The sequence below is a fragment of the Lactuca serriola genome, chromosome 4 (assembly GCF_051521515.1).
Source record: "Lactuca serriola cultivar US96UC23 chromosome 4, Lser_US96UC23_V15, whole genome shotgun sequence".
In the NCBI taxonomy this organism is placed as follows: Eukaryota; Viridiplantae; Streptophyta; class Magnoliopsida; order Asterales; family Asteraceae; genus Lactuca; species Lactuca serriola.
The window spans coordinates 79367569-79439657 of NC_136411.1; the positions used below are offsets into that span (position 1 = coordinate 79367569).

Genomic DNA, 72089 nt, shown 5'->3' on the forward strand with positions numbered 1-72089 from the left:
GGAGATAATTGAAAAGAAGAACGAATGGGTAAAACATTAGTGTTTGAACAAACAACCAAAGGTTAAAGGTATTCCAAAACAGAATTTGGGTGCAAAGATATAAGGTATAATGGATCTTTTCATGGAAGAATCATACAAAACCATGTACTTTATTCACCCTGGTAGCACCAAGATGTATATGGATTTGAAACCATATTACTGGTGGCCAACGATGAAGCTCGATTTGCAAAGTATATGGTTGAATGTGTAACATGTGCAAGAGTCAAAGCTTAACATCAAAAACCGTATGGGATTTGGAACCTTTACTAGTATCCATAGGTAAATGGGAGGACATTACCATGGACTTCGTAACGAAATTGCCCATAACGAATGGAGGTCACGAGATAATTTGGGTGATCATAGACCGATTAGCGAAGAGCACATATTTCATACTAGCGAATGAAAAATGGTCTATGGAAAAGTTTGCAAAAGTTTACGTGAAATAGATATTGAAAGGTCACGGTGTTCCCTTGACAATTGTGTCAGACCATAACAATCGTTTTGCTTCTCGATTTTAGAAGAGTCTACACGAAAAGATGGGTACGAAGTAATGTTTGAGTACAACTTATCATCCACAGACAGATGGTCAAAGTGAGAGAATGGTTCAAACACTAGAAGATATGTTAAGATCTTGTAATTTGGAGTTTACGGGTAATTGGGATGAGCATCTACCATTGGTCGAATTTTTCTACAATAATAATTATGACTCGAGCATTAAGATGAAACCTTATTAATCATTGTACGGATAAAAGTTTTGTACGTCATCTTGTTGGCTTAAGGTTGGAGAGAAGTAGTTTATGGGTCCTGAGATTGTCCATCAGACCGTAGAGAAACTAAAAGTTATCAAAGAAAGGATACTAGCAGCTCAAAACCGTCAAAAGAGCCATGGTGACAAAAAGAGACAACTGGTTACTTTTTAAGTTGGAGACCAAGTGTTACTTAAAGTCTCTCCATGGAATGGACTTATCAGATTTGGGAAGCGAGGAAAGTTGATTCCAAGGTTCATGGGACCGTTTAAAGTGTTTCAGAGGATTGGGAATCAAGCTTACAAGTTAGAGTTGTCAGCTGAACTGAAAAGTATTCATAACACCTTTCATGTTATCTATTTGAGGAAGTTTACTATAGATGTTCCTGAAATGAATCCACTTTTGGAGATAAGAACTCATGACAGCAAAAGGTTGATTGAAAAGTATGACGCGATTGTTGACTAAAAGACGAAGAAGTTACGATGTAAGGTGGTTGAATTGGTGATTATGCGATGAAAACATATAGTGGGGAAGAAATTCTCCTGGGAGACAGAAAGCGAAATGAGGAGTCACTATCCACATTTGTTTTCTGATGGACAGAATAATCCTAAGGGGAGATAATTGCAACGCCCGCGTTTCACGCTAGGAATTAAAAAAATATGTAATTGACATCGGTCAAAAGGTGTAATTATTTTATGAATAAATGGAAGAAACTTGTCTGAATATATGTGATTTTAGTGTATATATTATGCGCATATAATATTAGGTAAAAATCTAATAAATAGGACTAAAATAACTGTAAAAAATAGAAGATTATTTAGAACAAATAATCTAAATGAAAGTTATAGTAGTCATTATGGTGATTTTGTACATATAAAGAATGCATACAAATGAGTTCGTATGAAGAAGTTATGATCCTTTGAAGTTTTGTATTCAACCTGATACGGTTGAGGAAGTTACGATTTTTCAAAGTTTTAGTGCAGCTGTGTCAACATAGAAATAGAAATTTAGATCGGTTGATTTTTTTCCAAAACAATATAAACAAGAGTTGAAGATCTCGTGAATAGTATTCCGCCAATATAAACACAGTCAAGAACGAATGTCATATGAAAGAATTATGATTTTTATACGACTTTAACGGTCGAAGTCTGTTAAAAATATAACTATAAAAATAAAGTGAGAATTAGTCGACGGTGTCTAAATGAAAGTTGTAATACTCATTGATAGTTACGTGTGGATATAAATAACTTCGAAAACGTAGATCGTATGAGAAATATATTATTTTTGAAAATTTGGAAATTTGCAAGCACGTGTGAGAGGTGCGATGCGCGATTGAAACAACCCAAAAATACAAGCCAAAAATTTCGTTTGAAAACATTACTAAAACCATAATATCCAAATATCATATAAGAAAACATAAGTCATGTATCTCAAAATGTCATAAAATATGTCTCTTATCAACTGCTGTTAAAGTCATGTCAAAATATCAGAATCTAACTCCCAGGCTAAAACTGTGGTGTGTGTCATGCCATCAACTCGAGCCCTTCCCCTTGCTAGCTGAAGTACCTGAAACCAAAACTAAAACTGTAAGCACGAAGCTTAGTGAGATCCCCCAAACTACCACATACCATGCAATAACAAATAAATCACATAATGAGCCTTGCCTACTGCATCGGACCGAAGTCCAGAACTAACTAGGGCCTCTCCCTCTGCATTGGACCGGAGTCCGGAACTGACTTAGGCCTTGCCCACTGCATCGGACCGAAGTCCGGAACTGACTTAGGCCTTGCCCACTGCATCGGACCGAAGTCCGGAACTGACCGAACATAGCATAACATAATCATAACATATAACAATAACACATATACTACATACTTCATCAGACCGCAACCCGGAATACATAACACATAGAAATGCCTGAATCACAAAAACATCAACCATACTGAACTACTGCTATCTAAACGGGATGGCATTGTGGCCGTAGACCCGTTCCTACAGGAAGGAAACTCACCTCGTAAAGCTGACTGCTGAAATGCTGATCGGGAACTGTTTGAATGTTGTTCCGGCAACTCCCCGGCTACAATTTCCATAAAGACACTTAGTCACACACTGATACTAATCTTAGGGTAAAGTGACTATTTTACCCCTGGCCAAAGTCATCATCATGGTCAAAGTCAACTGCCAGTTGACCTGACTCGCCGAGTTGGGTCGCCAACTCGCCGAGTCCCTATCCATCTTCTATTCCCCAACCCGACTCTACTCATTGAGTTTAGCAAAGACTCGATGAGTTCTCCTTCTATAATAACATCGAGTCAACCTTCATCTGACTTGCCGAGTTGTATGAACAACTCGCTGAGCCCTCCTTCATCATATGAACACGTCCAGTCTACGACTCGCCGAGTTGTATGAACAACTCGTCGAGTCTGTTCTTGTGGGTAAGAAGATTGTCTTGGACTCGCCGAGTGTGCTCTTACACTCGTCGAGTTCCATGGTTTCCAGATTATAGCTAACTCTTAAAATGTCGAATCACTCCTTGGGACCTTCTTAAACCTCTGCTAACACCCAACCGGGCTCCTTTGAACCACAACAGATTGGGGACTCAAGCCCCGGACTCACCGAGTTCCAAGAACAACTCATCGAGTTTCCTATTGTCCAAGTCTATAACTCGATTTCTGATGTGCAATCCTTATCCAAAAGGTAGATCTGGGCTTCTAAGATCGATATAGCACGTAAATTTATGAACTTTACGTGCATGCATGCATCAATGGTGCATAAAAGGCTAAAAATGGAGGGGGGGTTTAAGCATGCATGGGGTTCTCATGGACCTAAAGATGGCACCTTTATGCCATAAGGACCCTCCAAGGTCACAAATCTGAAGATATATTGGCTTGGGACGTCCAGGATTCAAGGATCAAGCTTGTTGGACCCAAAACTCCATAAAAATGACAATAAGAAGATCTATGGAACTACAAGTCAAGTGTTGAGCTTGATTACCAGAAAGTGAAGAGAAACTGATGTTGGTCTTGGATCTACTCCTTCTCCCTTGATCCTTCTTTCTTCCAACTCTTTCACTAGCTATAAGATGCACCAAAAACTCTCAAAATTACCAAGAAAACTCAAGCTCACCTATGGGGAAATTAGGGTTTCAAGATTAATGCTCTGGAGGTGATGGAGGTTGGACTTGAAGTCCATAATGTTGCTTAAATAGGGTGCAAACCCCAAATGTTAGGGTTTTCCCCAGACTGGCCTACTCGTCGAGTCGAGCGCGGACTTGGCGAGTAGATCACTTAAAACCCTGCGTCCAAATCATCGCATCTACTCGACAAGTTAGGGTTGCAACTCGTCGAGTTACTCTTATAAAAATGATATAAATTAGATTAAATACGTACCGAGAATGGGGCGTTACAGCGATTCTAGAAAGCACCGATGTGGCCCACAACAATTTTGATACGTGTCACATTCTAGGATGAAGGAGTGTCGAGCACTCCAGGGTTCTGCCTATAAATTTCTTTCAGCCCTCATTCACTTCTTGATACCTCCATAACACTTCTTTGGAATTTCCACTCTTAAAAATCTAAATTTTTTCTATATTTTAGAAGTTTTAGTGAAGCCTCGGGGTATCTGAGAGTCCAAAAATTAGAAGCTATTAGGTTAGAGTTCTCCGAGTGCAATTTCCAGACTTTTGTCAGGAAAATCTTTGTAAGTTAAGCTACACTTATTATGCTTTCGGTGTAACTTTTTTTATATTCATAGTCGTTATTATGAATTTATAAATAAGATTTATCATCGATTCCAAGTCAAAAAATTGATTGATCTACTTATGAGGATGATGTCTATGCTAGATTTAGTGAGGTGTTTAAAGTTGGATTTCCAAACAGTATACTTTGTATACAAAACTGACGCTACCTCAAATATGATCTTACATGGTTGTTGCTTACTTGATAGATCTTGATGTAGACATTAAGATTGTTGAGGAATCTAGACTATCATTAGTCACAAGCAATATAAGACTAAGACTTAGTGATCATCATACCTAAGTCTCATCAAAGGAAAAGCTAAGTGTTAAGGTGAAGCATTTCCCAAATTTCAAGTCATCCACTTTTAACAAGTGAGTGTGTAGTTACTTTCATCTTACACATAAATATAAAGTATCTAGATGATTAAATGCTACATATGCTTAGTATCTATATTTCTTGAAATATGTGTTAAATGAAATATATGATTTTTGTACTTGATTTAATCGTATATGTATTTTTCATATATAAAATATATTGTGTAGTGACGAGTGGTGAATGATGAAATGATGATGAGAGGCTGTGACCGTTATAGTACTAGTATACTGATGAACCAGTCATCTAGAAAAATATAGATGGCGACCACAAACTATTCTAGACACTCAAGTGGAACACTAGCAAGCTTGTTGTAACACCCAAAATCTAGAAGATTGATTGTGGAAATAAATCCCCTTTCCTAGGGACCAACACGTCGAGTTGATGGTGGGAAACTCGACATGTTGGAGGCTTTTGGTTCGCGCATTTTTGTGGACCAACTCGGCGAGTTCGTGAAGGGGACTAGACGAGTTGTGCGCTGATTAAGAAACTCTATTTTTTAGTGTGTTTCACCCTATTTAAAGGTCTTAAGTTCTTTGGTTAGCCTCCTTACCAGCCTCCTCTGTCCAGAAAACCTAAAATCGAGCCTTATCTTCCATTGTTGAGTGTGTGAGGTTGGGGAAAGCCTTGAATGTTCATTTTTGGTGCATGTTGAAGGAGCTAAGGAATTAGGAGTTGCTTGGCTTGAAGAAAAAGTCTTGGATCCAGAAACTTTGTCCCGTTTGACAAGTTTTTGAGGTATCAAGTTCTCACCTTGCTTATTAGTTGCTTGGATCTCTTCTTGGGTTAGAGTTTATGCTTCTAAGCTATGGTTGGGTGGATGTTGGGGATTAGGTCGTCCCAAATGACTATTCTTTCAGGTCTAAGGTCTACATGAGCTCTTTTAGCATAACGGTTCCAACTTTATGGATTTAAGGGCTTCATGCATTCATTAAGTCTTTCATTTAGCCCTTTTAAGCATTTGAGCTCCTCCTACTCATGCTTAAGCGTAAAGTTGGAAACTTTATGTGGCCATCTAGCCTTATGGGGTCAGATCTGCATTTTGGGGTTTTCTCTTTGATGATTAAGTGCTTAATGATTACGCCCTAACTCGCCGAGTTGCCAAACTACTCGTCGAGTTCATGTAGTGTCCAGAAGATCGGAAAAACCTTAACCAACTCGTCGAGTTATCTCACAAAATCGTTGAGTTCACTCAGAATCTAGAAAACGGGAAAATCCTTATCCAACTCATGAGGTTGGCTAAGCAACTCGTCAAGTTTTTCTTGTCTTAACGTGTTCAGCCCTTTCCAGTCGACTCCAAGGCCCCAAACTACAGATCTAGCCTCTTATGAATAAGATACCACGTAAAGTTGCTAACTTTACGTGCATGCAAGGCCTCAAAGGGATTAAAACACTAAAACTAAGCTTAATAAGAGGTTTAGGGCATGGAGGAGGGCCAAGACTAGATAAAGTGGACAACTTTATGTTCATGGTGGCCTAGAGGTGTCCAGATCTGAAACCATATCCTCTGGACAAGCTAAAATCTGAGAATGGCTCCATTTTGCACCAAAAATGTCCATATTCTTCCATAAGAGGAGATCTAAGAAATGGAAAGCCAAGGTAAACACTTTTTACCTCCAAATGGTTGCTAACACAGAGTAAGATGTCAGATCTATTGCTTCTCCTTTGCTCCAATGTAACGCCTCAACTCTCAGGTATGGACTTTACAGTTTTATTCTCATAATTGAAAGGTCTACTCGAAGAGTTGGATGCCCTGACTCGTTGAGTAGGAACGTTTTTGGCCATGTGTTTAAGTGATCAAATCAACGAGTCGGAGGACACGACTCGACGAGTTGGAGCCAGAGGATGAAACCCTAATTTTTGGGGTTTTGCACCCTATTTAAAGGGTCATTAGCCCCCTTTGTGTAACAGCCCGGAATTTCAGGTATTTTTATAATATTGTTTTTGGGGTGTTTTAGGAGGGGACTCGGCGAGTTGGAGCCAGACTCGCCGAGTAGGACCACAGACTGGGTCGCGGGTTCGCGACTGGACTCGACGAGTCCATTATGGACTCGGCGAGTCTACGCTGTTCAGCAGAAACCCTAGCCGTTTGGTTTTGGAACGTATATAATGCACTTATAGGCCGTCATTGTTCGTCTTTAGTCGACTGAGAAGAACCCTAAACGGCTGTGGGCATCTAGAGCAAGATTGAAGGATATTAGGGCCTTGAAGAAATTGTTGTGCAAGGAGGAGAAGAGTTTTGGCTAAAGGAACAGCAAGGGATTCGAGTTCTGCGGTTTGGGGACACAGAGAGTGTGTTATTCAGGTAATATTTCGGATCTTTTCTGTTATGTTGATGTGTGCATGGATTTAGGGTTATGGAACCCATTTGGGGATTAGATGGATTAGTACCTTGTTACCCAAACAACTATAACCCTGTATTAGGACCTTTAGAGGTCCAGAAGGTCCCATGCTTGTGTATTTCGGGACAATACGTATCTCAGGAAGCAGTTTGATCGACTGCATGGCAGGGACTCGCCGAGTCCGACGAACAGACTCGGCGAGTAGTTTGGAGATTGAATGGAACTCGTCGAGCTGTTCTTCAGACTCGGCGAGTGGAGTCGGGGTGGCCCTGCGATTCTTCCACGAGGATCTCGTCGAGCCAAGAGGGATACTCGATGAGTAGAAAGGGAACATCAGGGAAAGTTGGGGAGGACGTCTAGACTCGCCGAGTCGCCTTTGCACTCGCCGAGTCCGGTCAAGTTGACCGTTGACCAGAGTTGACCTACATGTAATTTCTTAGGGTCAGTTGTCTTGAAAGATAAAAGTATTAATAAGGGATATATGATATTATAGGGAGTCTGTAGCTCGGCGGATCGAGTGCGAGTGATTTCAGGAGTCGCTAGCTTTCATTACCCGCGAGGTGAGTCTTCTCACTATACTGTACCCGGAAGGGTTTGACTGTGTGACCGGAAGGTCAGATATGATGTGTGATATGTATGCTATATGTGGTAAGTTATTTGTTATATGTGCTATGTATGTTATGCGGGCCGGAAGGCAATATGTTATGGGCCGGAAGGCGATTATGTTATGGGCCGGAAGGCGTTGTGTTGAGGACCGGAAGGTCAGGACCTGGAAAGGCGTATGTGCGTAAGTTGTATATTGGGGAACTCACTAAGCATTTATGCTTACAGTTGTCATGTATGTGTTTCAGGTACTAGCGAGGACCGTGGGAAGGCGCCGGCATGATGTGTACACACTGTTGATGTTTTGAGATCTTGGGGATTTTATGATTGTATTTTGATATGAAATTTGGAATAATTATATTTGGTTGAAATAATTAACTTTATTTTAAATGAAAATTTTGTTTGAAAATTTGCGTTGTTACACTTTGAGTCTAGAAATCCTAAATCGCATTTCCTCTCCATATTTGTGTGTTTTTAAGCTTGGAAGGTGGATCTTGGTAAAAAGGAGCTTGAATATCAAGAAGCTTGAGGCAAGGAACGATTATGGATCTGAGTTCTACTCCAGTTTAGCATCACTTGAAGGTAACAAGTCATTACCTTGACTTCCTTCTAGCTAGATCTCTCCATGCTTGAGATTAGGGCCATTGTAACATGTTGGTGATTCATTTCGGGTGTTGAGCAAGATCTGAAGTTGCAACTTCAGATCTAGGCTCATCTTAGCCTTTAAAGCCATAAAGCTTCATCCTTTAGTAAGATAATGCCTTGACCTCACCTAAAACCTCTTCTTTAGCTTGATTTTGGCCCTTGCACCTTGCATGTACGTAAAGCTTAAAACTTTACGTAAGAAGTATGCCCTAGGAGCTTAGATATGAAAGATGAAGCTTTGGGGTGGCTTAAAATCATCTGAATGGAGAAAGGACTGAAGGGACTCGAAGAGTTACATGGTTAACTCGGCTAGTCCGATGAAGATTTGCCTTTGAGGGCTTCTACATGAACTCGGCGAGTCATTAGGACGACTCGACTAGTCGGTTGGGGTTTTCTCAACTTTTAGACACGCATGGACTCGACGAGTTGTATGGAAACTCAACGAGTCAGCTGGGAGTTTTCATGACTTCTTGAGTTTTGGAAGGACTCGACGAGTCACGGAGCTGCACTCGACGAGTTGGGTCAACATGGACTGTTGACCTTGACCGTTGACTTTGACTTTGACTAAGGATGGACTAGTTGACTTCTTGGGGTATTTTGGTGAATTAGAAATTTATGGAATGGATTTATGGTAATATAGGTGGTGGAGTCCGTGGCAGTGAGGCAGAGGGAATGGTTTTATGGACTAGTATGATGTGTATGTGCACATGTTTGTTGATTGGGGGTTGGGTTGAGGCGGTCCTGCTTTGTGCTGAAGGCCAACATACCCAGGGCGGTCCGGATAAACTGAAGGCCTTGCAAATGAGTTCATTTAATTAGTGAGCAGTACAGATAGGCTGTAGGCCCTGCAAGGCGGTCTAGACGTGCCGAAGGCTCAGAGAGTGGTCCAGATAGGCTGAAGGGCTGCGAGGCGGTCCAGTCAGGCTGAAGGCTCATTATGTAAGTTGTTTGCCAATTTGTTTATATGATATGATTATATTTGTATAACATTTGTATTGGGGGGGGAGAACTCACTAAGCTTCGGGCTTACAGTTGTTGATTATGTTTCAGGTACCTCTGATGATCGCGGGAAGGCGAAGGCGTGATCGTACAGCTCCTCATATTTCATGTTTTTATGATTTGATTTTGGGATACTCTGACATTATACTATTTTGGAAACATGTTTTGTAATAATCATGGTTTGAAAATGTTTTAAAAAGTTCGAATTTGGCATGATTTTTATGGATGTTACAAATTGGTATCAGAGCCTTGGTTTGAGTGAATTGGAGGAACACTCGTGTGAATCCAGTCTGAAACTAAGGAAAACATTTTCAAATTTTATTAAATGGTTTTCAAAATAAGAAAAGGAGGATGCAAGTGTACGATCAGCCGGAGCCAGTAAGTAGACCCCAAAATTGTTGGGTTTTGTGCATTCTAACACTCCTAAGTGTACATGCAGCCCTAAATACCTTGGATCTATGTTTTATCTATTATACATGCAAATAAGAACTTCCAAGGTATTATCCTAATCTAGCATACAAAAACAATGAATGTAACAAGATAGAATACATACCTCTTGATGTAGAAAGTCTTCATGAAGCTTGAGTGCCTAGCCCCAATAGTGTGGAAGCCTCAAATGGAATCACAATCACCAAAACACTTAGAATAACTTGAGAGAATTCTACAACTCATGAAATCGGCTAGCCCTTTCTTACTCTCACTCTAGTGGCCGATTTGGTCAAGAATAAGATGCTTATATAGTTAGGGTTACACCATGTAAACCCTAATTGACATGGCCTTTCATTTCCATCATCCATGGGTACAAATACACCATGGAGCATCCATGGACCATCCTATGGGTTTTAGCCCAACTTGATTATCCATGGAGCATTAGCCCACTATACAAGTATGGATGATTTACACAATCAACCCATATATTTAATTAGTCTTCTTTTGATCACTTAATTAATCCTAGATTAATTCTTGATCAATACTAATTAAATAATCTTATTATTCTTATTATTAATATACTAGAACTTATAATATATTAATAACCATAAGTGTCTTATTTATCTCATTATAGTCTATCCAAGTGCATGATGGTATGCAACCCAAATGGACCATGTCGGGTCGGGTCAAGTCTTACCAATTATAGTTATGGACTTAGACATTAACCCAACAGTCTCCCACTTGGATAAGTCTAAAACTATTATTGCGTATGACTTCAGGAACCAACTGGCAATCGTAGCTCTCAAAAGCTTCTGTCGAACTCTGACCTTGTAGATGAACTCTGACCTTTGTCAATGACTTGTCCATTAGATAAGGGATCATATATTCCTCCATTCTAGATATCATATAGACTGAGACATGGATTATAATCATTCTCTCTGTCCATTTGTTGTTTCCCGATTTTCGATTTATGACGACTGACTAATTGAACAAATCAAATCAGTCCTGGCCCGGCCGAGCACTTCCATTTGTCATCATCAAATCATCGAGGGGCCCACAGATATCGCTTTTATCCCGAAGGTAAAAGGAATGGATAAACTTCGACTCATATGGCTTGTTCTACTACTTGTTGAATCATACACAAAGGCACGTTTTATAGCACCGAGTTACCAAATGCGTTTTCGTGCAATCAATGTACTATCAACTCATAGTAACAACTCATATCTCTAGGTTTGAAGAATATAAGATATTATCGTCTCATTATCACTTGTGATAAAATCCATGAAGTGATTCCAATGAGCGCGGGTTGTATCCAATACTCAGAACTTATGAGCACCCATGAGTGTTGTAGCCCTTTGTCCAACACCTTAGACCTCTACAAGCCAACCCATGACAGTCTTAATTCATATCTACTTCCAACATATGACTGACTGTGGATGGTTTGAATAACTCAGTCATTCCGGAAGAATAACCTAGTTTATTCGGGAAGTCAAAACATGCAAAGTGAAACACAATAATAATTGAATCCAATATGGTATCAACCCTTTGAACATAAATAAAACACCTTTTATTTATCACCATATGATTACACATTATTCATTGTATACTGTTTCAGCTATCAACTTTATTCTTGAATTTAAAACAATAGTTGTCCCATGCTCCAAGCATGCACACTATGTTTTCTAAACACTAGTCATGCCATACACCAAGTATGCATACTATGTTTGTCTATGATCTTTACTTTGTGAACTAGATCCATTGAACATAACTTCAATAATTCTCTTTTCACACTCCCAAATCCTTACTGCAAATGCAAGAATTCCAAATTCATGCCATTTACTGAAATCTGTTAGATTCTAAACTTATATGCATTGATCCTCTTGTAATGATTATGCACAAAGTCATAAAGACTTGACAACAAACATTACAGAGCATTCCAAAGGAGATCAGTTCCTTGGAAACATCCTTCTTGCATTAAGTTTCCTTAATCTTACACAGATTGAAATTTCTAACTTTGAAACATTTCCAGATTCCATTTTGACTATCACTTCTGACCAAGAGTTGCCTCCTTACAGACTATGTCAATATGGTCCTTCCAGAATTATCACTATACTTCCAACTGTCCTTGAGCAACCAATCTTTGGTAAACCTTAGATTGTCCTCGACAATTGTTTAATCCTTTTAGTCATATCCAGTCCTAAACCTTTTTCCTTCTTAATGCCCTAGGCATTTGGAAAATTTTAGAAAGGATGAATATAGCACATGTAATCGATCCTATATCCGAAGCATATGGGACACGATTCATGATGTCTCACATAAAGACTAAACCAGTCTTTTGCTATAACATTTCCATTTCTATTTGCCAAGTTCTCATAATTCAGATCATGAAAAGGGATGCCGTAATCATAATCGAATTTTAGAACGCAAATAATGGACTCATATACAAAGTTTCCTTATGTTGAGCCATTCCAACATGAAATTCATATATATCCTTGACTAAATGATTAAAACTAATGGACTCATATACAAAATTTCCTTATGTTGAGCCATTCCAACATGAAATTCATATATATATCCTTGACTAAATGATTAAAACCTCACGATCTAAGCTTATAGATTTGAGATGAAGTATAATTTCCTCTCCCTTAATTATAGCAAAACAACCTTTTTCCCAATTGAAACCTTTTGTTTTCTATAATTAACATTGCTAGCTTGCAATACTTATCATGCTCCCACTAACATGATGATTATTAGCATAACACTTATGCTCCCACTAGCTTTGACATGTACTCAGAAATCAGCTAGACTTCTAGAAATCAATACTTCATTGACTTTCTTACCAAAGTTCAGATTTCTGATACTAGATTGTTTTGATAAGACTTTATCAAAATCATACACCTTCCCTTAGATAGCACACTTGTGTGTCTAAACAATTATGAAGAGGTATGTCGTAATCATAATGGTTAGACCTTTTTGCCATTTCTCACAAGTCCAGGTTAGTGTGCCGGTAAACCACACACGCTCCACTAACGACTTTGAGAATGCAAATATCACAAATGCTATCTAGCTAAAATCTACTTAGTGAAAGTGTTTCCTCGCCGTCATTTTCATGAATCGGAGAGAAACCTTATGACACTTAGATTTAATGGTGTATGTGTTCTTATCCATGTGAATTTGTCAAAACCATAATCACAAGACAAAGATAATGACAAATCCAAAACCAAATGGATTGAACTCAATCTTAATTTCTTGCCACCTGGCAGCTCAAGGGCCTGCCATTGCTTCCAAGTTGTTGTGCAACAAATTGAGAACTCTAAGAACTCATATGCAAAGCCAACTTTAACTGGAATGGGCACAGAATATGTCAACACGATAGGTTATAAACCTCAAGTCGTGTGCTAGTGAAGAACTTTATTCTTGATTAGTTCTTGAGACTTTCAAGACCTTTAAGACTCCCACTGTCCTCTTGACCTATAAGACTCCCTTGTCAAACATCCAAGAGATAGTGCGGATTCTAATCAAGACAAACACTTCACACAATTGGCCTAAGTTGGTCTTTGTTTTATCCAAAACATAACAACTTACCAATTTCAAATGTACAAGAGTAGCAAACTTTTACTCTTACATTTGACAAGTGTTTTAAACCTTCTTTACGACATGTCACTCAAGTTACAATCTTGGAGTATGACTCTAAGACTTGTATTGGAACGAAGTATGACTCATCTTCTTGATTTAACCACTTCAACAATTCAAGTTCCTCTTCTTAGTCATAAGAATGCACTAAGACTTCCTTAGAGAACTAATTTTGATATGGTTTCTTAATCATTAGATGATCACAAAACTGATACTAAAGTACTCTCCCATCTTTTCAGATTTGAGAAACTTTTATCCTTCTGCCTAAGTTGATTCTTCTTATTCGCTCTGCCTTACATTGAAACCTTTTCCAATGTCTCAGAATTACACTTAATCTTGTAAGTATAACCATATTTACTGAGCTTTAGTAAACTATGACGAATAGCCTTATCAATCTTTTGTGGTGGACTTAATCAGTGCACAAGACTATGTACTCGATCCCTTAGTCCATTACTTGACTCACACATCCATGTGAATAAGTAATTAGTCTTAATTTTCCAATACTTGAAAGTTCTCATTTATCATGCTATACAACTTGCATGATTCCAAGTTCCGGTCCAATTGAAACTTGGGTGATGAGAATCTTTCCTTATTTGGTAAATTTAGACATTACCACAAATGAAAGAATCAATTTCATATTTCCACTCTTGCTATTAATGGAATTATATAAGCAACAATTTTTCCTCAAATGCCATTGTAAGGATATTTTAAAATAAATAAAATCAAAAATTTTCTTTTATTTTAAAACTTTGCGGAAAAACTTATCCTTACAATCCATATGAAAACTTGTTGTTATCTATTCCTAAGCAATATCTCATAACTCCTAAGAAGTAGCTCAAGAATCCGATCTTCAAACTATGCGATAGAAATCCATCTACGCCATCAGATTCAACATATTTTTTCTTTAAGTTTCTTCACCTTTCTTTGATTCTTAAAACATCACCATGTGACCCAGTCACATCATGTATCAGGACTCTCAGAATCGAAACTTAGCAAAGTTAGATAGTGGACTTTACCTGAAGTAGAGTCAAACTTATTGACTTTAACTTCCTTAGGTAAATTTGGCAGCTTCGCAACCAATGCCCCTTTCTTTGGCAATATAAACATATGGACCCTTTGATAATGGTACACGGGACTATCACAGACTTAGCTTTTCTCTTTACCATTTGGTCAACCGAGTTGACTATGGCCGATCCCTTTCCATTGGGAAGAGAATGCTTTCCGGGATTTCCTGTGTCACTATTGTCAATGTCCATCAAGTTTTAAGGAAGTTGATCTTAACAAATAGATAAGATCATTAAGGGTCTTGTCATAGCCTGTTTCATAGGTGTCCCAAAGGAACTCACTATGTGACTTAGAAAGTGATTGAACCACCAACTTTCTCAAGACTTTGACACCCAACTCTCCCGGCTTGTCAATATGTGACTACATCTCCAAGATGTGACCACACCTAGACCTTGCCTTGCCAATAGGGCCTGAGTGACCTTAAACTTTTCCAAGAACTTGTGGATTAGGGAGAACAATTGGAGGAGGTGAATGAAGTATGATTTCCATAGGACATCATCTTCATTAAGGAAAGCTTGTTTCAAGAGATTTGGGAAGATCATAAATGTCTAAACCAGACATCTTTTGGGAGACATTCAAGATAGTTGATCTTAAGTCCTTAATATGACACCCAATCTGAAATATTAAGGCTAGGACCCAACAAACTATTTTATAACTTAGAAGAGGTATGCCGTAATCCAAGCTATAAAATATTTGAAGGTAGGTGAATGACGATTCACCAATTTCCACCAAGATAAACGAAATGTATTATTAGGTTTTAATTGGTTTTGAAACTCCTAGATCTTTGAGATTCATTGAACTGTTCAAAGGCATGTTTCAATCTCGAGTGTGCCCTTCAGGTTTTGTGACTAGGATGCCGAGGATCACAAAACAAGGGGTGAAGTAACCATGCAAATTACTTGGTACCCTTAAGTGTTTACCCCTCAATCGATGTGCCGGTAAACCACACACGCTCCATCGATACTATGATAAACATTAAGTTACCCTTTGCCTACCTTGTTAAATACGAGTTAGTGTGCCGGTTAACCACACACGTTCCACTAACCGACTTAAACAAAGTACAAAGTGTAATTTCATGGATTAGCACCTTATTCACATTTTTCCTAAGTAACTAAGATTGGGTATTATTAAGAGTTTAGTTACTTAGTATTTATCATTAATACTTTTAATGAAGGGTGAATTATAGTCTTGTCAAACCCATTCGGCTAACGACCCTCCACCGGTCAAGCAAGCGGTGGGTGAGAGTGGACACCCATTAAGTTGCCATTTTATAGGCAACAACCCTATACCCACCTTATAGACCGGCTTCGTGAATGAGGCGTACTAGCGGTAAGACTGACTTTACTCTTATACATATATATATATATATTATTAACTTATAATATTATAAAGTATAAGGGTTGAATTTTAACTTTTAAAATTCTAAGGGCTAACTTGGAAGTAAGTATTCATAAGAGAAGACTTTACAAATTCCAAAACTTGAGGGCAAGTTTTGAAACTATTCAAAACTAATTAATTCCATAACTTATGTGTTTAAAGTAGTTTTAATCCAAAAACTCTTCAAGTTCCATAACTTGAGGACAAGTTATGGAAGACTTTAAACTAATAAAAGAATTAACTTTTCTTTATTTTATAACTTATGAAATTAATTAAGGTTACACTTTATTTATTTATTTATTAATGAAGTGACTCTTGAACCTCCATAACTTAAGGACAAGACTCTTCATCTTTTGTAACCATTGCCAACTTTTATGAGTTTTATGAAACTTAAATGTGACTTTTCATATAACTTGAGGACAAGTTACACAAACACATTTTAGAATCAACTCTTAGATTAATTTGGATTGAAAACAACAATTTCACATAACTTCTATTAATCTAAGCAACTCATATAAACAAGATAATTCAAATCAAACTTTTCCATGTAATTAGAGTAACACTTTAAACTAATACAAAACATGAATCTATTGACAATTATCTTTAAAATTGGATTAGCATGAATATTACCACATCAAAAACAAGTTTATAAGTCCAAAACATCTTTGGGTAATGTTCCTAGTCCAATTCCAGCCAAAAAAGTCGAGTTTATGCTGTCTGGGGGTCCAACTCGTCGAGTGCATGAACCAACTCGGCGAGTTGGCTCGTTTTCAACACCTTTTAGGCATGGACTCGCCGAGTCTCCTGATGGACTCGCCGAGTCTGATGATCAGACAGCAACAAATTCGTTTTTTTTCAGCTTCTATTGTAGGTATAACAAGAAAACAAGCCTAGGCTCTGATACCACTGTTGGGTTTTGTGCATTCTAACACTCCTAAGTGTACATGCAACCCTAAATACCTTGGATCTATGTTTTCTCTATTATACATGCAAATAAGAACTTCCAAGGTATTATCCTAATCTAGCATACAAAAACAATGAATGTAACAAGATAGAATACATACCTCTTGATGTAGAAAGTCTTCATGAAGCTTGAGTGCCTAGCCCCAATAGTGTGGAAGCCTCAAATGGAATCACAATCACCAAAACACTTAGAATAACTTGAGAGAATTCTACAACTCATGAAATCGGCTAGCCCTTTCTTACTCTCACTCTAGTGGCCGATTTGGTCAAGAATAAGATGCTTATATAGTTAGGGTTACACCATGTAAACCCTAATTGACATGGCCTTTCATTTCCATCATCCATGGGTACAAATACACCATGGAGCATCCATGGACCATCCTATGGGTTTTAGCCCAACTTGATTATCCATGGAGCATTAGCCCACTATACAAGTATGGATGATTTACACAATCAACCCATATATTTAATTAGTCTTCTTTTGATCACTTAATTAATCCTAGATTAATTCTTGATCAATACTAATTAAATAATCTTATTATTCTTATTATTAATATACTAGAACTTATAATATATTAATAACCATAAGTGTCTTATTTCTCTCATTATAGTCTATCCAAGTGCATGATGGTATGCAACCCAAATGGACCATGCCGGGTCGGGTCAAGTCTTACCAATTATAGTTATGGACTTAGACATTAATCCAACAAAAATACCATGCAGATATTTGATTGTGTGATATATTAGAACAACATGCTAGTACCAGGCTAGGGATCTTCAGGAATTGCATGATAGAATTGCCTAATTGTATGATGCCCGATATCCTAGGGTTTTCCTTATATGAAATTGACATCATTACTGTAGTTGCTTAGTGTATGCATAACGTTCGTACATAATTAAGATCTTATAGCCTGAGAATGTTTGGTTTGGCCTTATTTCCTATTCTTGTTTGATGAAGGGCTTAGGGTAGGATCAGGTATTCTAAAGTCTATAGGGTCCAGCGTTATGTATGACTAGCATACACTAGTGATGCGGGGTTGGTGGAAGTTTCTTGGATTGGTGGGTTGTGTGAGGCTGGTAGGTCAGTTATGAGATAGTTAGCCTTCCTCTAGGAGTGAGGATTGAGCAACCACCATCTATATGTATATTGTTAGGTTTTTGTGGTGATACTTGAGACAAATATGGGTAGGTGTGGAAGGTAGTATGGGTCGTACTACTGAAAGCACATGACCCATACGTGTAGCAAGGAAGTCACACCCCCTAGGGTTTAGTTGGGTTTGTTTCCCTGTTATTTATGCGGATTATCTGATATCTTCCTGGTCTATTTTCAGTATGGTGGTTACGAGGCATTTTGTGACTGGATCCGGATCGGGATCAGGGTAGGGCGATAAGGAGGCCCCGACAGCACCCGAGATTATCGGCCAGTGTTGATAGAGGATCGTGTCGAGGAGATCATCCGCGAGGAGGTGGTTGAGACTGCCCAGGGTCAGATTCTGGAGATGTTTGGGTCTATTAATACCGCTATGATGGAGTATTTTGATGACAGATATGCAGCCCTTGCTGAGATGGCTGCCACAGCAGCTACATCGGCTGTAACAGCGGCAGGGGGAGGAGCTAGTAGGGCATTCCAGTACCAGGACTTCGATAACACGAAGCCCCTTACTTTTGATGGAACTCAAGATACCATCAAGGCCATGAGGTGGCTATCTGATGTGGAGGGGTGTTTCTTCACATGTTCATGTCCTACTGACCAGAAGGTCAAATGTGCCCTGAACCTGCTGAGATCTAGGGCAAAGGACTGGTGGAGGTTGATGATTGGGTCTTATACTGATGATCAGAGAGTTGTGGTTACTTGGGAGCAGTTTAGGGATATGTTATGCACTCTCTATATTCCACGAGTTGAGCCGGAACGGTTAGCTCAGGAGTTCTTGGATCTGAGACAGGGTACTGAGTTGGTGACAGAGAGCACCTGGATGTTCACGGAGAGGGCGATGTTCTACCCAGAGTTTGCTTCTGAGCAGGCTCAGATGACACGTTATCTGAACATGCTCAAGACTGACATCCGTCAGTTTGTTGCCACCCAGCGATGTGATACTTTGCTAGAGTTACAGGAGGCCGCCAGGCGGCGGGAGCTTGAGATTGAGCTGCAGCTTCGAGAGCAGAGGTAGGCCCCGACACAGCCCCAGCCGGCGTCGAAGCGGTCCAAGACCGGTGATACTAGGTCTGGATGACAGCAGGGTCGTACTTGTGGGAAGTGCGGGAAGTTTCATTCGGAAGTGTGTTAATTGGGTAGCGGGTGCCACAAGTGTTGAAAGGAGGGGCATTATGCGAGGGATTGCCGCCATTCCGCCCCTGCCCCGGATATGAGGATATGTTATCATTGTCATCAAGTTGGTCACGTTAAGACCAACTGTCCACAGCTCGCTGCTAAGCCAGCGCAGGCTCCTGCACCAGCTACGCTGAGGATTACTGATGGGAGGCATGGTAGAGCAGATCCCCCAAGGGCTTAGGGACATGCTTTCCAGCTCACAGCAGAGGAGGCCATGACAGCACCAGATGTGGTTGCTGGTATGTTTCTATCCCTTATCTTACTGATTATATATGTTTTATGCTTATATGTTTGTACCTATGATTAGGTACATTTTTAGTGAACTCCTTGCCTGCATTGGTTTATTTAACTCGGGGGCGAGTCAGTCGTTTGTATCTCAGATGTTTAGTAGGGAGTTCAGTGTGCTAGTTGGAGAGCTAGAGTGTCTGTTGCCAGTCTCTATTGTCAACGAACACAGGGTTTCTACTTCTTCGGTCTACCAGGGATATGAGTTGGAGATTTTCGGGGTGTCTTTCCCGATAGACTTGATTCTGATCCCCATGGGGGACATGTGTGTGATCATGGGTATGGACTGGCTTAGTCGCTTCGGTGCCATGATCGACTACGAGGGTCAGCGATTGGTGGTTCGAACCCCAAGTGGGGGAGAACTGATTGTCGGTGGCGAGGGTACCATACTGGGATTAGCGTTTTGTTCAGCTACCAGGGCTCGGTAGTACATTTAGCACGGGTGTGTTGGTTATCTAGCGTATGTGGTGGATACGTGGGTTAGAGATCAGATTTCAATATCAGAGGTTCTAGTGGGCAGGGAGTTTGCTGATGTATTCCCAGATGAGTTACCCGGAGTGCCTCCGGAGAGTCAGGTCGAGTTTAGGATTGACCAAGTGCCAAGTGTGGCTCGCATCGCCAAGGGACCATATCATTTGGCACCGCCAGAGATACAGGAGTTGTCATCACAGTTGCAGGAAGTGTTGGGCAAGCGGTTGATCCGTCAGAGCAGTTCTCTATAGGTAGCATTGATTCTCTTTGGGGAGTGTCGATTCTCTTCGTCAGGAAGAAGGATGGTTCACACCGGATGTGCATTGACTATCAGGAATTGAACAAGCTAATAGTGAAGAACCGTTACCCACTCCTGAGGTTAGATTATCTCTTTGATCAGTTATAGGGAGCATCTTGGTTCTCCAAGATAAACCTGAGGTCCGGGTACCATCAGGTCAGGGTTAAGGAGGAGGATGTGGAGAAGACTGTGTATCAGACTCGTTGTGGACATTACGAGTTCGTGGTGATACTGTTTGGGCTCACCAATGCACCAGCAGTAATTATGGACCTGATGAATCGGGTCTGGAGATCGATGCTCAATCTCTTGGTCATCGTATTCATAGACGACATCTTGGTATTCTCCAAGACCCGAGAGCAGCATGAGGAGCACCTTCGGGGTTTATTAGGAGTTTTGAGGCGGGAACGGCTTTATGCCAAGTTCTTGAAGTGCGAGTTTTGGTTATGAGAGGTTCAGTTCCTTGGACACCTCGTTAACTAGGAGGGGATTTTGGTCGATCCGACCAAAATCGAGGCGGTTATGCAGTGGGAGATTCCAAAGTCTCCCTTGGATATCAGGAGCTTTTCTAGGATTGGCAGGGTACTACCGGAGATTTATACAGGATTTCTCCAAGATTGCAGTACCTTTCACTCGTCTGACGAGGAAGAGGGTGGATTTCCGGTGGGGCCCTGAGCAGCAGATGGTGTTTAAGACCCTCCAACAGCGTTTATGCGAGGCCCTAGTATTGACACTTCTAGAGGGAGTTGAGGATTTTATAGTGTTTAGTGATGCATCCATCACGAGGCTGGGAGCGGTCCTCATGTAGAGAGGACGGGTGATAGCCTATACATCGCGACAGTTGAAGCCGCACGAGACGAGATACCCTACTCATGATCTGGATCTGGGGGCGGTGGTGATCGCCCTCAAGATTTGGAGGCATTACCTCTATGGGGTCTGTTATACCATCTATACGAACCACAATAGTCTACGGCACATCATGGATCAGCCGAACCTGAACATGAGACAACGCAGATGGCTAGATGTAGTCATGGACTACGACTATGAGATCCTTTACCACCTAGGTAAAGTGAATGTGGTTGCGGACGCTCTGAGCCACAAGTCAGCTGGATCTTCCACTCCGGCAATATGTATGAGGATATTAGTAGATTCTCCACTTTTGGGTTTGATTAGAGAGGTACAGGATGAGGGCATGCGACTAGAGAACTAGAGACTAGAGAGGATTAGGGGTGAGAACACCCGGTTTGTGTGGGATAGTCAGGGATTATGGACCCGTTGCAGTTGGGTCTTGGTTCCGATTTCTGATGGTGTCAAACAGACTATATTGGAGGAGGCTCATAAGTCTCGCTTCTCTATTCACCCAGGGGCCACCAAGATGTACCGGGACTTGCGATTGAGTTACTGGTGGTCGTGCATGAAGCGATAAATCACTTGGTATGTCGAGAGGTGCTTGACCTGTAGGATGGTCATGGCCAAGCACCAAAGGTCACACGACAAATTCTAGCCTCTGGAGATTCCCATGTGGAAATAAGAGCAGATCATGATGGACTTCATCACCAAGCTGCCGAAAACGGTGAAGGGGTTCGACGTCATTTGGGTCATCATGGATCGATTGACCAAGAGTGCTCAGTTCCTTCCCATTCGGGAGAGTTCATCGGCCGAGAAGCTGGCCGACTTGTATATACGCAAGATTGTCGCTCGTCATGGGGTTTCGGTTTCTATCGTCTTAGACCATGATGTTCGGTTTACCTCCCGCTTCTGGAAGAAGTTCCACGAGGAACTGGGCACTCATCTACACTTCAGTACAACTTACTATCCGCAGACGGACGGCCAGAGTGAGCGGACCATATAGACTCTGGAGGATATGTTGAGGGCATGTGTCATTAACTTTAGTGGGAGTTGGGACTCCTACCTACCCCTCGCAGAGTTCTCCCACAACAACAGCTTTCACTCCAGCATTGGTGCTCCACCTTATGAGTTGTTGTATGGACGGAGATGCCGCACACCAGTCTGTTGGGGCGTGGTGGGTCATAGGGTGATGGGTTAGACCGAGGTAGTCCTGCAGACTATCGAGATGATTCATTAGATTAGACAGCGGTTGCAGATCGCACAGAGTCAGCAGAAGAGCTACGTCGACCGGCGCCGATCTGAGTTGGAGTTTCAGGTCGGTGACATGGTACTCCTATGGGTCTCACCCTGGAAGGGTGTGATCCGCTTCAAGAAGATGAGGGAAACTGGGTCCCCGATACATTGGACCGTTCCAGATCATTTCTAGGGTTGGCAACGTGGCATATAGACTTGAGCTACCAGAGGAGCTTAGTTAGATCCATGGTACTTTCCATGTTTTGCAATTGCGGAACTGCGTTCTGGGCGAGGAGGCGGTAGTGTCATTAGATGATATTCAGGTCGATGAGCGCCTGAATTATGTAGAGAAGCCGGTAGTCGTTCTGGAGAGGAAGGTAAAGATTCTACGAAACAAGGAAGTACCGCTGGTGAGGGTACAATGGGAACACCGGAAGGGATCTGAGTGGACTTGGGAGCCGGAGGCTGAGAAGCGGGAGCATTACCCGAAGTTTTTCACTGCAGCGGACTTCGAGGAGGAAGTCTAGTTCAAGTGGGGGAGAATTGTAATGCCCTGACTCTCAAGTATGGACTTTACAACTTTATTCACATAATTGAAAGGTCTACTCGACGAGTTGGATGCCCTGACTGGGCGAGTAGGAAAGTTTTTGGCCACGTGTTTAAGTGATCAACTCAATGAGTCGGAGGACACGACTCGACGAGTTGGAGCTGGAAGATGAAACCCTAATTTTCGGGGTTTTGCACCCTATTTAAAGGGTCATTGGCCCCCTTAGCCTCCCTTATAGTCTCCTTTGAGTCCAAAAACCCTAAATCGCGTTTCCTCTCCATATTTGTGTGTTTTTAAGCTTGGAAGTGGATCTTGGTAAAAAGGAGCTTGAAGATCAAGAAGCTTAAGGCAAGGAATGGTTGTGGATCTGAGTTTTACTCTAGTTTAGCATCACTTGAAGGTAACAAGTCATTACCTTGACTTCCTTCTAGCTAGATCTCTCCATGCTCGAGATTAGGGGCATTTATAGCATGTTGGTGATTCATTTCGGGTGTTGAGCAAGATCTGAAGCTGCAACATCAGATCTAGGCTCATCTTGGTCCTTAAAGCCATAAAGCTTCAGCCTTTAGTAAGATAATACATTTTCCTCACCTAGAACCTCTTCTTTAGTTTGATTTTGGCCCTTACACCTTGCATGTACATAAAGCTTGCAACTTTACGTAGGAAGTATGACCTAAGAGCTTAGATCTGCAAGATGGATCTTTGGGGTGGCTTAAAATCATCTGAATGGAGAAAGGATTGAAGGGACTCGACGAGTTGCATGGTCAACTCGGTTAGTACAATGAAGATTAGCCATTAAGGGCTTCTGCATGAACTCGGCGAGTCATTAGGACGACTCGACGAGCCAGTTAGGGTTTTCTCGACTTTTGGACATGCATGGACTTGACGAGTTGTTTGGAAACTCGACGAGTCAACTGGGAGTTTTCATGAATTCTTGAGTTCTGGAAGGACTCGACGAGTTAGGGAGCTGCACTTGACGAGTTGGGTCAACATGGACTGTTGACCTTGACCATTGACTCTGAATTTGACCAAGGATGGACTAGTTGACTTCTGGGTGTATTTTGATAAATTGGTAATATAGGTGGTGGAGTCCGTGGCAGTGATTCGAGAGTTTGAGCTTATCACTTCAGTACGAAACTTGTGAGGCGAGTTATCCTCACTATATCAATTGTGTCTATGGCACCAATGTCGACCCTTATCGGATTTGTATCCGGTTTTATTACATGATATGCTCATTGATTTACATCTTGGTAGTTAGGATGGTGATATGCTTAGTGACCTGGTTAGGTCGGTATCCTGGTATATAGGATGATGCTATGTTAGTGACCGGTTAGGTCTGTATCCTGGTAATAGGATGTTGCTATGATTAGTGATCTGTTAGATCAGTTTGACTATTATAAATGCTAGCATATGATGTGTATGTGCACATGTTTGTTGATTGGGGGTTAGGTTGAGGCGGTCTTGCTTTGTGCTGAAGGCCAACATACCCAGGGCGGTCCGGATAAACTGAAGGCCCTGCTAAGGGGTTCAGTTAGGCCGAAGGCCTAGCGAGCGGTCCAGATAGGTTGTAGGCCATGCAAGGCGGTCCAGATGTGCCGAAGGCTCATAGAGCGGTCTAGATAGGCTGAAGGCTTGCAAGGCGGTCCAGTCAGGCTAAAGGCTCATTATGCATGTTGTTTGCCAATTTGTTTATATGATATGGTTATATCTGTATAACGTTGGTATTTTTTTTTTTTGGGGGGGGGGGGGGGGGGGGGGGGCTCACTAAGCTTCAGGCTTAAAGTTGTTGATTATGTTTCAGGTACCTCTGATGATCACAGGAAGGCAAAGGCGTGATCGTACAACTCCTCATTTTTCATGTTTTTATGATTTGATTATGGGATACTCTGACATTATACTATTTTGGAAACATGTTTGTAATAATCTTGGTTTTAAAATGTTTTAAAAAGTTCAAATTTGGCATGATTTTTATGGATGTTACATCCAACCTCTTCAAACTTCAAAACCCTTCCAAAAGAGCACAAAAATGAGCTTCTAAGCTCACACACACAAGGAAGTAGTAAAGCACGGCTAGGGTTTCCTTCTCTAGGTAATGAAGTGATAAGGAAGGCCAAAGAATGTTGGTTAAGTCCATTAAATAGGGTGCAAACTATAAACAGTAGGGTTTTCCCATTCAGCTCCAACTTGTCGAGTTAGGGTCCTCCAACTCATCGAGTAGGTTTCAAAATCCATGCGGCTTTACTAGTTTCTACACAACGAGTTGGGGCCTCCAACTCGTCGAGTAGGTCTTATGAAATGAGCAAAAATCCTTAAAATTTCATACCTGGGAGTCGGGATGTTACAATTCTCCCCCACTTGAACTAGACTTCGTCCTCGAAGTCTGCTGCGGTGAACAACTTCGGATAATGCTCCCACATCACTGCCTCCGGCTCCTAAGTCCACTCAGATCCCCTCCGATGTTGCCACTGTACCTTTACCAAAGGTATCTCCTTGTTATGGAGAGTCTTCACCTTCTTTTCCAAAACAATCATCGGTCTCTCTACATAGTTCAGGCACTCAATGACTTGAATATCATCCAATGATACAATCGCCTCCTTATCCAATACGCACTTCCGCAATTGCAAAACATGGAATGTGCTATGGATCTGACTGAGCTCCTCCGGGAGATCTAGTCTATACGCCACCTTGCCAACCCTGGCAATAACCCGAAAGGGTTGAATGTATCGGGGACCAAAATTCCCCCTCTTCCTGAAACGAATCACACCCTTCCAGGGTGAGACCTTCAATAGTACCATGTCACTAACCTGCAACTCCAACTCAGATCGGCATTGGTCGGCGTAACTCTTCTGCCGACTCTGAGCAGTCTGCAACTGTTGTCTGATATGCTGAATCTTCTCGGTAGTCTGCAGAACTACCTCGGTCCGACCCATCACCCTATGACCAACATCACCCCAACAGACTGGGGTACAACATCTCTGCCATATAATAGCTCAAATGGTCGAGCACTAATATTAGAATGAAAGATGTTGTTGTAGGAGAAGTCTACAAGCGGTAGATGGGAGTCCCAGCTCCCACCAAAGTCAATAACGTAGGCCTGCAACATATCCTCGAGGGTTTGTATGGTTCGCTCACTCTGACTGTTTGTCTGCGGATGATAAGTTGTACTGAAATGCAGTCGCGTGCCCAGTTCCTCGTGGAACTTCTGCCAGAAACGGGAGGTGAATTGAACATCACGGTCTGAGACAATAGAGACTGATACCCCGTGGGGAGCAACAATCTCGTAGATATACATATTGGCCAGCTTCTCGGCCGATGAGCTCTCCCGAATGGGCAGAAAATGGGCACTCTTGGTCAATCGATCCACGATGACCCAAATAGCGTTGAATCCCTTTGCCGTTCTCGGCAATTTGGTGATGTAGTCCATTGTGATCTGCTCCCATTTCTACATGGGAACCTCTAGAGGTTGCAGCTTTCCATGCAGCCTCTGATGCTCAGCCTTGAATATCCTGCAGGTCAAGCACCTCTCGACGTACCATGCGATCTCTCTCTTCATGCAAGACAACCAGTAACTCAGTCTCAGATCCTTATACATCTTGTTGGCCCCCAGGTGAATAGAGAAACGAGACTTATGAGCCTCCTCTGGTACAATTTGTCTGACCCCACCAGACATTAGAACCCAGACTCGACCGCAACAGGTCAATAATCCGCGACTATCTTGCACAAATCAGATGATCTCACCCCTAATCCTCTCAGGTTTCCAATTCTCCTACCACACACCATCAGCCTAAGCTTCCCGAATCAAGCTCACGAGTGGAGAATCCACAAATATCCTCATACATGTCGTCGGTAAAGAAGATCCAGCCAACTTGCGGCTCAGGGCATCCGCAACCACATTCGCTTTACCCGGATGGTAAAGGATCTCGCAGTCATAATCCTTGACTACGTCCAGCCACCTGTGCTGCCTCATGTTCAGGTTCGGCTGATCCATGATGTGTCTCAGACTCTTGTGGTTCGTGTATATGGTACAATGGACCCCGTAGAGACAGTGTCTCCAAATCTTGAGAACGAATACCACCGCTCTCAACTCCAGATCGTGTGTGGGATATCTCGTCTCATGTGGCTTCAGATGCTGCGATGCATAGACTATCACCCATCCTCTCTGCATAAGGACTACTCCCAATCCGATGATCAATGCATCACAGAACACCACGAAATCCTCAACTCCCTCAGAGAATGTCAAAACTGGCGCCCCGCTGAGTCGCTGTCTCAGAGTCTCAAATGCAGTTTGCTGCTCAGGGCCCCAACGGAAATCCACCCCCTCCTCGTCAGACGAGTGAGGGGTACCACTATTTTGGAGAAATCATGTATGAATCTCCGATAGTACCCTGCCAATCCCAAGAAGCTCCTGATATCTGAGGGAGATTTTAGAACCTCCCACTGCATAACCGCCTCGATCTTGGTTGGATCGACCAAAATCCTCTCCTGGTTAATGAGATGTCCAAGGAACTGAACCTCTCGCAACCAAAACTCGCATTTCGAGAACTTGGCATACAACCGTTCTCGCCTCAAAACTCCCAATAGCTCATGGAGATGCTCCTCGTGATGCTATCTGGTCTTGGAATACACCAAGATGTCATCTATAAACACAATGACCGAGTGATCGAGCATCAATCTGCATACCCGGTTTATCAGGTCCATAAACACTGTCGACGCATTGGTGAGCCCAAACGGCATCACCACGAACTCGTAATGTCCATAACGATTCCGGACACGGTCTTCTCCATGTCCTCCTCCCTAACCCTGACCTGATGGTATCCAGACCTTAGGTCTATCTTGGAGAACCAAGATGCTCCCTGCAACTGATCAAAAAGATCATCTATCCTCGGGAGTAGATACCAGTTCTTCACCGTTAACTTGTTTAACTCCCGGTAACCAATGCACATCTGGTGTGAACCATCCTTCTTCCTGACGAAGAGAATCGGCGCTCCCCACGGAGAACTGCTCGGACGGATGAACTACTTTCCCAACAGTTCCTGCAGCTGAGATGACGGTTCCTGTATCTCGGGTGGTGCCAATCGGTACGGTGCCTTGGCGATAGGGGCTGCACCTGACACTAGGTCGATCCTGAACTCGACTTGCCTCTTCGGAGGCACTTCAGTAACTCCTACAGAACACATCAACAAACTCTCTGACAATAGGAACATCCGAAACCGAAACCTGATCCCTAACCCGCATATCCACCACATATGCCAAATAACCCGCACATCCGTGCTAAATACACTGTCGAGCCCTGGCAACTGAACAAAACCCTGAACCCAATCTGGTGCCCTCGCCGTAGATAACCAATTCTTCCCCGCTTGGGGTTCGAACTACCACTCGCTGACCCTCATAGTCGATCATGGCACCGAAATGACTTAGCCAGTCCATACCCACAATCACACATATGTCCCCCCATAGGAATCATAATCAAGTCTATCAGGAAGGATACCTCAAAGATCTCCAAAACGCAACCTCGATAGACTAAAGAGGCAGAAATCCCGTGTTTGTTGGCGATAGAGACTTGCAACGGACACTCTAGCTCTCCTACAGGCAAACCAAACTCCCTACTGAACAATTGAGAGACAAATGACCGACTCTTCCCAGAGTCAAATAGTACCAATGCAAGTAAGGAGTTCACTAAGAACGTATATAACATAGGTATAAACACATAAGAATAAAACATATATAATTAATAAGATAAAGGATAGAAACATACTGGCCACCACATCTGATATTGTCCTGGCCTCCTCGGCTATGAGCTGATAGGCACGTCCATAAGACCTTAGGGGCTCTGCTCTAGCTTGACTCCCGTCAGTAATCCTCAGTGTAGCCGGCACTGGAGCCTGCGCCGTCCTGGTAGCGAGCAATGAACAGTTGGTCTTCACGTGACCAACTTGATCGCAGCAGCAACAAATCCTCATATCTTGAATCGGGGCTGACTGGCGGCACTCCATTGCAAAGTGCCCCTCCTTGCCACACTTGTGGCACACACTACCAGATCTACAAACTCCAGAATGACCCTTCCCGCACTTCCCATAAGTACGGACGCGCTGGCCCCCAGACCTAGAATCAGCGGTCTTGGACCGCTTTAGCGTTGGCTGCTACTGTGTCGGGGCATGCCTCTGCTCTCGCAACTATAACTCAATTCCAAGCTCACACTGCCTAACGGCCTCCTGTAACTTTATTAGTGTATCACAATGATGGGTAGCAACAAGCTGTATGATGTCGGTCTTGAGCATGCTCAGATAACATGTCATTTGAGCTTGCTCGGAAGCAAACTCTGGGCAAAACATCGCCCTCTCAGTGAACATACGGGTGATCTCCGTCACCGACTCCGAACCTTGTCTCAAATCCAAAAAACTCATGTGTCAGCCGCTCTAACTCAACCCGTGGAATGTAGCGAGCGCGAAACATCTCCATAAACTGATCCTAAGTAACTGCAACTCTCTACTCATCGGAATATGACCCTATCATCAATCTCCACCAGTCCTTTGCTCCGGACCTCAGCAGGTTTAGAGCACACCTGACCTTCTGGTCAGTAGGACATGAGCACGTGAAAAACCATCCATCAACGTCAGATAGCCACCTCATGGATATGATCGGGTCCTGAATCCCATCGAAAGTCGGGGGCTTTGTGTTATCGAAGTCCTGGTACTGAAAAGCCCGACTGGTCCAACCACCAGCGGCTGCTACAACTGAAGAGGCTGCAGCGGCAGCTGTCTCAATAATGGTTGCATAACGCTCATCAAAGCACTCAACCATAGCGATCTTGATAGACCCAAATATCTCCGACAACTGAGCCCAGAACAGTGTAGCAACCTCATCATGCAGGATCTCCCGAATCCTAGCATCCAACTCATCTGTACTCATCTGACCAATAGTCTTGGGAACTGCTGGTCTACCCTGACTGCCATCGCTTAATCCCGATCCGGACCCAGACACAAATCGCCTCGTAACCACCATGCTGAAAATATGTCAGGAACATATAAGATGTTCTATATAATAATCGGTGAACCAACTCCCAACAAGTCCTAGGGGTTGTGACTTCCTTGCTACGCATATGGGTCCTGTGCTTTCAGTAGTACGGACCCATATTACCTTCCACACCTACCCATATTTTTCTCAAGTATCATCACAACGCCTTAACAATATACATAAGCATAGGCGAGCGCTCAATCCTCACTCCTAGAGGAAGGCTAAATATCTCATAATTGGCTGACTGACCCCGCACAACTCATCCATTAAACTTCCACCGACCCTGCAACACTCGTGTATGCTAGCCATGCATAACGTTGGACCCTATAGACATTCGAATACCTAAGCCTACCCTAATCCCTTCACCAAACAAGGACAGGTAATAAGGCCAAATCAAACATTCTCAGGCTATAAGATCTTAGTTATGTACAACTATGATGCATACACTAAACAACTACAGTAATGATGTCAATTTCATATAAGGAAATCCATAAGCTATCAGGCATCATATAATCAGAAAATTCTACCATGCAATTTCTGAAGATCCCTAGCCGATACTAGCATATTGTTCGAAAATGTCACAATATCAAATATTCGTATGGTATTTTGGGGTCTACTTATTGGCGCTGACTGATCGTACACTTTGCATCCTCCTTTAGTATTTTGAATACCATTTGAAAATCATTTTGAAAATCTTTTCCGTAGTTTGAGACTAGATTTACACGAGTGTTCCTCCACTTTACTCAAACCAAGGCTCTGATACCAACTTGTAACATCCATAAAATTCATGAAAATTTAAAACTTTTTCAAGCATCCAAAAATCATTATTTATTACAAAATATTTTCAAAATAGTTTCATATCAGAGTATCCCAGAAATCAAAATCATAAAATGCGAGGAGGTGCACGATCAAGCCTTTGCCTTCCCGCGATCATCTGAAGTACCTGAAACAAAATCCAAAACTGTAAGTTCGAAGCTTAGTGAGTTTCCCCAAAATACCAACGCCATACAAATCATAACAATATCATAACAAACAACATGCATATAGAGTCTGCAGTATGACTGGATCGCCCTCACCGGGCCTTCAGTCCATCTGGCCCATTCTCAAAACCTTTAGCATGTCTGGTCTACCCTACTAGGCCTTCAGCCTGTCTGGACCGTTCTCCTGGCCTTTGGCCTAACTGGTACGCCCCATTGGACCTTCAGTCTATCCGGGTCGCCCTGGGTATGTTGGCCTACAACACAAAGCAGGACCGCCTCAACCCACCCCCAAGCATATAATCAACACATAGACAACAAATGCTAGCATGTACAAATAGTCAGACTGATCTAACAGATCACTACTCATAGCATCATCATATATACCAGGATACCGACCTAACAAGTCACTAAACATAACATCATCTTATATACCATGATACAGATCTAACAGATCACTAAACATATCATCATGCGATAACGAGGACAACAATCCAAAAGGGTCGACATTGGTGCCTTCGACCCTGTTAGTATAGTGGGGAAAACTCACCTCTCAAGTAGTGTTGAATCAAGAAGATTAAACCCCAACTCTCAGCTCCAAACTCAACTTCCTGTAACCACCGTATGACTGATTCCATTAGAATCTCAAATTATCAAAATACCCCCAGAAGTCAAACTTGGTCAACCATGGTCAAAGTCAAAGTCATCAGTCAAGGTCAACAGTCCATGTTGACCCAACTCGTCGAGTGCAGCTTACTGACTCGTCGAGTCCCTTCATAACTCAGAAACCATGAAAACTCGAGCCAACTCGCCGAGTTGCCAAACAACTCGTCGAGTTCATGTTGTGTCTAGAAAGATCGGAAAAACCTTAACCAAGTCGTCGAGTTATCTCACCAACTCGTTGAGTTCACTTAGAATCTAGAAAACGGGAAAACCCGTATCCAACTAGTCCAATTTTTCCTGTCTTAACGTGTTTAGCCCTTTCCAGTCGACTCCAAGGCCCTAAACTACAAATCTAGCCTCTTAGGACTAAGATACCACGTAAAGTTGCTAACTTCACGTGCATGCAAGGCCTCAAAGGGATTAAACCACTAAACCTAAGCTTAATAAGAGGTTTAGGGCATGGAGGAGGGCCAAGACTAGATAAAGTGGACAACTTTATGTTCATGGTGGCCTAGAGGTGTCCAGATCTGAAACCACATCCTCTAGACAAGCTTAAATCCGAGAATGACTCCATTTTGCACCAAAAATGACCATATACTTCCATAAGAGGAGATCTAAGAAATGGAAAGCCAAGGTAAAGACTTTTTACCTCCAAATGGTTGCTAACACAGAGTAGATGTCGGATCTACTGCTTCTCCCTTTGCTCCAACCTCTTCAAACTTCAAAACCCTTCCAAAAGAGCTCAAAAATGACCTTCTAAGCTCACACACACAAGGAAGTAGTAAAGCACGACTAGGGTTTCTTTCTCTGGGTAATGAGGTGATAAGGGAGGCTAAAGAATGCGGGTTAAGTCTTTTAAATAGGATGCAAACCTTAAAAATTAGGGTTTTCACATTCAGCTCCAACTCGTCGAGTTGAGGGCCTCCAACTCGTCGAGTTGGTCTTATGAAACGAACAAAAGTCCTTAAAATTTCGTACATGGAGTCGGGATCTTAGAATAAACTAAAAACAAAAAAATATATTACATTCATTATACATTTTTCAAAAAATATATTACATTCATTATCTTAATCTTTCATTTCACACTTGTATCATGTGTCGTTGAACCAACGAAGGTACACTTTCTTTTAACTCCTCTTTCTCTCTCTCTCTCTCTCTCTCTATAGGGTTTCTTTGTGTCGCTAGGGTTTACAGTTCACCGGCAAGAAAAAAAAAATGGAGCTATCGAAGAAGAGAAAGACGGAAGAGAACGGCGTTCTGTACACAACGGCCGGCCCCAACGATGTCGTTGCTCCGCCGCTGTCCCTCTCTTCTTGCAGTCTCAGTCCCCAAGATGCACGCAAGATCCTCGAACCCTTCACCAAAGAACAGCTTCTTGACGTCTTACAAACTGTCGTCGTACGCGATGTTGCTGTTTTAGATGCCGTCCGCTCCATCGCAGACTCTGACCCCACCCAACGTAAACTCTTCATCCGTGGCATCGGTTGGGAAACCACCAGTGAAAAGCTCCGATCGATCTTTTCGAGTTTCGGAGAACTCGAAGAGGCTATTGTGATAACCGATAAAAACACAGGCAAATCGAAAGGTTATGGATTTGTTACATTTAAGCATATAGACGGTACAATTTTGGCTTTAAAGGAGCCTAGCAAGAAGATCGATGGTCGTATTACGGTAGCGCAATTAGCAGCGGCTAAAGATTCGAATAATGTTGATGTGTCTACGAGGAAGATTTACGTCGGCAATGTTCCTTTTGAACTTTCGTCGGAGAGATTGTTGAGTCACTTTTCATCGTATGGTGAGATTGAAGAAGGGCCATTAGGGTTTGATAAACAGTCCGGGAAACAAAAGGGGTTTGCGTTTTTTGTGTATAAGACGGAGGAAGGCGCCAGGAATTCAATCGTTGATCCGATGAAGAACATCGATGGACACCAAGTTAACTGTAAAATGGCCACCGATGGGAAGAAGGGGAAAGGAGGTGGGCCTCAGGGACCAACTGGAATGCCTGATTCTGCTCCTCCATCTGGTTCGATGCCAGGGTCCATGAATACTGGCTATGGTATGCCGGGTAAGGTTATTTTTCTTGTTAAAGTTATCTTCCTCTACTAATCTATCAAGCTCATGAAGTCATGATTGTCTTTTAATGGTGGATTACAGGTGGGTTAACATCATATGGTGGATATTCGAGTGGGCGTCCTCTTCCTCATCAAAATCCACAGATGAACTCTTCATTGCCTTCAACAGTTGGTGGTAGTCATGGTTATGGTAATCAGGGCCCACCTTCCTATGGTGGTGGTAGTGGCGGCGGCTACGGTGGTGGTGGTGGTTATGGTAGCGGTGGATACAGCAGTGGCTCACATTATGGAGGTGGTGCTGCCTCCGGGGATTACCCTGGGTATAACAATTATGGGTCGTCTAGAATTCCTCCTAGCTCAGGTGGTGGTTATGGTGGTGGTGATGGTGGCAATTATGGTGGTGGTGGATACAGCAGCGGCTCACAAATGCCACCAGCTGGTCCAAGAGGTCCACCTAGCCAGATGTATCAGGGTGGGCCCCCTTACTACTGAGGTAACGTTATATGTTTTCTCTTCTTTATTTTGCTTAAGCTAATATTATTAGTCATATGATTAGGTTAATCATTAATGCACATTTCACATTTTAAATTTTCTAATTTACTAATTCGACCATTACACTTGTATTTTTGATTTTTGATTTCAAACCAAGCATTGCAATGGAAATACAAGTGCCATGGTTAAAAAGATTCATTCACTCATTTTATTAGGAAGTAATTAGTTATTGACTAACTGACCTCTTCTTGATTGCATGTTTGCATATGCATTATATATATTTGTGTTTTCCCTAACATGTTAATAAGTTTCTTGTGAGTTGAAAAATTTCTTTGAGTTTATACCTGTTCTTATATTCAACTGTTTTACATGTCAGATTGACTTATTTGTTTCAGTGGTAGATGTCTGAAGTTTAGTGTTATTTGCTCTTCTTTTGGTAAGCTATGTTTGCTAAAAATAAGATGTTATTTTTCAACAGGTAGTTGTTGAGTTTTATGGCTAGTTGTTAGTTAGTAAGTGTAGGTTTCTTAGTGTTATGTTTGTTGGGTTTAATAATCTTTTTAAAAGTTTCATCTTTCTCTGAACTGAAGCATTACATTGTGAAGGGGCTTTTTCTTTTAAGCCGTTTTTCTGTCATTTTGTTTTATTTGCAATAAAAAGTAGCAGTAAATGTTTTTCATGTGATCTGTTTTGCTCCTTGCTTGTATTATGGGCTAAATGCTTTCAGCATCAAGTTCATATAAACGTTTTCTTCCATTTTCATGGTGAGCTAACATTACACCTTTTTTTTTGGTTAGAGTTATATATTTTATAGCTTATTCGCTGTTTTTAAATGTGATAATGTTTTTATGATTGGTTTTGAATGGTAGTGGATTGAGTTAAATGATGTATTTGGTTCAGGTGTATGAGAATTAAGAGCTTGTTGAGTTGAAGACAAATGGTTTTATTTGGTTTTGGTGATAAATGGACTCTGCTTGCTTGCTTGCTTGCTTGCTGTCTGATGTCTGATGTCTGTACCCATTAAGTGCTTGCTACATGATCACTCACTCTCTATCTCATCTGCCTTATCCTATCTGACTTGTGGATCTGAGTTTACTTTACTTACTAGTAGTAAAAACCAATATGTTTTAGATCTTTGTTGGCAACTAAGAAAGACATCTGTTATTATAGTTTCTACAATATGAATATGGTATGTGCTTCTTCTTAGGGCCTGTTTCCTTTCTCTTTCCAAATAAGTGATGTATGTATGGATAAGGTGCTGAATTGATAACTGGTGTGTGTTTGATTTCTTTTTGCTTAATGCATGAAACCTGTTAACTGAAAAAAGAAACAGGCATGTGCATCTTTGACTTGTGGTATGTGTTTGTATCTCAGATTTTGACTTGAGATAATTTGGTCTTTGATGGATAGAAATGTATTTGATCATATAGTTCATTAGCATAGTCAATTTTTTACTAAATGAATAAAGGTGAAGTTAGGCCCAGTATCATTAAAGTATTATTTGGATTTTGCAAAAGAAAAAAAAAATTCTTGTAGCGTGTTTAGAAGTTAAAGTTAGGAATATAGCTCTTTAGGGGCTTATCCTCTTTTATTTATTTGTCATCGATTTTGGGTTTTATTTGGTTGTGTATATGAATATGAATTGGGGGAGGATTAGGTTATTTTGGGGAGTTATTGTAAACGTGGAATTAAAAAATACAGATGTTTCGTATGATATAATCTGATAAGAATCTATTTGTTTCTAGTAGTTAAACTCTTGTTTTTAGTCCTATGGTGATGATATTAACTTTCTTCTCGTGATTTAAGAGAAGCAGTGATCTAATGATAATAATAACGTTGTTTTCTTTATATAAGATGTCCATTATTTTACATTTTTTCATGTTTAAAACACTAAACGACAAGCCATGTGTGGATCTATGAAAGACGCTGATTTATATGATATGATATCCTTGAGGGGGAAGGAAGTCGGTCAAGCATGTTACTTGCCATTTCATTGCGGTCAAAGAAGAAATAAGATTTCGTTTTTAGTACGAGGATTTTATTATTATTATTTTTTAATGTTTTTGGGTTTAAAGAAGAAATAAGATTGTGTAATTTAAATTCAGTGTGACCAACGATTATAAATCCAATAAATAGTTGACTATATTCTGCTTAATGTTTGTAATGTAAATTCTAAGTTATAAATCTATAAATCCGTGAAATGTTGACATAAAAAAATGTAAATTACTTTTTAGTTGCTCGACAAGAAAACAAAAACTTGATTAAATAATCAAATAAAAAAAATTCAATGTGAAAAGTGGGTAGATAATTTGAAAAGCAGTACAAAATAATGTGTGAACTAGCAATTTCTTAAGTAGAAACGATAATCAGTAAAAAAATTCAATATGTCCGGTCTATTTGGTTATTCATCGGCATATACATAAACGCACTTTATAATTTGATTGTATTATTGAACAAAGCAACAACAGATCTATGAATATTGTTAGTATGGGTCAAGGGATATAGATGTCAATAGTAACATTCGGTAAATCATAGCATGTGATTAAATTATTGAAATCTTAAATAATTTTTGATAAATAGTATCAAACGTAATAGTTAATATGTTTATTTTTGTTTTCCACCCACATTATTGGTTGAAGCCCTTAACATGGCAAATCAATTGTTTGTTTTTTCGAAGCGAAAATTTCTGAAGTTTGTAGACGATATTCACAATCATTTGCAGAAGATGTGACCAAACGATTGCAGTTTGTAATTGTAATAAGAAGTTTATTTGTTTTATAACGTTTGTATACTATAGTGATAAATTGATTTAAATAAAATGATTTTATAAACTTAAAATAGTTTTCAACACCAAACATAATCTTTAGCAAAAAACATATGAAATTCATACTTTAGCAAACATAACCTTATAAGAACTTTAAGCACAACAAGAACTTCAATTGATGAAATTAATGAATTCAACAAGAAATTCAATTGATGAAATTAATCTATAATTTATGACATTTCAGCAACAATGCATCATACATAAAAAAAAAATCGATTTCAACAAAGATTATACATTATAACGACATTTTTTTTTAACATAATAAGGACTTCCGTTGATGAAATTAATCTATAATCTATGACATTTTAGCAATAATGCATCATGAATCAGAAAAAAAAAAAACGATATCCGCAAAGATTATACACTATAATCAACAAAATCAACATAAAGTTGCAAATGTTTATGATTTTAGCAAAGATTAATCATCAACAAAGAAAACGTTTTAGCAAAGATTAATTGACAAATTTTAGCAAAAATTAATCAACATAAACTTGAAAATGTTGATTTCAGCAAAGATCAACAAATCATTTCAACAACGATTTCAGGCAGATAATATCGATTTTAGCAACATTTGCATCATAAATCAAAAAAAGAAAATGCACTTGCTGATGGTAGTGATTCACAAGGAAGACACCGGCAAGGGAAGGGTTGAGGTAGCAACGACGAAGGAAGGACTGAGCAGTGATAGTGACGATCAAGGATCGACCATTTGGAGAGGGAGGCACGATTCGATGGGGGAAGGAAGAAAGATGGGATCGACGTTTTTTTAGTATGCCCAATTCCTTTTTTAATTTTTTTTTAAGGTTTTAGGTTTAGAAGTGGTTGAAGAGGCAAGTCCAATGTTTTATTGTACAAAACACGCGCATACCTTTTTTAGTCTGAAGCCTTTAAAAATACAAAAATAGCTGCAAGATAACAAGTGATGTGCGTATGGTGCGTGGTGCACCAAAAAGTGATTAGAAAAGGATTTAAAAAAAACAAACAACCCCTAAATATACTCCCGTCTTCATATGAAACACCACCCGCCACCTCTTAAAATGTCGTTTTTCCTTTTCTTATCTTTTGTTTTCGTTTATCTTTTTATATCCCCATCTCCACAACTCTCAAAAACTTCAATCTTGATCCACCTTATGCACATTCCTCGGTTACTTGACCATCAATCGAGGATATTGTTGTCTCGATCTATCAACCTAAAAACTCATTATCTCTCGTCATGTAGTATTTAACGAATCCAATTTTCCATACGACTCATTCATGCCCGTTGTTCGCCCTTCATATGACTTCCCAAATTGAAATAATGACCCATCTAATTTTTTGGTCTTATCTCATTCCTCACCCCACTCTTGACCCATGTTCCCTCTCGAGACCGAGAACCCTACCACTTAAAACACCCTTTCCTCTCATACTTCCAACTTGGCTTAACCCTACACCACCATCGAATCCAACTCTCCTTTATTACATCCTAAAAATCACAATATAAATTTTCATTTTTCATTCAAATAAAAACATTGTTTTCATAAAACCAAGTCACAAACATAGTGTCAATTACAAATGCCCCAACATCAGAGTATCCAACACAGGTGGGAATAAAAAACTGCAAAGGATGTGTACGATCAAGGCTTCGTCTTTCCTCGATCATCTGAAGTACCTAAAACAAGAATCCACAACTGTAAGCCGAAGCTTAGTGAGTTTCCCCAAAATACCAAACACGTCAGAAATACAATTACAATGCATGCATATAAGGTTTATTGGCCATAGCCTCAACCCAACCATCCGGGTTTGTTGATATAGAGTCTCAACCCAACCATCCGGGTATGTTGGTCCACCGTATGAAGCAATACCTCAACCTAGCCATCCGAGTTTGTTGGCTTCCTACCTCAACCCAACCATCCAAATACGTCGACATATGCAAATAACAATTAGCCATATAATGGTCCTACATCAAGTACATAACACAACAAATGGGCCTGCCATGGTGCCTTCAACGCATAGGCATAGTAAGAGAACTCACCTCAAAACCGAGATGATAGCTGAAAGAATGCAACTCCGAGTATCGAATCTACCAATTACCTATATAGAAAAAGAAGGCACAATCCTTAATACACAACTCAAATACTACCCAAAATACCCTAGATGACTTAAATTCAAACTTGGTCAAAGTCAACGATCAACGGCCAAAAATCAACCTCCAGTTGGTCGCCATGTCGTGGCCATCCTTGGCCACGTCGTGTCCGATAGATGACAAAACAGACGAGCCTTAGCCAAGTCGCCATGTCGTGGTGACCTAAGGCCACGCCATGGGCACTGGCTCCTAACAACTTAATGGGTTAAACTGTTTTCTTTAATTCTAAGGGCTCCAAATCTCAAGTCTGGTCCATTCTATGGTCTAAGTGGATAAAGTTTCCAACTTTATCCCTTTAGACTCTCCAAGAGATGGAGATCTCACTCCTAGAAAACTTAATCTTGAAGACCAATAATCTAATACTCCTAGAAAGGTTTCTAGCATCATAAATAACATAAAAATCCATGCTTTTCTGACATGCATATCCAATTCATGTATTGAACTCCTATTTGGTCAAAATGAGGGTTTATGGCTAAAAATCGATGCATGACACCAAAACTCATTTCTAATCCAGATCCAAAGCACCAAATACTTCAAATGGCCTGTAGATTCATAAAGTTGCTAAATTTATGAGATCTCACCACCCAACTAACAAGAACATGAAATTTAAGGACAAAAGTCAAGATCTAGAAACCTATCATGATAAATCAAGTCTTGAACACTTAGAAGGGTGCATAAGAGTGCTATAACAAAGGATGATAACTTGCTTGCTGAATCTTAGCCCACTTCTTCTTCTTTTTCCTTTAATGGCTTCAAAGAACACCAAAAAGGGCTTAAATAAAGGAGGAAGTAGATTAGGGTTTCTCAGGTCTGAAGGAGGCCGATGGAGGCTGAGGGTGAGCAAACCCTAGCATCCTCATTCCTTTAAATAGGGAGAAAAACCCACAAAAATAAGGTTTATCACTTGCCAGCTGCCACGTTGTGGCCATATACTATCACACCATGGTGGATTAAATGAATGCACGATCTTATCTTGATTTGCCACGTTGTGGTGCCTCCACCATGCTGTGGAAAACTCTAAAATGCCAAAATTGAAAATGTGAAGTACCTTGAGATCTGGGTGTTACATCCTTATTTGCCACTCACCTCCATTACCGAGAGTACTCCCAACAACTTCACACCTTAAGATTTTTTTGACCATATCTTTTACATCACTCCCGCTTCTACCATTAACCCAATATCCAAATCTACGTCAATAAACCCTATGATTACTCGAGGAAAAAATGGTGTTGCTAATCCTACTGATCATCCAAATTCTTCCACATTCACTCTCTCAACCATCATTCAATCATATTTTTAGGCATTTGTAAGACCAATACTGGCATAAAGCCATACATGAACATGAAGAATATCAAGCTCTCATGTCTAACGGTACCCGGACACTTGTACCGAGATACATGACCGACCAGAGTTAATGTTGTCAAGTCTATGTGGTTGTTTAGACATAAATTCAATACTATATAACACTCTAGATATAAGGTGCGCCTTATGGACATTATACTTATGTAATACCAGGGTGTTGACTACGATAAGCCATTCAACCTCACTGTCATAGTAAAAACCATACATATTGTTCTCATCCTTGTACCAATGATATTGTCTAACAACTTGGTTTTCTAGCATCGTCATACTGACTCATCTCTTTCATTTTTCTCTTGGGGACTAATATGATGTACTTACTACTATATGTAGATGAAATCATCATCCACACTTCTTCTTCAATGTGTCATCTCCCAATTTGCTTGAGAGTTCGCCATGACAAATTTCGGTCACTTTAACTGTTTTCTTGGCATTTATGTGACTTGCGGTTCTTTTGGTATTTTTTTTATCTCAACATTATATGTCATATAGTTCTTTAACGTGCTAACATGGAAAAATGTATCCCATGTCGCACACATGTCGAGGCCATTTAGAAGCTTGATTCAAGGGCCACCTATGTCAAATCCTACATTGTATTTTAGTTAGTGTATTGCATTGCTTTACTTTCACATGACGTGACATATCCTTTGTGGTTCAACAATTATGTATTTTCATTCGTGGGACACTTGATCGCGACCTTCAACTATACATCTCGTAATCATCCAGTCTTGTTGGTTACTCTAACACTACTAACATTATCTATGGCGGTTATCCCTCTACTCGACCACCTCTAGACTTTTCTAGGCGATAATCTAGTTTCTTGGTCGTCAAAACGCCGATGTGTCATATCCCGCTCCAATGCTAGAGCTGAATATTGAGGGGCTACGAACATTGTTGTCGAGACTTGTTGTATCCACAATCTTCTTTTCTAGCTCAAGTATCCACCAGACAAAGCCACAATTGTTTACTGCGATAACATTAGTGTTGTTTACATGTCCTCCAATCGAGTAATCCCATTTAACATCAACGCAAAAAGCACATCAAGTTTGACATTCATTTTGTTAGAGATCAAGTTCGGGTCTTGTTTGTGTGTTCCACGTCCCATCCTTTTCGCAATACACCGATAATTTCAACAAGGGACTACCATCCTCATTTTTTTTCAGCTTTTGAACCATGTTAAACGTTAGGAAATCTATTTCAATCAAATTGCCGAAGGATGTTAGCATATATCATTTGTATTATTGGTCCATGTTTGTATTAGTCCATTTGTTATATTGTCTCATATCTCTCGGCCCATTTTTTATGTTGGCACCTATATGGCTATATCCATCAAGGTAAAGACTAAATACACCTAAATGACATTTGAAAGCGATAGTAAATGAAATATAACAACAAGAAGAGCTTCACAACCCAAAACACAAAAATCGATCCAAGTGACCAAAATGCTTGAAACACAACCATTTTTTTGAAGAACATGGTCCTCATAGATTTCGTCTTTATTTTATCTAAACCAATCAGTAACATGTAAACTCAAGCTTCTTATTCTTAATAGTTGTTGTCATCACCTTTAATATGTCGTTTAATCTTAAACTGATAATTTATGGTAGTTAACTTGATTAAAACTAGATGAAACAATATGATAATTGCTTATTGATTTTTTTCTTTAAATATACTAAACTAGGTGTAAGACCCATGTATTACATGAGTTTATTTAAAAAAAAATTTAAATATAAAATTCTAAACATTTGAAAAGTATGAATTTATAAGAAAAATAAGAAAATATTGAATTATAAAAGTTAAAGTGTTTTTTTTCTCTTTTATATTTAAACAAATAATTTAGATTTAGATAAATAAATAAAAAAAATTAATGAATCTTTAATTTGGTAATTTTGAAATTAGAAGGAAAGTTCATTAATGAAATTGATATGCATTTATTATTGAATATAAATACTATTTATAATTTAATAAAATGAAAAAAAACCATAAAATAACATGTGGAATAAAAAATTAATTTGAAATAACCACAAAATTACATGTGACAAAATAAATGAGAATGTAATATATGGAAAAAGATCTTTATTTATTTATTAGGGAGGAAATAGAGAAATATATCAACCATGTTATGTACTTTGGGCTTGAATATTCCGAACTAGTCCATCAAGATTTGGGGCCCATAAACACAGACTCAATGAAGATCAACATCCATCCTACTCGCACAGGGAAGTTCTCTTGCGTCTGCTGGATCCTATTCTAAATCATAATGGAACAATGAAAAATGGGCAAATTATCTCTACTGAAATCCTCAATTTCCTCTTCAAGAATCATCTCAAATCCTAACCACGCGTTGATTCAGACGGAGACTTCGAGTTCTAGTCATGGTCATCCACCAACTGCCGCATCCCTCTCACTTCTCCTCCAATCTTACATAAATTCAGACACCCCCTGGCATGGCCAAAAGATTCATACCCATGTTATCAAAACCGGGTACAGACCCAATACAAACATATCTATAAAACTTCTGATTCTGCATTTGAAATGTTCCTGTTTGCTATATGCACGCCAAGTGTTCGACGACTTGCGTCAACCAACTCTTACCGCTTATAACTACATGATAGCGGGGTATACAAAACACGGTGAAGTGGTCGAGTCATTAAATTTAGTTAGAAGACTTGTTTCATGTAACGAAAAGCCAGATGGGTATACATTTTCAATGATCTTGAAGGCTTCCACAAGTGATAGTATACTCCCAATTGGATGTCGGATTGGAAAGGAAGTCCATGCCCAGATTGTGAAATCTTATGTTGTAGTTGACGATGTTCTTTCTACTGCTTTAGTGGATCTGTATGTGAAAAGTGGGAGAGTAGACTATGCTAGGAGAGTGTTTGATTTCATGAACGAAAAGGACATAGTTTGTTCTACATCAATGATTTCTGGATATATGAGACAAGGTTATGTAGAAGATGCTGAAGAAATTTTCAATAAAACAACTCACAAAGATGTAGTGGTGTTTAATGCAATGATCGAAGGTTATAGCAAATCAATTGAAACTTCCAAGAAAGCCATGAACATTTACATAAACATGCAAAGATTCGATTTTAAGCCTAACATGTCCACATTTGCAAGCATTATTGGAGCTTGTTCTCTATTATCAGCAAGCGAGGTTGGTCAACAAGTACATGGTCAACTCATGAAGACCGAATTCTCAACCAATATCAAAATGGGAAGTGCTCTAATTGACATGTACTCAAAATGTGGAAAAATTGAAGATGCAAGAACAGTTTTCGATGGGATGAATGTAAAAAATGTGTTTTCTTGGACTTCAATGATCGATGGGTATGGAAAAAACAGTGATCCAAATGAAGCACTTGAGCTTTTTGATCGAATGCAAAACGTGTATCACATTACACCAAATCATGTCACTTTCCTTAGTGCTATTTCAGCTTGTGGGCATGCTGGATTGGTGTCTAAAGGTCAAGAAATCTTTAGAATCATGGAGAAAGATTACTTATTGAAACCACACATGGAGCACTATGCTTGTATGGTTGATTTATTGGGGAGAGCAGGAAGGGTAAATCAGGCATTTCAGTTTGTAATGGGAATGCCCAAGAAGCCGAATTCTGATGTGTGGGCCGCATTGCTTAGTTCTTGTAGACTACATGGTGATGTGGAGATGGCAAGTATTGCAGCCAATGAGCTTTTTAAGTTAAGTAGTGATAGTAGACCAGGAGCTTATGTTGCATTATCGAATACTCTAGCGGATGTAGGGAGATGGGATAGTGTTAGTGACATTAGGGAAGTAATGAAGATGAGGAATATAATCAAAGATTCTGGTTCCAGTTGGATTGGGACTGGGACTGAGACTGATGATGGTTTATGATATCGGGTTAAGTGCAAGAATTAGTAACATATTTTTTTGTTTATTTGTTTATTGCAACATCCTACTTTCATTTCTCTCCGTTAGTACTAGGAAATATTTACCTAATTATAATTTATAACAATGTCATCCAAATAGAAAACACTTTTCATTATTATAGTTTGGTAGATTTTTCCAAGTATATCGTGTAAGAAAAAACATGTTACAAATGGGTAGAATTCTCATAGGACGATGACTTATTAAGAATAGAACCTAAACACGCCACAACATTTTTTTCTTGCCAACGACAACCTAAACACGCCAAAACCTTGTCAATCTAACAAGTTCAATCTAGTTTCATTGCTTCAATTTTCCTTTCATTTAATGGTTCGTGTAACTTCTTCCAATAAAGATAATATTCAAATAACATCTTCCAAAAATTAAAATCGTGGCCTTCAAATTTATCGATTTTAACACCACAATTACAGATGTCAAGAATGCAAAGAACACAATGATTTAATATGGTTCAATCGATCATAGAAACCGAGCTACGCCCATGGATAAACTAGAGAGAGATTTTATTAATAATATTAGACACTCGTTTCTACATAAGATTATATTCGTACAAAGGAGATCTATTTATAGAGATGAGTTGACCTAAAAGTTGCTTGTGAGCTGTGCCTAAAAATACTTTGACAACTTATCTGGCTTAACTTGAGAATTGCAACCATCTTATCAAGTACCACAATTATGGTACACCATAAACCACAATTGTAGTATGTTGGACACCAGAATGCTTCTTCATCAAGTACCTCAGGTGCGGTATGTTGGACGTCACAACCTTACTCTGCATGCTTAAAGTGCTTCAACAACTCTACTCCACAACTGCTAATTTTGGTGCCGAAACTGATATACGCAGTGCCTCTTTGACCCTCGCTCACTCTTATAGGAGTGGGACCCAATGCGTAGTCACCATAGCGGTAATGATGCCAAAAGGAAAATAAAAATCCATAACACAACAATTCCTTCTTTGACTTCAACATCTTGCTATATCATTATTTATCCACCATCACCCAAAAAGGGATCCCATGAGGTTCTCCACTAACCAATACATCATGTCATCAACATTTGTTCCATACTCAACCATATAAAATCATGATTTAGATTCCCCAACTATCTATTGTAAAAACACAATTTGAGTAGAGACTGAGCCTAGAATGCCATACTCCTTGCATATATGGAAACTGCTACCGATTGTTTGGTCACAACCTTAGACAATTACTCTCCATTGATAGTTTCTAGCCTTTTGTTGTTGAGTTGTGGAGCTTGGTCTTCTCTTTGACCTCATTGCAACTATACAGACCAAACATGGGGTTTAGCTCTTTCAGATTTAGCATTAAAATGTGTCATTAGAAAAATTCATCAGCGTCATTTTGTGGGCTTGACCTTATCCATAGACTAGGCCTGACAATGGAGCGGGTTTTGACCCTGATACGATCCAAACCCTTAACAATTATACGGGTTTGGAGCATAGTTTTTGATCCGTTTACCTGTTAACGACCCGTACCTGCTAACCCTTTTATTAAAAGGGTCGGGTATGGATCATCACCGATCCGCTCCATCTATAACCCGCCCCATATAAATTTTAGAATTATACATTTATATTTTATACTGCCTAAATTTTACTTTAAATTCCAATAGAAAGTCCAAAGAGAAAAGGCTAAAGACTAAACTATTTATACATAGGACTCGGGGACTCAACTTCTAGACTTCCAGTCTTCTCCCAAGATTCATGATGTCATTTCATTTATATTTCATCATGTAAACACCGATTTCATTTATATTCACTTACCAATTGGAAGAAAGTTTGTAATTGTTATTCTCTATCAATGCAATCGAGGGTCAAAAACCAATTGGAAGTAACTACAATAATGATTTTAATGCCAATCAAAAGTCTTCGAGTATATAATGTGTTTTCTAAATCAACATTTTTTTATTTAACAAATGTGATTTTATAATTTAAGTAAAATGTGTTTGATTATTCAAAAAAACATATGGGTTATAGGACAGGTTTGAATATCTGCTGATTCGGTAGATAAGGGTATGAGTTTGAATATTTAAAACTCTACGGGTTATGGAGCGGGTTTGGATCGGGTTTTGGAATTTGTTAAAAGGATTTGGATCAAGGTCGATTCGCTCCAAACCCGCCCCATTGTCAGGTCTACCATAGACTTTAGGTCAACTTTGTTCTACATATAGACCCCTTAAGAATTTTTGAAATCCTAAGAGAAAAGTTTAATTCGACAACTATCAACAAAATCCCTCTCTCTATCTATCTCTTGTTTGCTCTTGGATGTAGCTCGATTTGTTAGATCGAGTGAACCACGTTAAATATTGTGTTGTTATTTCTTATTGCATCATTAATCCATGTATGTATGTACGTAATCATTCATCATTTATCGAAGTGCTTATAACCTAACAGCTGGTATAAGAGCCATGGATGAAGATGAGAAGGTTAAGATCAACAAATTTGAATATCATGATTTTGGGTTTTGGAGAATACATATTAAAGATTATCTCTACCATATGAAGTTACACGAAACCTAGCTAGGCCGAAAAGGAACCAGAAAAGATGAAACGCGATGATTGAAATCTACTGGATCATCAGGCTCTTGGCATGGTTAGATTATTACTAACAAATAACGTAGCTTACAATATTATCAATAAGAAGACTACCTATGGCCTGATAAAAGAAATATCCAATATGTATGCAAAATCCTCAACATAGAATAAGGTTTTCTTGATCCGGCAGTTGGTTAACACAAAGGTGGTATCGGAAGGTTTTGTTGATGTTGATATGGGGTGTATGGATTCATGAAAGAGCACAACAGGTTATGTGTTCACAGTTAGGGGTACAACAATCAGTTGGATGTTCAAGTTATAAAACAGTGTTGCTTTTTCAACCATTGCAGCAGAATATATGGCCACTGCAAAAGCAAGAAAAGAGGTTATACGATTTAAGAACTTCCTATTAGAGTTGGGGATGCAACATAAAGATTGTGTACTGCATATATGTTTATCAAGTTGGTGACGAAAGAGAAGTTGAAGCCACAAACAGATTCAACAAAATTCAACTTCATGACGAAATTCAAACTTTACTCTTTTCGTTGGATTAAGCATATGCCAAAATTTTCAAGCCTTTAATTGACTGAATATTGGTGTTGTATTCCAGTTTTAGTTTTTTTATTCTTTTTTTTAATGTAATTTCTTGTAGCTCTTTTGGTTGTCTATTTTTAGCTAGTCCTTAATATAATTCATGCCAACATCACTTAATTATACATCACCGATGTTATCTGCTTTCACAGGTACAACAGTATATTCCATCTAATTTCTATACCACAATCTGGTGTAATGCTAGATGTAAGGAATTTGATTTTGCTTGGATCAGTTGGATTCGTAACCCTCTTGAGAATTTTGTCATGGCAATAACTTCATTAAAATGATAATATACACAATCATGACAAGAATTTCATTACTTCATTTATATCACAATCATGACAATAACTTTATCAATGATAATATACACCAAAATATTCAATCTTACAATTAAAGTGGGACAAATGAATTCACAAACGATACAAGAAGAAACACAAAAAGGATAGAAGTCTTTAAATTTGAATCAGCCCCGCTTTTAAGCGTTGGATACGAAGATTCCATAGCAATTCCACACATTCCTTCTTTGTCTCCGACATCCCGTTCTATCATTATATATCCACCATCACCCCAAAAGGGACCCCATGAGTTCTTCACCAACCAATACTTCATGCCATCAGCATTTGTGCCATATCCGACCACTATCACATCATGGTTTAGATCCCTCCCACATTCTCCTGTAAAAACACCATCTGAGTAGAGCTGAAATGCCATACTACCTGCATCTATGGAAACTGCTATTGGTTGTTTGGTTAGAGCATTCAGCAGCGCCTCTTCATTGTTGGCTGGTAGCATCTCATAACCAGTGATGTGGGCTGCTCCAACAGCCTCTTTAGTAATGTTGCAAGATTCATCTACTCCTTGATAAGGGTAACCATCTTCGGTGTTGATCCCTTTGCTCTTGACAACATATTTGAAGGCATCTTCTTTATTTCCTCCTGAGCATCCGACACTATCAGCATCCCGGTTACAATCAACAAGCTCTTGCTCAGATAACGAAATCAGTTTTCCTGTTCTTATTTGAACGATTCCTTCCATTGCAGCAACTGCTGAAAATGCCCAACAACTTCCTATTGCCATGAAAATTATACTTGAATGAGTAAAATGGAAACCAGATAAGATTTTAGTGTTTTTCTTTTTCAAGTTGATCGATGATTTTTTTTTGTCAACGTACCACATGTGCCTTGATCTTTGACATCGGTAACAGCTCCATTCTTCCTCCAGTCTAAGCTATCTGGCACTGTTAGAATATCTTCATGCTTAACGGATGTTACTTGAGATGATTTCAGATTGTGTGAAGACTTGTGCCCATTAAGAGAGGCCTTGAACTCGTCATTTGTTTGGTCTGCAAATTTGTTAATGCTCAGCCTGAAAGAACGATTTCTGAAAGAGTTGAACGATTCTATGAATTCCAGATTCTCCTTGAATATATTGCGACGCATTTCCTTCTCTGCATTATCGTTGTATACACGGCCATATCGAGTCATCCAGAGCTCGTGCATTTCTGATATATTTGCGTCACTTAGAGTTAGTGATGTAACGTGAGATACCCACATGACTAAAAGTAGAAGGGCAGAAAGAATAAGTGTTTTCTCAGGTGATAAAGCCATGTATTACTGTTGCTTTGACTTTTACAATTGGTGATTGAAGAGGAAGCTGTAAATATGTGTGAGGCAATCTATAATAGTAAAAATGTGCTTTTTAAAGTGTTTTCTTTTGTAATCTAGCTGATGATAAAATGGCAGGAAAAACCAACTAAGTCGTACGTACTTAGGCAAAATCATGCGAGTTTGACAGCTAAGTTCATTGGCCTAAACGCCATTTTTTGACGCTAGTTCATTTAGCTAGCTATCTTTCAATGTAAAGGTTACATGAGATTGTAGTTGTCAACTAAATATACTAATTTTTGTGCTTTTGTTAGTAACATTGTTTGACTTTGGGATTTATAATTGTTATCCAGCTTATGGACGGATTTTGACTTTTCTTTTCTTTCTTATTTTTTTTTTGTCTGGCCTCTTGTTTTTGCTCAATTCGTCCCTTGCTTGATTATACCTAAGAAGAATATTTTGTTTTTGGAATTTGGCTTTATCCAACTAATAACTTATGATATGTTAAAAGACTTGAAATGATCGCTCACCTTTTCTGATCTTGGTTAATAAACATAAACTAAAAGATCATGCTTCATTTATTTTGTATTAGACATCTACAATACATTAAATTCTATAAGGTTAATAGTGTCTACAACATTTTATCTTTCTAACAATTTTATCATTTACTTATCAACAATACATTGAACTCTATAAAATTTAAGAGTTTTTGGCCTAGTAGTATCAAGATGTTTGAAAATATGTCTTTCCCCTAAGAGGTTGATGTTCAAGTTCCCTTGTCTACAAAAGGAGTAATGTAGGAATATGATTTAGAGGGTATGTGTACCCTTAAAAATTGAATATTACAATAGTTCAATAAAACATATTTTATAATTTTTTTTTAGTTTTTTCCCAATAAATAATTCAACGCCATTGAATTTCAAATCCATTTAATATGAACTTATCATCCTATGTATCGGTGAGTTTAATCCATCGAATACAAATAGACATTTCTAATTGATCCATTCAATCAAGGTTCTAACAGTAGATTTGTAGGAAATTTGTTTTCAAACTATCAATCAATCAAATGAAAACAAAAGTGAAGCTTCGAAAGAATAGAAGTTGCAAGTGAAACTTCGAAAGAGTAGAAGTTGCTTGGAGATTCAAGATATGATTAGTAACTATTGCGCGGAAATTTCATATTAGTACTTCCAAATTGATATTATTATTATTATTTTTGTTGTTAATATAGATAAAAGTAAATTTGACGCTCAATGTATTCAACTAGATTATGTTTGCCGCCCTTTGGTGGTGCATATACAAATATGAAATAAGTAGTTAGATTTTGGATCTAAGAATCTCAATATATATTTGGATAATTCTAGAATCGTGATTGCAACCATTTTCAAAATCTGTACCCTAGGTATCATGAAATATGATTTGGGATAATCCAAGAATGACAATTTAAAAGTCAGATCACTTTGAAATTCGAACACAAAAAGTACCCTATTGTTTTGCATGTTTAATGAGACATATGTTTGCCTCAAAATGTGGCCGAAAAACCTTGAACCGACAAAAACCTTTAATTATTCCATGTACTTCTTTATATCGGTTTTCCCTCCCCCCCCCCTCTCTCTCTCTCTCTCTCTCATAAATATATTCTTTTGGTTTGGAGGAGGCAACTAATATGATGCAACTCTAAAAAGAATCCATGTCAGTACGACACAAAGTTGTTTGTCTCGTACAAGCATGTTTATTAATGTAGACGACTAGACGTTTTCATGTTTTACATATCTCTATTTATTTTTTACGAAAAAAATATATTAATTGTACGTTTATCAGATAAATCCATTTCCAGTTTTTGCAACGATTGTATTCAAAATGTGCTCTTGGAAAGTGCAGCTTTTAGCTTCAGTTTTACTCTTATTTGTAATTTTGTCTATTATGCTTGGCAATGCATCGAACTTGATTGAAAACTATATGTTGGTCTTAATATCACAAATTTATGTCTCATATTTTGGTTTTTTGGAAATTAAAGATTGATTAATATTTATGATGGTTTGTTTTCTTCATATTTTTTATATGTCAATACCAAAATATTTCAGACGAGAGAAATATTTTTTTGTTGGTGATAGTTAAAGACCAATATAGTTTTTGTTTTAAAAAGATCAACACAAAACAATAATATTGATATAAAGGTGGAAACCAAAAATCAGAAAGAAAAAAAACCATAATGAAACCACATTCTTATTGAGAAAGTTACATGGTTGATAAATCTTCAAGAAGAGAGAAGAGAAAGAAGATGTAATGAAATGGATAAAAAATGACATTTAGATAGCTTTAAATAATAGGTTTACAAAACTTAATGATACTCTAAATCCCTAACAAATAAGAAACATTGATAATAGGTAGCTAACTAGGGAGCGAAAAAAAACTCCATAATATGTGATATTTTCGAATTAACACTTAAAAAAAATGAGCAACAATATGAAAACATTGAATAAAAGAAAGTACTACTTCCATGCAATACAATCAAATGCAAGAGTTTCAAAAAAGGTTGCCATGACATCAATACAGTGTCATAAAAGAAAATTGTTTTATATCATGATATATATTGTAGAGAGCTTCAATGTTTCAAACTTTCAATGTTTCAAGTATTGGCATGATATGGTTAGTGATGTTCTCTTAAATGTATCTAGGCGTCATTACTACAAAACGTCAAGTAGAACTCGCCAGATAAGACCCGGTTAATTTATGAAAAACCGAGACATATTATGGAAAAACCGGATTTTATAGGGGGGGGGGGGAGTTATATGACCCGATTTAAGGTATGGAATCGGGATATAGGACTAAACTAAACAGCCAAGTTTCTAATGATACAACCGACTCTTTTAGCTGTAAAGTCATATGACCCGTTTTTGCAAATGAAACTGTGTTCTATGGCTATGGGGCATTCATTGAGAGGGTTATAGGACACCTTTGTCAACAACTGAGTTTTTACACCTCCTATCTTGAAGACCAAGTGCTCAGTTATATTCCAATTAATCAAGTTGATGCTCATAACTTGTTTCTTTTTTATATTAATTTTTTCTCATGTTGAACACAAGTAATTAATGACTCAGGTTATGCGTATATTGTATATTGTATTATTTGTATAGGTATTAGGTTATTTTTTGAACGATTGTTGTATAGACAACAGTTTACTTTCATGTATAAATTATTTTCGCCCAAATGTGTAGAATTACATGAAAACATAGTCACCATTTAATAGATTACATCAAATGAAAGACTATGTATTAATAAGCATTGAACTTAGTTCACAAAAGATGTCATCGTATGCACTTTGATGGATATAAATACAAATGTTGGATTAGTGTCTAAGTCCATAACTATTTTGATATGTACTTGACCCGATGGTGCATGGTCCTTTTGGGTTTCCTTCACTAAAGCAACTTGATAGGATGAATTATGGAGAGAGAGGATTAATTATGTTTTATTAATATATTATGAGAATAATATATTAAAGGAGAAATCATATTGTTTAATTAATATTAGTCAATAATTAATTAAGAATTAATTTTGTGGCTAAAAGATATTAATTAAATAAAGGGGACTGGAACTGTCAATTGTGTGATAGTTGAATATTGGGCTAATGGACTCCTTATTAAAGGAGTGGACGAATTCTACGGGGAAACCCATTATAAATCATCCAAGGCCTCTAAGGAGGGAGTCCATGGGCTGCTTAGTGCCTAAGCACTCAAATTAGGGTTTCCTTGTTAGATAACTCTAATAGCCTCACATATTTAAGGACCCCTAGGGCACCAAAAACGTGGCCAACTGATTCCTTAGGGTTTCTAGACGTTTTTTGGGTGCCTATCCTCTTCTCCTTCTTCATCCTCTTGCTCTTGGTGTTTGTGAGCCATTAGAGGAGTGACACTTGTGACTTTAAGCTTTCTGAAGCCATTACAAGGAGGATTTGAGATTGTTATTGCTACATGACAATAAAGGTAAGATCTAAACCGTATTCTTATGTTAATATCGATTATCACATGCTAGATCTAGGGTTTAAAATCTTGGATGAATGCATGTACAATAGAGAAACCTAGATCCAAGCATTAAGGTTTGCATGAGAACATAGGATGTTCTTAGGGCTAAAATCCATCAGTGGTATCAGAGCTTTGATTGGTTTCAATTGTATTTGATGCTTATATGTTCGTTAATTGCTTGATATGAAAATCGTCTTCTGAAATACCCAGCTCACGACGTGACTCTCTGAGTTCACGACGTGAGCCCAGTCTGTCAGACAGACTCGACGAGTGCAGTTGGCTACTCGACGAGTCTGCGGATCAGATGGCTCAAAACTCAGATTTTTGGCTAATTTTGTGTTTGGATAATTACCAAACTTGCTTTTGAATAATAAAATCCAATTTTTATATATATGTTATGATTATCCTTACCAAATTAAAAGATAATTACCATTTATTTGAATAATAATTTAATGATAAGATAATCTTTGATTATTATTTATTTGGTGAATTATCTTGTAAATAATCTTGATTAGGTCAAATTTAGATAATCATTAAATTAATTGTTTAATTTAAAATTATTTGCTATTTGATCCTTTGTGTTTTGAAAAGTTTCAAAACTTGCCTTCAAGTTTTGGAATTTAAATTTTGATTAAAAGTTTAATTTTGAAACATTTAAATTCTAAAACCAAATGTTTTGAAAAAGTTCAAAACTTGCCCTCAAGTTTTGGAATTTAAAATTTGATTAAAATTTTGATTTTGAAATATTAAATTCTAAAACCCTAGTACTTTGAAAAGTTCAAATTACACCCTTATGGTTTTATCAGATTAATTAAGTGTATAATTAAAAAAGAGTTAATAAATCCATAAAAGTTTTGGTTTACATTTAATTAAATTAAAAGTATAATTTATTAAATTAGACCACCTAGTATTTTAAAAGTGTAAAATACACCCTTATACTATATATAACATTAAAAGTCTAATATTATATATGTATAACTTAAAATGTTAGTCTTACCATTAGTAGGCCTCATTCACGAAGCCAATCTATAAGGGGGGGGGGGGGGTATAACATTATAGCCTATAAAATGGCTGTTTAATGGGTGTCCACTCTCACCCACCGTTTCTTTGATTGGTGGAGGGTTGTTAGCCGAACGAGTAGGATATGGCAAACCCTTTCCATTAAAAGTATAATGAAGTATAAACTAACTAAATGTTTTTACAAAATTCCCAATCCTAGTTACTTTAGGCAAAAGTGAATTTGATGCAATTCCATAAAATTACACTTTGTACCCTTGCGAAGACGTTAGTGGAGTGTGTGTGGTTAACCGACACACTAAATGGTTCTAAGCAAAGGTAGCAAAGGGTGACTTAATGTTTGTCATAGTTAGGTGGAGCGTGTGTGGTTAACCGACACATCGAATAGGTGACTGTAACATTGGAGGCACCATGTAAGTTTGCATGGCTATTCACACCTTGTTTTGTGATCCTTAGCATCCCAGTCACAAATCGAGGGGCATATCGAGATTTAAACATGCCATTGAAAAGTTCAATGAATCTCAAAGGATCCAGGAGTTTTTCAATACATTAAAAACCTAATCTCTTTTTCGTTTTTCATGGTGGAAAATTAGTGAATCGTCATTCACTTACCTTCAAATGTTCTGCAATTTGGGTTACGACATCCCTCTCCCAAGTTGTGGAATATTGTGTTGGGTCCTAGCCTTAATATCTCATTTGGGTGATTTATTAAGGACTCAATCAATCATCAATCAACTAACTTGAATTATTCTCCAGTTTTGTAGATGTCAAAGTATGACAACTATGGTCTTCCGAAATCCCGTGGAACAAGCTTTCCGCATGAAGATGATTTTCCATGATTTGATCGAGGAACTCGAGATCATGCTTCACTTCCTCCACCTCCTCCTATTATTCTCCCTAACCCACAAGTTCAAAGGGTTGAAAATTTCAAGCTCACTCAAGCCCTTTTGGAAAGTAAACATGAAGAAGGAAAGTCAGTGTTTGCACACGTCTTAGAGATGAAGTCATACATTGATAGGTTAAGAATGTTGGGAGTCGTTGTTTGTGAGGAGCTAGCTATTGACTGGGTTCTTCAATTGCTTCTTGACTCATATAGTGAGTTCATAAGAGAGTACTATATGATAGACCACGGCGTGACCCTCATCGATCTCCCTTATTTTACTGAATCAACGATGATTTGGCGCACTGGAAAAGCAAAGTTGATTGGTGGATCTGCCTTCCAGACCTCTATGGACATAGGCAATGGAAACGAAAAGCATGCCATGGTTGAAAAGTTTGATCATAAGAGAAAGGCAAAGTCTGAAGTAGTTCAGTGTGCTGTTCCAAAAGAGTCAATTTGCTTTTATATCTAAGAGAAGGGGCATTAGAGACGAAGCTGCCCTGTCTACCTGAGAGATCTAAGAGATGGGAGAGTCAAGACGTATGGCTCTACTTCAGGTAAAATCCATTATCTAACTCCATTAAGTTCCTATTCATTGATTCATAATACATAATGTGATAAGATTACATCTGAATGTTTTACAGGGTCAGAGAAAAGAGAGGAAGCTTGATGGAAGAGCAAGATGAGTTTAATCACGAAGAAATGGATCACGATCTCATGGATTAGAAGATCAGATTTTGAGCTTAGAAAGTTATGATAGAGTTGTTAGGAATATTTGATAACATAGTTTTTCAATTGATTTTGCATTGTAAATGACATGTTTTCTGCTGCTTTTATGAATAAAATAAATTTTTTGATTTGTCTTATTTATACGTATCCTTGCAATGAAATCGTTGTGAAAAATTGATGTTTGTGTATTTCTATAAATGGATGTGATTCTTAGTTATGTTATTTATGGTAGTGTCAAAATTTTCTAAGTAAGGAAAGATTCCCGTCACCCAAGTTTCAATTGGAAAGAAACTTGGAATCATATGATTTGAATCATGTGATGTATGGAAATCTTGGTACTTAGGAAATTAAGACTATTTCCTTGATCACACAAGTATGTGAGTCAAGTGAAGGACTAAAGGAATAGAACACAATGTTGTGCAATAGTCAAGTCCATCACAAATAAAAATGAGACTATTCGTCATAATTTACCAAAAGTATGGTAAATGTGGTTATACTTGCAAGATTAAGTGTAATTCTGAATCATTGAAAAGTTTCAATGAATGGAAGAATGAATAAGAAGAATCAATAAGACAGAAAGATAAAAGTTTCTCCAATCTAAGAAGAAGGGAGAGTACTTTTGTATCGGATTTATGATCGTCTTAATAATTAAGAACCATATCACAATTGATCCTCTAAGGACATCTTAGTGCACTAGTATGGCTAAGAAGAGGAATCGTAAATTGTTGAAATGGTTAAGTCAAAAGGATGAGTCATACTTCGTTCCAAAATCAAGTCTTAGAATCGTACTCCAAGATTGTGAATTGAGTGACACACACTCATCAAATGTGAAGTAGAAAATTGTTTTTCTTACTCTTGCATGTTTGAAATTGGTAAGTTGTGATGTCTTGGAGAAGACGAGGACCAACTAAGACCAAATGTGTGTAATGTTTTGTCTTGATATAGACACACACTGACTCTTGGATATTTGTTTATCAAGAAATGTTTCTTGATAAGAGAATCTAATATGTCAAGAGGTCAGTGGGAGTCTGAAGATCTTGGAAAGATTCAAGAACTAATCAAGAGTAAACTTATGAAACACTAGCACATGACTTGAGGTTTGTAACCTATCGTGTTGACAAAATTCTACATCTGTGCCAATCCTATTGAGTGATTATGCATATGAGTTCTAAGAGTTCTCAATAGACTGCATAAGGCAAACAACTTGTTCAATGAAAGTACATTGACTGGCATATGTGAGCTGCTAAATAACTTGGAAGCAATGGTGGGACCCTTGATGGCAAGAAATTAAGAATGAACAAGTTCTGTCCACAAGAGTTTGAATTTGTCTCAAACATTATCTTTCGATTATGGTTATGGCAAATTCACATGGATAAGAACACATACACTATAAAATCTTAGTGTCATAAGGTTTCTCTCCTTCATGAAAATGATTGTGAGGAAACGCTTTCACTAAGATAGATTTTAAGGAGATAGCGATTATGTAAATTGCATTCTCAAATTCAATTATGATTACGACATCCCTTTTCATAGTTCGAATTGTGAGATTTGGTAATTAGTCTGAACATTTGGGACTTAGTAAAATAAGTTCTGAATTAGTTTAGACAAATATGTGAGCTGTCTAAGGAAAAATGTGCGATTTTGAGAAGCTTAGATAAAGGCTTATTGAAGCATATTGTATTAGAAAGAATGAACTTTGGAAGTAAATAAGTATTGTTTTCTAGAAGTTTAGCCGGTTGCTAAATACGTGTCAAAGCTAGTGGGAGCATAAATGTTATGCTGGAATGGATATAATCATCATGTGAGTGGGAGCATGATTATTATTTAAGTATTGCAAGTTGGCAATATTAATTATAGAAAAACAAAAGTTTCATTTTGCAAAGTTGCATGGGTAGAAAAATTGTTTTTGCTATAATTAAGGGAGAGAATGTTATACTTCGTTTCCAATCTAAAAGTTTAGATCGAGAAATTTTAATTAAATTTAGTCAAGGGTATATTTATTATTTGCATTCTCAAAGTTCGATTATGATTACAGCATCCCTCTTCATAGTTCGAATTTTGAGAACACTAAAAATAGAAATATTATGACAATATCATAAAAAAGAAACTGGTAAAGTATCATGTTTTTCATTATGAATCGTATCCCACACGCTTCGGGTATAGGATCGATTGCATATGTTATAATATTCGACCGTTCTAAAATTTCCAAATACCTAGGGCATTTAGAGGGAAAAAGGAAATAGAACCGACTTTGACTAAAATAATTAAACAACTGCCAAGGACAATCTAAGGTTCGCCAAGGATTGGTCGCTTATGGACAGTTGAAAGTATAGTCATGGATGGACCATATTGACATTATTATGAATAGATAAGATTCTATTTAGAATGAGTTGTCATATGGAAAATATGGAAATGTTTCCATATTGGGAGTTGGATATCGAGAATAAATGTCTAGATTAGAAACTTTTATGCAAGAAGGATGTTCAAAGGAATGTACTTTGAATATGAGACTTCATGACTATGAAATTGTCTTGTAACAATCTCCAATAGAGTATTTTGTAATTTCATTGGCCGAGTCTTGGTGACTTTTGTGCCATGGCATTACGAAAAGGACTGTTGCATAAAATGTTAGAATCTAACATATTCTAGTAGTGGCGAGAATTTTGTATTCTTACACTAATGGATTAGGAATTGTGAAATGAGTGTGATTGAAAATGTTATTCAATTATAATATTTCTTACACTAATGGATAAGGAATTGTGAAATGAGTGTGATTGAAAATGTTATTCAATTATACTATTTCACAAAGTAAGGACCATAGGTAAACATAGTATGCATGCTAAGAGCACGGGATAACTGTTGTTATAATTCAAGTAAGAAGTTGATTACCCGAAACAACAAATAATGAGTGATCAATATGGTGATTAAATAAATGGTGTTTTATTTATACTCAAAAGTTTGGGGCCATATAGGATTAGTATTATTCTTGTGTTTCACTTTGCATGTTTTGACTTCCTGAATAATTAAATTATTTCAGAATAATCAAATTATTCGAATGGTCCACAGTCATTCATATGTTGGAAGTAGGTATGAATGAAGACTGTCATGAATTGGTTTGTAGATTTCCTAAAGTGTACTAGACATAGAAAATGTTTGTTGCAACGTTCATGAGTGCTTATGAATATGATTTAAGCATTGGATTAAACCCACGCTCACTTGGATCGCTTCATGGATTTTATCACGAGTGATTGTTGAGACGATAATATCTTATATTCTTGAAACCGAGATGTGTGAGTTGTATCTTGCGAGTCAGTTACACATTGATAATATGGATTTTATCACGAGTGATTGTTGAGACGATAATATCTTATATTCTTGAAACCGAGATGTGTGAGTTGTATCTTGCGAGTCGGTTACACATTGATAATATGTAAACGCACCAGTAACTTGGTGTTATAAAACATATTGTTGTGTGTAATTCGGTGAGTGAGTACAATAGAACATTGAGTCAAAGTTTATTTGTTCCTTTTACCCAAAGTGGGATAAAAGTGATATCTGGGGGGCCCTTGATGATTTAGTGATGACAGCCAGGCCGGGACTAAGTTGATGTGTTCAATTGTAGTCTGTTGTCAGTCGTCATAAATCGGAAGTCGGGAAACAATATATAGAAAGAGAGAATGATTTAAATCCATGTCTCAGTCTATACGATATCTAGAATGAAGGAATATATGATCCTTTATCTAAAGGACACGTATCTGATAAGATTAGAGTTGACAGCGGCTTTTGAAAGCTACGATTGCGGATCAAGATCTGAAGTCATACGTAGAATAGTTATTAGACTTATACAAGTGGGAGACTGTTGGATTAGTGTCTAACTCCATAACTATTTTGGTATGTACTTGACCCGATGGTGCATGGTCCTTTTGGGTTGCCTTCACCAAAACAACTTGATAGGATGAATTATGGAGAGAGAGGATTAATTATGATTTATTAATGTATTATGAGAATGATATATTAAAGGAGAAATCATATTGTTTAATTAATATTAGTCAATAATTAATTAAGAATTAATTTTGTGGCTAAAAGATATTAATTAAATAAAGGGGACTGGAACTGTCAATTTTGTGATAGTTGAATATTGGGCTAATGGACTCCTTATTAGAGGAGTGGATGAATTCTATGGGGAAACCCATTAGAAATCGTCCAAGGCCTCTAAGGAGGGAGTCCATGGGCTGCTTAGGGCCTAAGCAGTCAAATTAGGGTTTCCTTGTTAGATAACTCTAATAGCCTCACATATTTAAGGACCCCTAGGGCACCAAAAACGTGGCCAACTGATTCCTTAGGGTTTCTAGACGTTTTTTGGGTGCCTCTCCTCTTCTCCTTCTTCATCCTCTTGCTCTTGGTGTTTGTGAGCCATTAGAGGAGTGACACTTGTGACTCTAAGCTTTTTGAAGCCATTACAAGGAGGATTTGAGATTGTTATTGCTACATGACAATAAAGGTAAGATCTAAACCCTATTCTTATGTTAATATCGATTATCACATGCTAGATCTAGGGTTTAAAGTCTTGGATGAATGCATGTACAATAGAGAAACCTAGATCCAAGCATTAGGGTTTGCATGAGCACACAAGATGTTCTTATGGCTAAAACCCATCAACAACGCCAATTCTGCATCAGATAACTTCAATCCTTCCATTTATATTGTTGTAGCTGAAACATCAAAACAATAAACAAAGATCATAAACCCTACCCGTCAACAAGTAGATATATACATTTCAACATGTTACATAATCTCTTGTTAAGTCAACAAGGTTTGGTTACACATCAGGAACAATCAAAGACATAACATTGGGAAAAGGGTAAGGGCTATCTAAAATTGGAATCTCTAACTTATTATAAGAAAGAATCAAACAATTAACGAAGAAGATCAAATTCATACAGCCATGGGAACACATGGAATCATCTATAATCCGACAACCATACAATAACGAAAATCGACGTAATACATAACTTTACCAAGTAACCAATTTCTACACCGAGTGTTTTCACTTAAATTCATGCCCATCTGAATGGCTAAATGAAAGCAAGGGAAAAATCGTCCATAAGCCCCCACCGATTTTTTTAACAACAATATATTAGAAATAAAAAACAGGACCATCATCTTGCTGGAACAATACAAGAAGTTTGTACAAAAGAACAGAAAATAAAGACAAACTACTTTGTTCCCAATTCGACAACCAGAAGAAAAGGAGGTAATGAAGTCTTGAATCCAAGGATCGCTAAGAAAATTATAAGCTTAGAGATCTACACACATCATGTATGAATTGTGCATATGGAGCCTTGAGCTGATAATAGGGAAACACACAAAAAAAACAATTGAATTTCACCAAACTAACACTAGAGGCAACATGGTCAAAAGTTGGATCTGAAGGGAGGAAGTAATCTCACAGCCTGTATGCAGCAACACTAGAAGCACCCAATTAGCATGAATGAACACCCATTAGCATTAGAATAGAAACTAACGTTCATTAAAAAGAAACCAACTTTCATCAAATAGCATCCAACCAACAATAGTTATGCAAGTCTAAAAGGTAAATCAACAACTCAACAACTTTTTAGTAGATCAACGATAGAAAATTGACCAAGAGTCAATACGTTTGGCATGAAACTCTTGTGGGTAATAACTCTATGGCACCAACTGTGAATATAGCCTGATGAAAGGTCCACACCAGATACACTTGACAAGATTCTGATTCTAGGTTCTACAGATAATTACTAGATATTGTTTAGTTTATTATAATTTATTTTATTTATCCCTCCATTGTATCTCGGTATGTATCTCTAATTTAAGGGATTGTTTATTTTACCTTTGTTATATAATTCCACTCAATTACTAACATGAGCAGATGGTTTAAAGTTTTTGTACAAATGTGAGGATCCAACAATGTAATTTACTCCCTAGCATATCTATTTATCAAGTATTGTCTTATCGAAATAAAGTTTAAAGGACAAAGAAATAGGGTTAATGCCCTAGGAGGGTAATAAGGTTTCAAATTAGCACACATTAGGTCCTTACGGTATTTTTTTGTACATATTACACCAAAATGGTTGTTACAACCATTTAAATTCCGTCCCTTTAAACGTTGAAGGGATGACATTTAAACTGTTATAACAACCATGTTGGTGTTATATATACAAAAAAAGACCTTAAGGGCCTAATATAGACAAATTTGAAACCTTATTACCCTCGGGAACACAAAAATACAAATTTCTTTTCCTTTCCTTTATCTTGTTTTCTCTCCTTACTTTCTTTTCGTTTCTTTTATTTTCTTTGCTATAATTCGGGAACTAGACATAAATGAAAAGAAAACCGTAAGTCATTGGACCGCCAGACCACTATATTGGAAACCATTGGGCGTGGCTGACACTAGACGCCATCGAAAAACACTAGTCTTCATCGGAAACCACCAACCTGTAAATCATAATGAATTGAACCAACTTTCCAGACTTAAGCGAATTGTCTATCTTGATATAACTGGATTTCATTTATCTTCCAATAGCATATTGATTAGAAACAAATGTCACTAATAATTTGTTCCAAAAATCTATTACAAATTTGGATCGATCGATTAAGAGCGATGAAAGAATTTAAGTAGATCACTATTTGGATTTCATTGATTTCAAATTCAACAACGATGGATTCAATGATTGCGTCGTCAGCGAAAGACTGTGAGAGATCTTCCATCATAATCTTATCATAATGGGAAGGAGAGGTCACATGAAACTAAAGATTTGATCACTTTATTCCATGAATAAACTTGACGAATCTCCCCCTCAATGTGTGCCAAAAACGCAACCCAAAATTTTTGCAAAAAAACAATCACAAAAAGCCAAGAAAATTTTCCAAATATTGTGAAAAATTTTGACTTTTGGGTGAGAGTTGCAAGAATTTCAAAATTTGGGTATAAACTGTCAATTTCGTAATTCTGCTGAGACCTGTTGTGCCAAAACAGCCTCAAATGCGAAACTTTATCCAAATGCAAAATTAGGCATAAAATGACAATTCGTATAAGCTTCAGGGACCAGATTAAAAAATTGTTCCCATTTCACATAATATTACCCCAATTTCGAAAGGGGGTAATTTCTGCCAACTTGCATAAACTGCAAGCATTCGAAATAAAAATTCAGCATTATTCACAGCTTGTTGCCCCATTTCGAAAGTGGGTGTTTTCTGCCAATTAGTTGAAACTTCAGGGATTTGAATCAAGCAATTCCCTTTCTTCCCCGCTTTGATTTCCAGATGGGTGAATGAGGAGTGAGGACCTTCATACATCGAACACAGTATCCACAAGTCAAAATTGTGTTCGACATCACATCTATTGACCCACAACGAAGCCTTGTTCGACCTCCAAACCCAAAACGACTCAACCTTCTCATGTTGAACTCGTCAGACGCACTTCGAACAACATCAACATCGAAATCGATTTCGACTCCAACCAAGAAAATTCGACCTCAAGCCAATCCACCCATAGCGAAGACTTGTTCGATCTCTAAACCCAAAACGTGCCCTCATATGCGAACTCAATCCAAAAGCGACTTTCACATGTCGAAATTGCCATCACACATCGAAACGAATTTTGACCCAAAGTATACGCATTCGATGCGAAACCCAAGAAACCTGTTCGACCATGAACCATCTGCTTTCGACTTCTATTCTACACAGGGTAACACCAATAAACCCAAGCAATAGATCATTGAATCGAAATATTTTAGAAACAAAGTCGATGCGAAAACATTGCTTTGTTCGACACCAAGTTAAACCATCAGTCAAACATGCTTTTGATGTCAACCATACCCAAATGCGAAATCAATTCTAACCTCAAGAAAATCGACTTCAAATATTTCCAAAATCGAAATCGATTTAAAAGCCTTTTGTTTTATTCGATTCCTAATCCATCCAAATCAAAATCTTGACTCATCTGATTACGGGTCCAAGCAATGAATCCAAAAGCCGTTCGAACTTCTAACAAAATCATTGAAATTAATTTTGATTCCAACCCGGTAAGTTTGATTTTATAAGCTTTTGCCAACCCAAATCAAAATCAAAAACAATTTCGACTAACAATTTCAATTCAATTTGTTGACTCAAAAAATCGAACTTCAATCAACGATACTAGGATGCAAACGAACAAAATCAAACACGTTCGACCCTCAACAGACTCCATCGAAGTGACGAACATATTCAACTTGGACTCAACAACAATCACCGTCAACATCGATTTTGACTCCAAGTGTGTTTTCCATCGTGTTCGATTTCTCAAAACACTTTCTATTCGATATCTGTTTCAATCAAACCATTCGACTCATCCATCAAAGTCAAATTTTGACTTTTATTCATTTCATTCATCCAATATCGAACAGTGGAACATATGATTTGGGTTTAAATGAATAATGATTGGATTTGGGCTCAATAAATAGATGAACTGTACATGAAGTCAGATTCGTTTGGGCTCAACATTCAAAGATGAACAGTACCGAATAGTTGATATTGATCGCAATGAATTATGCGCTCAAAGTTACTATAAACAGAAACACAATTGTAGATTGGGCTCGAAATAAAGTGTGATGAACAATATTTTTTTTGATAATTTGATTTTGATTTTGGTGTTTGATTAAAGAAAATATTGGATCATCAATGAGGTTGAAATGAAATAGATCTTACGAGTCAAAACGATCAAAAATAAAAAATTAAAAGCACGATTTAAAAAAATGATTGAATTCAGATTTTGAGAAAAACCTTGATCGTTCATCTTCGATCTCAACATGAATTTTTTAGAATCCATTTGAGAATGTGAGAAACCTTGTTGATGATTCTTTTTCCGTTTGCAACACATGAATCACTCATTGAAGATCTTGGTTCTTTTGTTGGAATAAGAAAATCTCCAACCTTCACATTGTACCACCCACGATGCATGTTGTACAATCCGTTCTTCCCCATTTTCAATGATCTAGCATCATCTTCATGAGAATCTTCAACAATTTTGGGTTTGGAATTCAAATTCAATTCAACACTTGATGATTGTTGCTTTGGAACCCAAATTTGCTTCATAGATTTTGGATTCATGACAACTTTTGAAGATTTTGGTTTAGAAACCCAATTGTTCTTGCTTTTGATCTTCTTCTTCTTTTTTCTTCTTCATCATCTTTTTGAATCTTGAAGTTTTAAATTCAAGAACAACATCATTTTTGACAATTTTAACTTTGCATGTTTTAATCAAATCTTAAAGTTTGATGCATTTGAACTTCTTGGATTGAAGCACCACAAATAAAATTACATTTAGTGGCACAAGGTTTTAGTGACATAAGTGTATCATGGTTTTTAGTGGCACAAAAATTTTCATTTCCACTTGCTCTCTAAATTTTCATATCCCGCTTCCTTTAAATTTTCATTCTCACTTAAATTATCATATCCCACTTCCCTCAGATTTTCATTCCCGCTTAAGTTCCCTAAATACATCCATTATGTTCTAAAAGAGAAACCATACATTAATCTATCTTTTGAAACTTAAAAGGAAACCCGCTTTACTTGTCTGCACATCGCTCCACTATGCACCACATCCTTGCCATTGATTTCTCCCTTCGTCTTATCTAGCCCATTTAAAGCTCTTCCTTGACACACTCTATGGTCTGTATATGCTCCATTCTCGATTTTTCAGTTTTTTTAGTGTAAATTTTTGTTGGTCGGATGTTTTTTGAGCTTTTATTTTAAGACTATATCTTGTAATATGTTGTTAGCCACTTTGAAAACACTGATTAGGAAATGTGATAGAGTTAATTTACTACTTATTATCTTTGTTTTCGGATGAACACCAACTGTTCGATGAAAATCCCCAATTAGACCAGAAGCCCTGCTTGTTCTGGATTTATTTTTTTTATGTTAAATTTCATTAATTTGGTAATGATTTTAATTAACCTGGTATGAGTGGATTGAAATTTTAACTGATTAAGGTGTTACATCTCATTAGTATGATATTGTGGTTATTAAAGTTGTTCTTTTCATTTGTTGTTAGTATCTATTATATGGATGTATAGCTTTACTAATGTCGGTTTATGTTGGTGCAGATTGATTTGGCTTCACACATTATTAGGATGTCTTGACTTAAAAGACACTCCTTTGTAAGTAGAACTTATCTCCTTTATATGTTATGACTCCAAATGAATTCTTTTTGAAAAGAATTTTGGTCTTATATAGTTTTTTTTGCGTGTTTGTGCTATGGTTGTTCTAAGATCAAAAGCACCTGTTAGTAGTTAGGGTTCATAAAAGCCATATAGTACTCAACTTACAACTATGTAGATAAAAGCTACTTATCATTCATGGGTTTTTTGACATTATATCTAAAAGTTATATTATGGCATATGGTGTCCAATGGTGTTTCTTCATTTAATCGTCTTGTAGTTAAATTACCCCTAAGGGTTCTATCTTCATTCAAGCATTGTGTGGCTGCTAGAAGGAATTTTTAAAACTTCTTTAGCATTCACAAGGTTTAAGTGAATTTCTCCATTCAAAGTAAGTTCAAATTGAAATTTAGTTAATAACATTTATGTTTAAGTGAATTTCAAAGAATTATATATATTTCTTCAAGCTTTCATCAATGTGTTAATGTTTTGAATACATTTGTATACAATAAGGTATTTCATCGTGAATGTGTGAATGATGCCTTATGAATATGATCTAACAAGTTTGGCATGCTCATTGATTGGTTGTCATAGTAGTTAAAACACAAATTAGTAGTTAAATAATATCTTAATAGTTTATTATATAGCTAAATAGAAAAAACGTCTTAAAAGTTAAGTGCTTAATAGAAAGAACCAACTTAATATTTAAGTGATTAATAGGAAAAATAGTTTATTATTTAATCAAGAAACAAAAAAAGCTAAACTTTTCCAAAGTTCATAAAAGAAAAAAATAGATTAAAAAACGGTTTAATCACCTTAATTATATTTTAGCTTAAACTACTTTTTACATGTAAGCAATTTGGCATCGTATGCTTATTTACAATGCTTAAAATGTCCATTTCATATATATGTTATGGTTTCAGTATCATAAATGGTCCTTGTAGCATGAATGTATTACAGATTTGGTCCCTTTGGCAGGTAACTGTTACAAAAATGCTCCATGTTGTAGGAAAACTTGACAAAAATGATTATTTTAAGAATTTGTTATAGAAATTGCCCCTTTTAAGAATCTATTAGATGTAATACTTGATGATTCTTTCTACTGTTTTGTATCCAAAGAAACATGGGCACATTCAATTTGTAGGTAGGATGTCGATTGTAAAAGAAAATGGTGCTTCATCTTCCATCGTTCCTACTAACTCTCCTCTAGGATTTCAAAGGTCCTTACCAAGTCATCATAACAATGGTAAGTACTTTCAGCTAGGATAACCAAGTGATTCATGATTCTTTTTATATTGTTAATATTTTTACATATTTTATATGATTCATTATGGTTATATTTAATTATCATATCATTATATATTAATTATCATGTGTTATTTAATTTATTTTTATGATATCTATCAATGTAGGTTATTGGAGCTACATGGTATTTATTGGCTATTGGTTAAAACAAACTGAGGTTTTGGCTTTATGGTTATCTAGTTTAAAGGATTGGTTTCTTATACACATTTCAATCTTATCAATAGTTCAGTACCATCTTTCTTTGTTTCAGGTTCTATGAAATTGCAGAAGTCTGATTTTGAGAGCTCATTCTACACAAAACATTCTCAATTCTATGTAATTCATCCAACCCTAATCCAATCAATTGGCAAGCGAACAATTTGAAAATGTTGTAAAATTAGGAAACGATCTTGGGTTATGGGGGTTAAAAAGGTGTCTTCTTGCTACATAATAGATGTACAATATTCAACATTTTAGAAGATATATTTTTTAAAATATTGATAACATTGTTGTAAATTGTTGTTAGACAAGTTAAATTTTAATATAAGAAGTTCTTTTGTGTTTTCTATTTATTATTATTATTATTATATTCCATTTAAACTTATAAAAAATTGACCAAATTTTCAAATATAAATGCTTTGTGATGAAAAAGTTACAACTAAAATCAAAAAAATATTGTCTTTATTTTAACAATTATTTAGTGACATGAAAAAAGTGTTGCAAAAACCAAAAGTGTTATAGTGGAATAAAAAAAGTGCCACTAAAACCCTAAAGGGTTGCAGCGACACAACTAAAAAGTGCCACTAAAGGCCTTTAGTGACACTTTTTTTGTGCCGCTGATTACCAATGAGGTTTTTAGTGACACTTTTTCTGTGCCACTAAATGTCATTTTATTTGTAGTGAAGGCCTTCGATATGATACCATTCCTTCAAGCGAATCAAAAGAATTCAAGCATTCATCGGTTTGAAATCCAATTGAATGAAAAACTATCATATCTTCATCAAAATCACATTGAATTCCCATTTCTTAAACTTCAACAAATTTGAGAACATGAAGATCATTTGGGTCTTTAATAAGAGAAACATATTCCTTTATGAATAATTCTCTTTCTTTTCCTTCCTTTTGATTTTCACACCAAGATAACATATTCATGGTAATTTCAAGCAAACATCCAATCTTTGAAAGAGGTTGAAATATCAATCTTCGATGATCATCTTCCAAGCCTCCATAAGAAACCAAAGTTTCCCATGTAATCAACTCGTCTTTCAATAATAACCTATAAAATTGTTTCTCATTGACTTTGTATTTGACATCTTTAATCATCACGATCCAAGAATCATAGGCCAAATACACCATGATCAAAAGAAATTGAATATTTAACAATGAAGATTCACTCGAATCATGTTGTCATCATGGATCAATTCTTAAGAACTTCAAGAACACCCGCTCTAATACCAATTTTAGTGACCCTAATTATGGTGAAATGTGGAATTGTAAAGATCTAGTGAATCATACAAACATCAAGAACACAATGAGTAAATATACACGTTTAAGCTCCATTAGAATAGTAAGAGTACAAGTGAGTTTTGAATATTCTCTCACTAAACTAACTCTCTAAATGGGTTTTCTTACATAATGGGATTCACTCACTTCCTATTTATAGGAAAGAGTCAACCCATTTACACATACAAGAAGGTATGCCACATCTAATGAGAACTTTGCACCTAAAAAATGTCGAAAAACTATATGGTTCAAAAACTTCTTAACAGTTTGAAGCATTGCAATCTCATCATAAAACTCATCAATTATAGCTTCTCCAACAACCTGTAAGTCTTAGATACCATTTTATTAAGTATCCAACTATATTAAAAAAACCTATCAACTCAATTCTACATATATTATAGAAATTTCAAGATAAGTTAAAAAATGAATCTAAAATTTCGAAGTTGATCGACATATCTTTATAACTACCAAGTGGTTTGTAACATCCCGGAATTTGTAGGTATTTTCAAACCCTCTTTTATTATTATTTTGTCATTTTTAGTCCTTGGGGATGGAAGGGTGAAACCACGAGAAGTCTAAGGGCTAAAGTTGCAACTTTGGAATCAAGAGGAGTATGCTAAGCGTACATTAGGGTATGCTTAGCGTACTAGATGCGCCTTAGTACGTTGTGCGTACACTTGTGTACGCTGGACGTACTCATGTAAGATGGAAACCCTAATATTTAGGGTTTGGGTGCTATATAAGTGTCCTTATGAGCTCATAACCCTCTAACATTTTAGCCTCCATAGCTTTGAGCCGTTTTCCCCAAATCTTAACCCCTTTCTTGAGTGTGTGAGCTAAAAGTTTGTGTTTTAGGTAGTTGAAGAAAAAGTTATTGCATCAAGGAGTTGGAGAAGTGAGGCAAGCTTATAGATCTGAGGTTACTTTATGCTCTTAAAGCTCATGCCTTTATGTTTACATGATATAGATCTTGCCATAATAGCTTTATAATACCTTTCTTGTCCCAAAAAGTCCCAAGTTTGTGCATGATGTGTTTTAGACGTGTTAAGTTGTCCTTTCAGTCCCTAGGAAGGGTCCTAAGTGATAAAAATGAGGTCCCAATGACTAGAATTGTCTCATGCAAGTGGTAGAGAGGTCTTAATTGATTAAGACCTTGAATTAAGAACTTTCTGGACGTCCAAAGTCTTAAAGTTTGAGACTTTATGGTTCTAAGACACATTTAGCCCATGGATCTGGAATTTGGGCCCAAGTGCTTAAGCCATTAAGCACTTATTAAGGTTTTGGTAAAAATTCGTGTACGCCCCGCGTAAGTTTTGTATGCCCAATGTACTAAGTTAACCACCTTGATGGTGGTCAACGCAAGGCGGAGTACGCCTAACTTACTAGAGGAGTACGCCCTTTGATGGGCTTTTGTGATTTCGGCTTCGAGATTGGGCCACTTTTGGGCCAGTTTGACAATGGGCCTTGTTGGACTGTCTGAATAGATGTGTTTTGGGCCTAATATGGAATTGGACCTTAGGGTGAGGCCCAATTATAGAGTTAGGCCCAACTGGGAAAATTGGGCCAATGGTGGGCCTTGTATATTTGGACTTTTGGATCATGGATTTGGTATTGGGCCTTGGCCCAAATTAGAGAAAGGGCAAAATCGACTATTACCCTATGTAGGACCCTTGTTCAAGATTGATATCCCAATTGTTGACTTAGTATTCATTATTTTGGATAGTTCAGGATTTTCGGTGAGACAACGGTCGTGGACTTTCAGTCCAGTTCAACACTACTTGTAAGGTGAGTTTTCCTCATTATATTGACAGGGTCGTAGGCACCAATGACGACCCTTTTGGATTGTTATCCTGGTTATCGCATGATGATATGCTTAGTGACCTGTTAGGTCGGTATTCTGGTATATAGGATGATGCTATGTTTAGCAACCTGTTAAGTCGGTATCCTGGTTTATAGGATGATGTTATGATTAGTATTCTGTTAGATCGGTCTGACTGTTTGTATATGCTAGCATTTGTTATCTATCTGTTGATTGTATGCTTGGGGGTGGGTTGAGGCGGACCAACTTCGTGTTGTAGGCCAACACACCCAGGTGGCCTGGATAGACTGCATGCCCAATAGGGCATATCACTCAGGGTGACATCCCGGAGAATGGTCCAGACAGGCTGAAGGCCCGGTACGGCAGACCAGACATGCTGAAAGTTCTGAGAGTGGGCCAAACAGCCTGAAGGCCCGGTGAAGGCGGTCCAGTCATATTATAGACTCTATATGAATGCTGTTGTTTATGATATGGTTATGGTTTGTATGGTGTTGGTATTTTAAGGGAACTCACTAATCTTTGGGCTTACAGTTTTGGATTTTGTTTTAGGTATTTCGGATGATCACGGGAAGGTGAAGGCTTGATCGTGCACCTCCTCACTTTTTATGATTTTGATTTATGGGATACTTTGATATGAAACTATTATGAAATCATTTTGTAATAAATAATGGTTTTTGAATGCTTGAAAAAGTTTTAAATTTTCATGGATTTCATGGATGTTACATGATTTTTGGAAATAGACCTTGTTTATTATATACAATCATGTATCTATCACCAAATAGATACTATCAGTTCACAATTAATTTAAAAAAAAATCCTAGTATGATAGAACTTTATCGACGTGTAGACGGTTCATCATGTTGGAACAACCATCAATCAACCTTACTTTTAAAAGAAAACCCCTCTTTCTCTCTCTTCTTCCATCCATATTTCTTTCTAATGAAGATTAAAAGAAATCCAACTTCAATCTTTCCTTTAGTTATGGATTTCAATAATCCTAACAAGACTGTATTTTTCATGTACAAATTACATTTTGCAACCCTAAAGTATTCAAATTTAAGAATATTACCAATTTCCATTGTTTGAATTGAATATTTTTTTTTACAAAATTAAGAGAAAAAACTACAAAAATACATTTTTCAAATGCATACCCACTGCCAACTATATCAAACTGCTGAAATGCTTTGTAGATATTTTCTTCACGTTCTGGTTTGTGTCTATGCATTGTTGTTGTAATGAACTCAATGTAGTGTATTGACCAATTTCCATCTATATTGGCATGTAACACAATTAGCGTGAAGATGTATATGTGAATATGATGTATACATGAATATGAGGAAAATGTGTTATTAAGAAAACCTTGAGAGCAAGTGTCTTGAGTTTGTTCATGGATGAGAGTTGCTTCATCCTATAAAGGATTGCATTGTCGATTGGCTTGCCTAATGCTTCTCCATCTTCTTAAATCCATGGATTCTCTGTATAAGTTCAAAACACGAATG

General features: G+C 37.9%; 3 protein-coding genes across 5 annotated transcripts; 2 read left to right on the forward strand and 1 right to left on the reverse strand.

Annotated features, from left to right (window-relative positions):
• Window positions 1–32700: 32700 nt before the first annotated feature.
• Window positions 32701–35526, forward strand: LOC145101962 (UBP1-associated protein 2C-like). Of its 3 annotated transcripts, none has more exons than XM_079039273.1 (3): window positions 32701–33678; window positions 33768–34178; window positions 35078–35526. In XM_079039273.1, exons 1-2 carry the CDS (start codon window positions 32829–32831, stop codon window positions 34175–34177), a joined length of 1260 nt encoding a protein of 419 aa, XP_078895399.1. In that variant the 5' UTR covers window positions 32701–32828; the 3' UTR covers window position 34178; window positions 35078–35526. The 3 variants fall into 3 exon arrangements, with proteins under 3 accessions (XP_078895399.1, XP_078895400.1, XP_078895401.1); XM_079039274.1 differs by lacking the exon at window positions 35078–35526 and adding an exon at window positions 34554–34856; XM_079039275.1 differs by lacking the exon at window positions 35078–35526 and adding an exon at window positions 34573–34856.
• A 7120-nt stretch (window positions 35527–42646) lies between these two features.
• LOC145101964 (Tetratricopeptide repeat (TPR)-like superfamily protein) lies at window positions 42647–44402 on the forward strand. The gene has a single exon (XM_079039276.1). The coding sequence runs from the start codon at window positions 42758–42760 to the stop codon at window positions 44357–44359; it is 1602 nt and encodes a 533-aa protein (XP_078895402.1). The 5' UTR covers window positions 42647–42757; the 3' UTR covers window positions 44360–44402.
• A 3539-nt stretch (window positions 44403–47941) lies between these two features.
• On the reverse strand, window positions 47942–49158 carry LOC145098538 (senescence-specific cysteine protease SAG39-like). The gene is made up of 2 exons (XM_079036170.1): window positions 48723–49158; window positions 47942–48618 (listed from the first exon to the last, which is right to left on the reverse strand). The coding sequence occupies exons 1-2, from the start codon at window positions 49156–49158 to the stop codon at window positions 47942–47944; spliced, it is 1113 nt and encodes a 370-aa protein (XP_078892296.1).
• Between the last annotated feature and the right edge of the window lie 22931 nt (window positions 49159–72089).

Excerpts from the sequence above, each read along its gene's own strand:
- LOC145101962 (XM_079039273.1), top strand. The coding sequence starts at position 32,829 with ATGGAGCTATCGAAGAAGAGAAAGACGGAAGAGAACGGCGTTCTGTAC. Across the intron at positions 33,679-33,767 it reads TACTGGCTATGGTATGCCGG|GTGGGTTAACATCATATGGT; the intron begins GTAAGGTTATTT and ends GGTGGATTACAG.
- LOC145101964 (XM_079039276.1), top strand. The coding sequence starts at position 42,758 with ATGGGCAAATTATCTCTACTGAAATCCTCAATTTCCTCTTCAAGAATC.
- LOC145098538 (XM_079036170.1), bottom strand. The coding sequence starts at position 49,158 with ATGGCTTTATCACCTGAGAAAACACTTATTCTTTCTGCCCTTCTACTT. Across the intron at positions 48,619-48,722 it reads CAAAGATCAAGGCACATGTG|GAAGTTGTTGGGCATTTTCA; the intron begins GTACGTTGACAA and ends TCATGGCAATAG.